The 72,089-nt window shown below is 35.2% G+C and overlaps 1 protein-coding gene and 1 long non-coding RNA gene across 4 annotated transcripts; both read right to left on the bottom strand.

The window, feature by feature from the left end:
• Positions 1–12,610: 12,610 nt before the first annotated feature.
• On the bottom strand, positions 12,611–53,542 carry LOC128206237 (rho-associated protein kinase 2-like). Of its 3 annotated transcripts, XM_052908569.1 has the most exons (23): positions 53,419–53,523; positions 53,152–53,276; positions 34,983–35,091; positions 34,670–34,786; positions 34,339–34,470; positions 34,022–34,118; positions 33,309–33,627; positions 32,211–32,276; positions 31,749–31,823; positions 30,028–30,102; positions 29,766–29,840; positions 28,645–28,719; positions 26,714–26,779; positions 26,325–26,390; positions 26,144–26,192; positions 23,347–23,415; positions 22,669–22,795; positions 19,168–19,318; positions 18,398–18,470; positions 15,327–15,380; positions 14,930–15,062; positions 14,375–14,461; positions 12,611–13,308 (listed from the first exon to the last, which is right to left on the bottom strand). In XM_052908569.1, the coding sequence occupies exons 3-23, from the start codon at positions 35,001–35,003 to the stop codon at positions 13,148–13,150; spliced, it is 2,088 nt and encodes a 695-aa protein (XP_052764529.1). In that variant the 5' UTR covers positions 35,004–35,091; positions 53,152–53,276; positions 53,419–53,523; the 3' UTR covers positions 12,611–13,147. The 3 variants fall into 3 exon arrangements, with proteins under 3 accessions (XP_052764529.1, XP_052764530.1, XP_052764531.1); XM_052908570.1 differs by lacking the exon at positions 53,152–53,276 and having other exon boundaries at positions 53,419–53,542; XM_052908571.1 differs by lacking the exons at positions 31,749–31,823; positions 32,211–32,276.
• Positions 53,543–57,243: 3,701 nt separating this feature from the next.
• On the bottom strand, positions 57,244–58,488 carry LOC128205546 (uncharacterized). Its single transcript, XR_008256268.1, has 3 exons — positions 58,435–58,488; positions 57,662–57,790; positions 57,244–57,355 (listed from the first exon to the last, which is right to left on the bottom strand). It is a non-coding gene; the product is annotated as an uncharacterized LOC128205546 (long non-coding RNA).
• Between the last annotated feature and the right edge of the window lie 13,601 nt (positions 58,489–72,089).

The raw sequence follows: 72,089 nt of genomic DNA, 5'->3' as shown, positions 1-72,089 counted from the left end.
GATATGCTTGTCACAAGATTTTCAGGACATTCGTACTTAAAAACCTATGAAAATTTATATGTCCCAAAAGTGCATTTTTTTAAATTTTCAATTGATAATCTCTGCTCAGTGTAAATTATGAATAAAATTCAAACAAATGTAAATATTCCGTAAAATTATGTTAGTGTTATTGTTCTGTTCTTCCCTCTATTTTTTTTGCAGGAAAAATGGCCTTTGTAAGCTTCATGTAAATAACGATATGATCTTAAGCGATCCTTCCTGAAGAATAAAAATCAATGTATATTGTATGTCGCTTAAACGTATTTCATATGAATTCTCTTTCCCATGTAAATTTAATAAGGATTTTGTTTAAACCTTGATAATTATAAAACATACATATTTCCGACTCAGTTATTTATTCAACGTATTGATTCAGATATATCATTGGTGTATAATTGAGGTAAAAGTCATGTTAAGAAACACGAATAAACCTTACATAAACACAACTGTGCATTTACTGCTAGGATGTGTTTGCAAAGTGTTTGTTATGATTGTGTTAATTTGTCTTTAAAACATGCAGTAAATGCCTTTTAATAATATAACAGTGATACACCTCTTCGTCAGTCAAAATTAAACAAAATATTATGTCAAATAGTCAATAGGTTTTCTAAACTTGTGATAAATCTTTTTCCGTTATCGGGATTTCAATAAAAAACATAATCGAATCAATTTCAATTTAAGCCTCATTATCCCGTTTAAAATTCCGCTTCTGTGACCTCATTCCTTTCGGGTTTTTTATACTTCAACGGTTGTCTTGACTTCTATCGTGTAACCATCACCTGGGTTTAAGTGAAAACATCAACCCCCACTTTATAACAATATAATTCCACAGATAGTAAAAAGAGTTGAAACTAAACTAGGTGTCGTGCTACCAATGAACACATCCTCTGGGAGAGACATCGTAAAACGAATGAGTATGTCTGAAATACTGAAGTTCGATTTGTAATTGAAATACTTTTTATAAATTGATGGGAAAACTATTTTTAAATGAATTAAAATGTTCCTAGATTCATTTTGATACATATTTAAACGAATCTTTGAATCTCAAACGTAATGTTCAAAATATCTTATATTTGTTATACATCGTCTACCCCACATTTACATGTGTTATGCCAAAGTTAAAAATACAACAACACTGTTTTAAAACGGTTTGCTGTTTAATACGCCACGGTTTAATTTTTCGGACTCTACTTAATTAATATCTGGAGCCGTATAATAATCAAGTATGTAAACCCCTTTTAAGGGGCGTAGGTTAGAAATGGGAAAGAGGGGCAACCTAACTCCTTTATCAACCACAAAGAGATCGGCACATGGAAGAAGTTGTTCAACCGCATACACGATGGAATCAAGAAAACAACGGCAATATCAATTTGCTATTCAATCTAGGGAAGGTTCGTGTGTCGCTTTGTTTATATGGGCTATAGATACGCGGAAAGATGATGTGTAGACAGTCTTGGGCTCGCGCCGGGTTGTTGTACCTTCTTATCGTTTATTGTGCATTTTCTCACCTGCTGTTACCGCTTTTTTACAGTATCAAATATTCAATTATAATTGTCAAGTGCACCTTTAATTTTTTTTTGGAGAGATTAACTGCACTACATTCATTAAAACAAATCGTTTTTCTAAGTGTTATTTTAATGTATGGTTCCTGGTGGTTGTTTCTCAAGTGAAATAATACGTTACTGATTTGTTTTGCAGTCATTATTTTCTTAGAAAAAGCCTCATATAATTAATTCGAATGGTTTAACAATCAAACAGATACGAGTGAAACTTAATTAAAATGAATATGTACATATTTTCATAGCATTTCAGCTTTTTAAATTAAAAACATAATAAGTTAACATTGTATTATATTTCACTCTTATTTCAGTTCTGAAATGATTTTGAAAAACGCACGTGCACTACGTGTGTCCCTTGTACTTTAAGGAATGCCATAACAGTAGATATTAGCAAAGAGTAGTTTCTATTTGTTATTGAAAGTACAGGAACAGTTGGTTTGTAACAACACGTCTGTTTAAGTTAAGAAGAAAACGTATGAAATCGCAGACGACATTACACCAGAGACATATATATATATAATCCAATCGCCAATTCTTCCTCCAAGTATAGGGTCGTCGATGTCTGCGCCTCGATCAGACAATTTCGTTTTGGCATTGGCATAACAGGATTAAAGCATCATACACAACAATTTCAACTTTTCGTATTAAACTATTACTTAAATGAGTCATTCATGCTGCAATGTGCATATAGTCATAATAACTTGTATTTTTTATACCCATTTCATCATTATTGATGTTCTTCCAGCACACGAAAATGAAAAAGGCTAGCTGCTAACTACGCTTTTGGATACAGGGGACACGTTTTTGACATACATAATCCCGCCGGATGATGTATTCCGACAACCATATCATTGCTCACCGGTATCGGCATATATAGGGATAAAATACCGAAATACAAGGTTACTAGCTTGTCAACGTTTTCCGGGTGGTTCCGTGGTCTTGTGTCACACTAGTCAATCGAGGGACAGCAGTTTCGATTCCCAACTGCAACACTAATATACTAATCATCTTCCGGGATTGACGTTAATCGGGGTCCCGTGTGACAGTGCTTTACTTTGCGGCACGTCAAAGAATTGGATTGGCTCAAACCAGGGCTGTATTGTGTCTGTGCACCACTCTCGAAATATTTTAAATAACTAACACTCTTACCAGAGCACTCGTCGAATGGGCAAGGCCCGAGTGTGAGTGTAAAGAAGCTTACACACCAACGGGTGGTTGAAGCAATTCAGCAACCCCGTCATAATTGCAAACAATGCTGCTTTTTACAAGAGTACAATGATGAAAACGGCAATAGAGTATGTCATTGGACAAGCAACATGTATGTGGTTTAATAATAATGACATAGATTATGTTTTTATTGTTTATTAAGGTTCATAAACCTTCGTCCTAGTGTGAGGGTAAGATCACAACCTAGCCCGACTTTGAATTAAAATTAACTTCAAATATTGTCATGAACACAGCAAACAAAATGCAAGGAATAATAATTTGACAATATATTGAAAGGATTGATAAAATGGCTACATAAATCATGGTTACCGAACTGGCATCTTAACGTTGTCAGTAGGACTAAAGTATTAGGTTAACCGATATTTACCGCTTTAATCCGAACAGGGTCTGCCGCGAGACATTCAGACCTCTCTACCGACTGAGTTAAGTAGTTAAGTTACATTACATATTATTGAACCTTTTGCCGACATATACAGTACAACCTTTGGGGTACTTAACCCAAAGGTTGTACTTTTTCATGAACATCCGGCGCTTAACCTTTAGGCGACAGTCAAAAATTGTATATTCTCGATGGCTAGTATTTTTGAAAAAAAGCATCATTAATAATGCTTTACTACATTTATTTATGCATATTTTATGAAGGAAAATGCCAAGGATATATTTTTATAGGATATATAGCATTTAATGATAATGTCTTCCAAAGGTTGTTCAAATTGGCAAAATATCCCAAAGGTTGAATTTGTATATATATATATATATATATATATATATATATATATATATATATATATATATATATATATATATATATATATATATATATATATATACTAGAGACTATTTGTTGGCCTTGTAAATCAATTGTTTAATCACTGACAACCTTCTTTAGCCTTAGTTAAAAATACATTGTTCCACATGTACGTATTGAAATGCAAGCACATGGACTAAACTTATTGTTTATTTATCAATGCCGTCGAATTCAATGCTATATAAAACATCTAGAATGTTATTTAGTTTAAAAAGCGATTAGTTTGTTGATTGGTTGATTGTCCGAACAGTCAGGCGGTCCGTTGCCAATCATGTCTTGAGGGATCTACTACAGCTGTTTAAGATTAACTGTGGCACAAGTATAAACTATCTGTTTCCTTTTTACTTAATTTTACTTTTATTGAAATGGTATGTATAAATAGCATTATGCAAATACATGGACAAGCCCAGAACTCAAATATTAAAATCAGAACCGTGTTAAGATGCCAAATGGTAGGGCGAAAACGACACTGAACTTGAAAAACATTAGAACATTCTCAGCAGACAAACTATATACACATCAAAAAGGTATTATCAATAAATACCGTTGAGTGGATTGTTAATTTCGACATAAATGACTTCAATGACATTATAAAGTGGTTCTATTGGCTTTTGACCCTCTGTATGGAGCAAAGAAATAGAAGGGAGTACTGTGAAACATGGAGAACAAAGTACCGGTCAAGCGCAGTATTTTTCTTTGTGAAAATAAGTGCTAATATTTGAATAATCCACAAAACATTTACTTTATGAATTATTACAATTTATAGATACCAATCGTCGTCTTCACCGATAACTGTTTTATATGGTTATGCAACAATACAACAACACCAGGTTTCAATCATTGTTATCGGGACGATTGACGATATAAAGATTTTGGGTATATCAATCTCAAAACACACACACATTTTTCTTACCGACCGTAAATGATATCAAGTGACAAGTACGTTTCATCACTGTACATCATTTATAACTCTTTTATATTTGTAGTTTTAATAACAGTAATACCTGGATTCCTCAAAAGACAATCTTTATGTATGTCGTTGCATAAACTAGCTACAGTATATACCAGGTATCATCTCTAAGAAAAAAATGATATTCAAGTAATGGAGTTATTTTTCTTGGTTAAGTCTACAACCACCGTGTTTCCATAAACCTCTAACATTATACCAATCTACACTTCTAGCATTCAAATTTTCTTCAATAGACGTTCAATCAAGCATAAGTTATAAAGCGGATTGCATCTATTTAACAAAAGACAAGAGCTCCATCAAAAAAGGACAGCGGAACGGGTTGACAATATAAACATTTACTCTGATAATTTAAGATTTTGCTTAAATCTCATCAAATTCCAGCCGGTACTTGCAGAGGACAAAAATGGACCTAAATCACAATATATAGACATTTGAAATGCCATTCTTCTGTTAAAAATCACCGTGCCTGAACGGTCTGATCATATACAATTCTCCTCTTGTAAATGAAGGTTCCTATAAGGTTTCATTTAATACAAGATTTTGGTTGTTGAGAAATAGCTCGGACACGAATGGACCTCTATCAAACCATCTTGATATTAAAAGGGTCATTACTCTTTGAAAATTTATCGAACATAAAATCTAAGCATGATATCCGCATCTCCTCTTTCCTGGACACAAACAGTAGTACTGGTAAAATGACGAGCTTCGGCTGTATATGTTTTAAGTAGTAATAGTAGTAGTAGTAGTAGTAGTAGTAGTAGTAGTAGTAGTAGTAGTAGTAGTAGTAGTAGTAGTAGTAGTAGTAGTAGTAGTAGTAGTAGTAGTAGTAGTAGAAGTAGTAACAGTAGTAGTAGTAGTAGTAGTAGTAGTAGTAGTAGTAGTAGTAGTAGTAGTAGTAGTAGTAGTAGTAGCAGCAGCAGCAGCAGCAGCAGCAGTAGTAGTAGTAGTAGTAGTAGTAGTAGTAGTAGTAGTAGTTGTAAGTAGTAGTAGTAGTAGTAGTAGTAGTAGTAGTAGTAGTAGTAGTAGTAGTAGTAGTAGTAGTAGTAGTAGTAGTAGTAGTAGTAGTAGTAGTAGCAATAGTAGTAGTAGTAGTAGTAGTAGTAGTAGTAGTAGTAGTAGTAGTAGTAGTAGTAGTAGTAGTAGTAGTAGTAGTAGTAGTAGTAAAAAATCAGAAACTTATGAATTTAGAACCTATTTATGACATCATACAACGTATGTTTATTTAATTATATTACAACGTTTGACACGGCATACGGACACCAAGTCTCGCGAAATTTATTTCAGATGTTAATTGAAATTGTTCTTTAAGGATTATTTGTTTAGAATACATGTCCAAACACGCAGAATCTAATTTAGGTCTGACTGTGATGCATATTAAGTAGCATTCGTACCAAATACTATACATATTTATTTATTGTGTACTACACAGTGAGTAATAATAAAACCCAATGAAGCTCGGGAAACAAAAGATTGGGCAGGGTGGAGTTCACCGCCTTTTTGACCATCTAGTTTACAAAAGACTAGGCTTACCAAATAATTAAACATATGCTTTTGACTACGGTTATCCAGGATGGCTTGAAATAATGTATTCTTCCAACGTTTTGTAAGCTGTAATGTTATCGAGTCAGTGCATATAACAAAGCCTAGGCTGACATACAAACATAGCACAATAGATACTGCAAAATGTACATATCCTTGTGAAAGATATGATGATATTTTCATTTCTGTGTCATTCTGTAGCTCTTTCGTATGACAAATAAAAAAGTTGCGAACCTGCACCGACAATAACAGGCATATTAGAAAAGGTAATGGCAAAAGGTATATCTCAAGAAATACAGATATTTGCACGAAAACAAACCTTGATTAGATACATATAGTTGATGATGTTGAAAAGACAAGCAAAAGAAACCTTTAGCATGTTACACGAACACTTTTCTAGATGCACATATTACATATAAAAAAGTTGAATCATATGGGGAACATTCTATTGACGATACTCGATTAAGACAACCATCACAGCTAGCGTGTGTCTGTTGTAATGATGTATTTTCCGATCATTTTCATTTTCCATGTTCAACAGTGAAACTATAGTACTGTGTATTGAACAATCCGTACAACGCTACTCTCATTTTCCTAATCCGAATCAGCACAGAAGATCCTTTTACAGACTACGGTGATGATTTTTCAAATTGTGTACAATATAAGCATTTTTTTCCAGTGACAAATTTTTTCAGGAACGTTCTATATATCATGGAGAAAAGATTTGAATGTATTTATTTGCTGATTTGTGATTATATTTAAGAAAATGCATTTAATCACTTATACGAGTTTTCGTCTTTATATCTGAATCAGAAATTCCGGGAAATGTCATGTATTACGCGTTAACACCTCCAACTAGACGTTGTAAAGGACGTCAGAAAACTTTCAAAATATCCTCTTTTTCAAAATGTTGTTTAAAAAAAATGTAAACCTAAACACAAGTTGTAACATTGAACAAAATAAAACAAAAGTAGTGACGTTTGGTAATAAATCCAAAAGTGAGGGTAGCATGAAAATAAATGCATTAAATTCACCAATCAGAAGAGCTAAGCGTTTTATATATTTCAACTACATGAATACAAGGATCAAAGGTTTGTCCTCCACAAAGTATACATGTACGTCGCAAGTGGTTTCAGTAAAAGGTGTTGTTTCTTTCTCTGGTTTAGTTATTTGCAGGAAGGAGCCCTACGGTGTCGCCTGTCCAGATGGCGAGGTTGACCAGGAAACGTTTATTAAAAACCAACAACTGATAGCATCAGGAGGTTAGGATACAGCGTTGAACCGAAATGAGACGAATGATATTTCACACAAAATCAAAATGTTTTTTGCTAGACAAACTCATGCCCCAATCGCTTTGTAAAACAGATTTTACAAACATGCTTGTAGTTTAAATGTTGTCATATGTTGGTTTAAACATAATATGTTTTACAATGACTATTAAGGAAGTTATGACTACTTATACTATGTTACTCTCGTTTGCACGATGTTGCCCGAGAGAGTGGTCTTGTGTTCTGAAGGAAACCGGAGTGCCGGGGAAAACTCACTTGTCCGGCTTGTTGACCACTAACCAAACTCACATGCGCCCAGGCCGGGAATCGCTTTGGTGAGGAGCGAGTTTTAAGTATATGAAACAACTACGGAAAAGTAGCATGGGCCCATTTCAATGAAATAGCAATCTAAGCCGTAATTTAAAGTAAATATGTCAAGTCATTCGAAAAGCCATACATGGCAACACCTTGATTTCTTTAGTTCTATTGATTTGTGTTCATTATAAGTACTTGCGTATGCTCAATTTACATCATTATGTAGCAAGATAAAAACAACAACAACAACAATAAAATGGCATTGGTATATTTTCAATTTACATCTACAGTCCATAAATATCTATATTGAAACAAGTACCAGGGGTCTGTAAAGAACATTGCAAAGAACAAACACGATGTATCTTTTACTTCTTCTTACAGATATAAAAGTCATAAATACAGTAATTTATTTTCGGTCTTACTTTGTTATTATGTATTTCAATAATGTATGTGGACGGGTATAAACCTAAGTTAATGCAAAGTTATTTGTGACTTGTTTGAAATATTATCATGAATATATGCTTATGTTAGCTACAGAAATTAAGGTTTAATTCTGAAAAAACGGTTACACCGGTAAAAAACTTATAAACGTATTATACGTATTGTCTACAAAATCAGTTATAAAAGGTTTATTTAGAAATGATCAAAAGTATGATGTCACTTATAAATTTCTGTAGTTCAGTTGATAATATATTGCAGCAATTTCCTTTCAGCCCGCCTGCCAATCTTTCATCAAACAGCCATCAAGGGACTGCAGATGGTCTGCTGGACTAGATATGGCTGATCTTGTTGTCGAGAAGGCGCGAATCATTGCATACAAGATCCGATGGTCCGGTGGCGAGTGGTCGTATTGATATGTTCCGGGAGTAAATGATATCGACGTGAAATTCAATACACATTCAGTGGCATGTGTTATGGATACTCCTGCCAACGGCATGAGGCATATGTGGTCTTATTTCTACGATCATACACACGAGTTCATCGTTTGTCGACCAAGGTCGGGACTTTGATTGGAAGGACGGAAACGAAAATTTGAGGCATCACAATCACACAGTGAAATGAAAAAACATTTTTTTTACAGTATTTGGGTATTAAAACAAAATGAGAATAAGGCTCGTAAGAGTGTAACCAGTGCACAAAGTACTTGAATTTTTTAACACGTTCTGTAGAATATATACATGAAGACAACCGGCATTTATTTTAATACAGTTTATAATAATTTTAATTTCTAATCTTTTATGACACTCAAAGTTTGTTTGAACAAGTACGCCCCAATGTTTATTCGTGAGGATTACGAAGCTTCAAATAAAATTGAAAACTTGTTTTATTATGAGCATTAAATTACTGAACTCAAACTGTAGTTAGTTTTCAAAATCATAGCTTAATTATTTGGAGTGTTCAGTTTTCGGAACATATTTGATACATTAATGCGGTTGGCACGTCTGTCCGTCAGATCCAAGTTTACCTCATACTTCACTTTATTATATCCCCGTCATATATCCACACGCAATACATATCGCGAAATACGGTAGTCCGTATTCATCTCCAGTGGCCGTATTCCACTCTTGTGACGTTACGTCACATAAGTATCGTTGCGCGATGTTAAAACGACGTAATGAAACAAAATAGTGCGTCGTTTAATTGACATTTATAATGAAAACATGTGGCTTTTAAGTGATCTAACCAGGAATGTATATAATAAAAGGGTTATTAGTATTGCTTTTTGATCCGGAATGTCGTATTCGAAGTCGTCGTTGTTGTTGTTATTTTTAAATCACTTCACTAAAGAAAGTGCTAAACAGATTTAGACGACAAAAAGAAGAAGTCAGATGTCTGAAAAGAATAATTAATATTTTAAACACGTTTGTCATCAAGTCGTAAACACCTGAATGCAAATTCAGACTTTTTGCTGATGAAATGATGATGACCATCGAAAATACATGCATATTTATAAGTATACCATTATCCATAACAGTTAGCTTTACTTCCAACGCTTTTTTATTGTTGCCAAGCAACAACAGGAGTCACGTTGATTTTCAACAATACAAAATTCTTGCTCCCAGTTCTAAGTAAAATCCAAACAATGGCAGCATCGACTTTTTTAAACATATACAAAACATGCTGCATATGTTTTAAAAACGATAATACTTTGAATTGTAATTTGAAAACGAGTTTAATTTGGAACATTGTTACGATTTTAGCCTTAGAGACTCGTATTATTTATTCAAAGTCATGTTTATAAGGCTTCTCCATCTTGGTAGTTAGAGGAACCGTTTAAAAAGTTTCTGCTGGTTCTCTTTCGCCCTGAAATAAGTGTACACTCATTGTCGTTTTACAACTGAAATACTACACAAGAGATTTATCAGTGAATTATAAGGTCTATTCACTGTGTCAATCAGTGAAATATCATTTTAATATTTTTCACTGTTTATTTTTTTGCCCGATTTCATTTCCAAATCAAACGTCGCAGAGAACACCACTGTAATGAAGGCCTCTCATGCACCACTGTAATAAAGGTCCTTAATGCACCACTGTAATAAAGGCCTCTAATGCGCCACTGTAATAAAGGTCCTTAATGCACCACTGTAATGAAGGCCTCTAATGCACCACTGTAATGAAGGCCTCTAATGCGCCACTGTAATGAAGGTCCTTAATGCACCACTGTACTGAAAGTCCTTAATGCACCACTGTAATGAAGGCTCTAATGCGCCAATGTTATGAATGTTTCTAACACGCCACTGTAATGAAGGCCTCTAATGCGCCACTTCAATGAAGGTCCTTAACCCACCACTGTAATGAAGGCTTCTATTGCGCCTTTGTAATGAAGGCCTCTAATGAACCACTGTAATAAAGGCCCCTAACGTATCTTTGTAATGAAGTCCTCTTACGTGCCACTGTAAATAAGGCATCTAAAGCGGAACTGTAATGAAGGCCTCTAAGGCGCCACTGTAATGAAGGCCTGTAATGCGGCACTCTCATGAAGGTCCTCAACACGGCACTGTAAGGAAGGCCTCTAACGCGGCTCTGTAATGAAGGCCCCTAATGTGGCTCTGTAATGAAGGCCCTAATCGCGGCACTACAATGAAGGCTCATAACGTGCCACTCTTATAAAGGCCCCAATAGTGCCATTGTAATGAAGGCCTCTCACGTAACACTGTAACTAAGGCATCTAATGCGACACTGCAATGAAGGTACCTAACGCGGCACTGTAATAAATGCACCTAAAGCGGCATTGCATTGAAGGCCCCTACGCACCGTTGTAAGGAATGACTCTAACGAGCCACTGTAATAAAGGCACCAAAAGTGGCACTGAAATGAAGGGTAATAACGCTCCTCTAAAAGTAATGTCTCTAACGCGCCAATGTAATGAAGGCCTCTAACGCACCACTGTAATAAAAGCCTTTATGGTGCCACTGTAAATAAGGCCCCTGACGCGGCACTGCATTGGAGGCCCCTATCACGCCAGTGTAATAAGACCCCTAATGCGTTTATCTAATGAAGGTCCTTAACGCGTGTGTAATGAAGGGCCCTAACGCGGCACTGTAATGAAGACCCCTAACGCGACACTGTAATGAAGGCTCCTAATGCACCACCGTAATGAAGGCCCCTAACGCGCCACCGTAATGAAGGCCCCTAACGCGCCACCGTAATGAAGACCCCTAACGCGACACTGTAATGAAGGCTCCTAATGCACCACCGTATTGAAGGCCCCTAACGCGCCACCGAAATGAAGGCCCCTAACGCGCCACCGAAATGAAGGCCCCTAACGCGCCACCGAAATGAAGGCCCCTAACGCGCCACCGTAATGAAGGCCCCTAACGCGCCACCGAAATGAAGGCCCCTAACGCGCCACCGAAATGAAGGCCCCTAACGCGCCACCGTAATGAAGGCCCCTAACGCGCCACCGAAATGAAGGCCCCTAACGCGCCACCGTAATGAAGGCCCCTAACGTGCCACCGAAATGAAGGCCCCTAACGCGCCACCGTAATGAAGGCCCCTAACGCGCCACCGTATTGAAGGCCCCTAACGCGCCACCGTAATGAAGGCCCCTAACGCGCCACTGTAATGAAGGCTCCTAATGCACCACCGTAATGAAGGCCCCTAACGCGCCACCGTAATGAAGGCCCCTAACGCGCCACCGAAATGAAGGCCCCTAACGCGCCACCGAAATGAAGGCCCCTAACGCGCCACCGAAATGAAGGCCCCTAACGCGCCACCGAAATTAAGGCCCCTAACGCGCAACTAAAATTAAGGCCTCTAGTGCACTTCTGTAATGAAGGCCCCTAACGCGCCACCGAAATGAAGGCCCCTTACGCGCCACCGTAATGAAGGCCCCTAACGCGCCACCGAAATGAAGGCCCCTAACGCGCCACCGAAATTAAGGCCCCTAACGCGCAACTAAAATTAAGGCCTCTAGTGCACTTCTGTAATGAAGGCCCCTAACGCGCCACTGAAATGAAGGCCCCTTACGCGCCACTGTAATGAAGGCCTCTAACGCGCCACTGTAATAAAGACCTTTAACACGCCACTACATTGAAGGCTCCTAACGTCCTTTTTTAGATTCAGCTTCATTGGGTGTATTTATGTATGTAGGACTAATCGAAAGATATTTCTAAAGAAAATGCCAGGAAGGTTCGAGTATTGAAGCACAAAAAGTGCTGCGTCATTGGGGAAAAATATAGTCAGTGTCGATACTGCAAAGCATTGGTGATGTCAGAAAATGTTTAATTAATGAACATATGCTGGCCATATAAATTCAGTCCATGTGTTTCACATTTGCAACATTCCTAATATAAAGTTTCTGATATGACCTCCTTAACACTTTGGATGTTTGGCAAAGAAAATATCGCAAGGTAAAATAAAGACAGCAATTTCTCGTTTACGACTTGTGTATTGAGTAGTAATAGCATATATATATATGCCATTAGAACATACTTATATTATCATGCTCAGGATTTAAGTTACGTTTTCGATGATAACTCTGACCGAAACGTGTAATGCATGTACTGTGTAACATGTTAAACTATACAGATCATTAAATATCTAAACAACTCAGTAGCTGTCCGAAGTATTACTTAACACGATAAGCAGTGGAATCGGTGGTTATTGTTTTTATTTAATTGACTGTCACACTTTTTGCTATTTAACATAACTCCTAGCCATATGGAGTTAATCAAAACTACAGCAATAAATCAATGGAAACAAAAAAAAAAACAGTACACAAACACACACACGCAGGCACAGGGACTCGTGCTGAATTCATTAATTGAGTACATGTTAAGCAAGCCTACGCTGACATTAGCGCATATCAATGCATACATTTTGAAAACGTTAAACAAGCGGAATCTACCAGACCAGTTTTACACAAAAGGGATGCTCATTAGTTGTGATCAGAATCTTTCATCTACAATGTTTTGTGCGTTCAAATGACCTTTCCTCCAAAATATTCTGTCTTATGTCCAGAACTTGACTCCAAGAATTGTCTGACCTTTTCCTTGATGTGGGTAATCCAATCCTCTTTCATGTCATGAGACTCTGCCTGTAGAAAAAGTCTCCTGAGATTGGACCCATCAGCAGGTTTAGCTGTAAATATGTGAAGGTACTAAAGAAAATATTTTTTCTTTAAATTGATCACCGTTAAAAACAAGAAAACACACATGATTGTATCAGACTTACCATCGGGTTGTATATGTATAAAATGTGTGTGTGTATGTATAAAATAACGTATAAGCACAAGCAAGAAAATGTTTTAAGTGCTACCTGTATAGACTAATGTTTATGACATTTTTTTACAAAATAAACTTACAAATCAATTAAATTGTTTTTAGGAGCGTACTATATTACCTTTAGAAGATATGTCGTATGTATTCAATTGATGATTTATTGTTACTTTTAAATATTACACTAAATCATTAACGGATTCATTTTAAACGTCATTTCCGACATGAAATTCTCAAGAAATGACTAAATGCAGTTTCGTCGGCTTAGACACAGTAATGTGTTTAAACTTGAAAATAATCAAAGGAAACTTATACTATAATCAAAGAAATATTTCGATCGAACGCATTTCTAAGGACATGTTCCACGTCTTGGTCGGTGTGTAAACGTGCATACGCATGTAAATTTCAAACTCGACGTGATAAAGGTTGTCAGCAAAGCGTCATGTCACAATTTCCCATCAATATATATATATATAATCTGTAATTGTGTAGGTAGCGCTGTGTGTCTTTTGTAATAATGTTCTTCGTCGAAGCTTCCTCGGATATAAACAAACTTATTATATGCATATACAAGTTTTTTTTAAAAGTCATAAACAAGAGCTAAACTGCTAGGGCAAACAGACGTTTATGGCGTAAGCTGTAATTTATATTTGTTGTCACTATGCGTCTGTACGTAAACCACATTAAATATTGAAAAAACTGTTTTGTATTAAACCCTCAAACAAGTGTTCGTATAGCAACACAGATGACATCGATACTATTGTTTTAACAAAACATTTACATATTTTCAACTAGGCGGCTCATGACGGACTTTACAATACATGTAGCTCACTATGTAAACACATCATTGACGTGAGCCAAATTAAATTACGACATACGATTGTCCTGTAAATGTAGAACTACAAACAATAACAAAACAGTAGTTGTACCTGTTGCTCCAATTGGAATCCTATGACCAGGCCTAACGTTATCGTCGAAGTTATCAAAGTGTAATGTAAGTCTTTTGGTGTTACATCCTACAACAAATACATATAATATTAGAGAGATGTATTATTCGAAACAGATGCGCCAATATTTTTTAGTTTTAGTCACATGGTAATAATTCTATGTAACTATATTTTGCCATTCATTCACATCCTACTGCATTTATGACTTCTAATATCTTGAACATATTCCATCACATTTGCATAGTGTGTTTGAATCAGCGCGTTTGTTTTCAGCAAACAGTCTTTCACTGTCATAAAATTGATTGATTTAATTTCAATTTAACTTAAAATTTAAATAATTTGAAAGACATCCATTCTCATGATTAGAAACCAGAACAGTTTGTCACATACGCCTTTCCTCGTAGATGTGTGACTTACGCCTATACATTGCACTAGATCATTATCATACCTAGATGGTTGAGCACCAGTCGCTTACTTCCAAGGCCTGTTTTATTTATTAAAATGTTGATAATAAAATTAAAATTTGGTGATACTGACTAGTGCATTTTATTATTTGCGGAGGTTGCAACATGCTCCACATGAATTGATTGCATGTGGCACACTTTTTTGGTGATCTAGTTTGCACGTCTTGAAGCAAGTGACCTTTATCTGCGTGGTATTTCGATCCTTTCTGAAAGTTGTTAAAAGGAAAACACATTCGTATGTCAATATACCTGAAAACTGAAAAGCTTGTCCCACTATGAGTCTACCGTAGCCAATGAAAACAGCATGAGGTCAATCATAAGCCAAGTTATAACTGAATATTTGTATTCGCAGCTAAACAGTATTTAAAAGATACTGTTTAAGCGTCAGTGCGTGTCTGCGTCAATCAGATTTCCAAATTTCGACAATTTAATTATTCATAACTATGTATGCTTAACGTGCATTTATTCACCTTTTCCGTATTCAACTGATCATAAAGCCTTTCACCTGCTACGTCATACAGCAACTGGAATTAAATTTGATTTAGCATATTAAATGCATGATTCTCTATGGACACATTTATTTAATTCACTAGTTTTGAATTCAAATTCCAATTGCACTTATCCGTCGGTACACTTCTATAAGTTAACTAACACTTAAAGCAAAGTTCCCAAGCTTTCAATATTGAGGTTATCTCAAAATGAACGTATGATATATCACATGTTCAAAAGTGAGAACAAAAAATCTCTTGGAACAAAAAATCTTTATTAGTTTAATCATATTTTTTATTGCTCTTTTGTAAAGAATTATTTTGCATACAATTTACATGTACATTTACAATCAAATAAAACAAAAAGAACAAATGGGTTGGGCTACAAGTTATTACAACATTAGTTTCAGCCCTTCCCAGGCGTCACTATAGCGTCAATATCGATTAAGTCTATGATTAAACGTAAATATACAATAGAGATAACGTTAATTACTTTAGAAAAAAGAAGAAAAGAATTGGTTGCCACCAAAGGAAAATACAATGTAATAACATCCCAGACCGTTTATATCGTGATTGAGGGTGATATCAAAAGAAACGTTTCGTTAATTTTATGTACTTTAGAACTTCAATAAAAAGCACACTATTTTCATCGACTGTGTTATCTTCTATCCCAAAAAATCATTTAGATGTACTTAAAGGATGAATATTCGAGTATTTCGAAAAAATAACACGCGTTCTTCGCCGTGTCTACTACATTTAAAGAAATAATGTTCTGCATCTTCTGTGCCTTGTCCACAGTCACAAATAGGAGTATCACGAAGAAAGTTTATGTGGAGATGTGCATTAAGGTTGCTACAAGCATTTCGGATTCTTGTATGGTGTATATTTGAAATTCTGTCCCCGACAAGATAATATTTCGGAACAACTGTGCCTTTGTAAGTATCTTTTAAACGTGCCTTAAATTCGTTAGGCGTGTTACTGTTACGAAGGTGAACATCAAGCCGGTTCCACAAATCTATGGAAGATGGGATTGGTGATTTCGAGTAAATACTTAAAAGTCTAGGTATGGTGACATAATTATGTCTGTTTCGAAGCGGATAATTGGTTGTTTGTTCAATTGACTGTGGTATTGGTTCGCGAAGATACTGTGGCAAGCTACCGAACTTTTGACGATACATGAAAATTAACTTTTGCATTTCCCTGCGCTCACTTAGTGGAATCCAACCAATTTCAGTTAAAAGTCTATGATTAGAAACTGATCGGGTTAACCCAGTTACTACTCTAGCCGCTTCGTATTGCATTTTTTCTAAACATTCCTTCTCATAGACGGCACAATTATCCCAAACTAAAGATGAATATTCAAGCAAAGGTCGCATAAACGAGATGTATATTTGATTAAGCGTTTTTCTACCAAGTTTATATTTTAACAACCTCATTGACCCAAGCACTTTAGAGACTGATTTAATAATTTGGCTTATATGTTCGTGCCATGTTCCATTGGCTGTAAACCAAAGCCCTAAGTGTTTATGGTTTTGAACAAAGTTCAACAAGTTGCCCTCGAACACGATATTTGGTAGAGTCTGATTGCACAGCGTAAAAAATAACTTCTGTCTTTAGGGGATTGAACTGTACAAGCCATTGTTTGCCCAATTTTAAATCTTTTTAAGATCGCTATTTAATGTAGATTCAATATGGATGGTATCTGACGAAGAAACGGCTAGAGAGCTATCGTCTGCAAAGAGTCGCGTTGTACTTACAAGGGAGTCGGCAATATCGTTAACATAAATAAGAAAAAGCAGCGGACCAAGTACAGACCCTTGAGGTACACCAGCATTGACATTGACATTGCGAACTTCAGTAAACGTTTGTCCAACAATAACTCTTTGTGACCTACTCGACAAATAATGATAAATCCAATCTTTCACATTGTGTTCAATGCCATACTCTTGTATTTTAAAAATAAGACCTGTATGCCAGACTCTGTCAAAAGCTTTGGAAATGTCACAGAATACCATGCATGTAGATTTCTTTTCATCAAATGCCTTACATATTTGATTGTATATGTCAATCAACTGAAAAACCGTTGAATGATAAGGTAAAAACCCAGATTGTAATTTATAAATAAGATTATTGGCATGTAAATGATTGTAAACATATTTGAAGACAATACGTTCCATTGTCTTGCCTACACGCGAAAAAAGAAAAAATCTTTATGTGAACATAATATTCATACTCTAAACACGGAATGTATTTCTATTTGTTTTTCTCAAACTTTCGTAATGCTAGCGTAAGTGCCGAGCTCCTCATGCAATGTATAAACAATACTGCAACTTTCAGTGTTTGGAAAAATAATTTTAACATGTAGACATGGAAAACACAGCGTATTTACATGTTGTAATATGTTCCAATTATGTTTGACCTATTGATTTTAACAATAATACAACCATTACTTGACAATATGAACATATATTAGCAACTACATATTAATTCATGCGTGATGTGTCGGACTGATGACATTGTATAACTGTAATGTACCTTTAAAGATGTAGCATTGTTGCTCCATGCGAATTATTATTTTGCCGGTGATGGCTGTAATTGGTACGCGATATTGGTGTATCAGTCTGTATAATTTTGGTGTCTTCATTCTTAAGTGACTTAAATTGATGTAAGTCTTCGATAAGGCATGTTTTGAACTTATAAATATACGTTGGGACAATTATGAGTTATTATTTACATACTAGTTCTGCAGTGACCCCAAATATTATTGTTAAATATTTTTTACTAATGTTTGGTCCGTCAATTTTTGAGTACGTTGTGTGTTTTTCTACCATTAAGCAGGGTATTGATTCCTTAGTTTCCTCCGTATTGTTATATATGCTCACCGCGAAACGCTGTGGAACAGACATTACCTATACAATGGAGCCAACTTTACCAGGTATTAGTTATCAAAAGATAGCATCAATAAGTGAGACTCAAATAAATAAAACTACATATAATCTCTAATATTACGTGGTAATGTTGACGTAATAATTGTGCAAGTTAACCGTGTTTACCACAAATATTCTAGGCAGATCCTTCAGTTCATGATCGTCGGTCTCTCTATAATGTCTAGCGTCCTGAATCCAACTGAAAAACGAGGAAAGCATTTGTACCGCTACCTCGTAGGGGTCAGGTTAATTTCCTGTGTCCTGCGGGTTGATTAGATGGTAATAGTTGCATATGAATTAGATTAATCTGTGCTACGTTTTCTTGTGCATGTTATTATGTAGAGTTCAATATGTTAGTTGTATTCTAATCTCCATCTACCTTGCTTCCCTGTTCACCAGGTATCACGTGAATATCCTGATTTTTCAAAACTTAAAGCAATGGGTAGAAGTTTGAACGACACGGCCACCACAGTTATGATAATCTTCTTAGTATCAGACGAGCTTACTTTAAACTTTTATACTCTACAATAAGCCGGTAAATTTAAGTTCAGTTTTAATATTAAAATACGAGACGAATTCATTTTGTAATGCAACTGTAGCTCATTTATTATTATTAATTGGATAATTATTTCAAATGTCTAAATGCAAGAGCTCCAAATATCTAGTATATAGAGGACTAAATAAAATTACAGTACTTTGATTATCTTTGCTGGTCCATTTTGTATTCACACAAAGGATACTGAAACTCGTTTGTGACTGATATAAAAGGATAGAAAATATATTTTCTATTAAGATTAGATTTATAAGAGTGTACAGGAACTGATTAATATTTTTTTCTACAGTGCATGCTATAGCTTCAGTTGTATTTCTTACTGAAAACCCTTTATATCACTAACCCAATGTCAAGCTTGAGCACAGGTTCGGCTGTCTGCTTTTCCCCGAGACTTTTGAAGAAAATCACGTGACGTCGGCTTACAACGACAAACAGTTTATTCCAGCCGAATCGGGAGACATTTAAGTAACCACCCATCTTATTCATAGACCACTCTGTAAAAATGTAATCATTAAGAGTTTTGGGTTGTGGAATGGTATCTCACTTAAGTGTTGGTTCAAATGTTATTTTGATTTCTGTACGGATAAAACACTGATTCATATCAGCTAATAGCTTATGAACCAAGCGAAAATGTAAGGCAATGGGTATCATCCTTTTTGTTTCACAGGTTCAAACAACAATATATTGCATACTTTATACAATCAAGGATGATGTGTTTGTCAACCTGTTTATATCTATAACCTCTTATATTTGAAGTGTATATGCATATTGTGGTCGAGCGTTGAGAGAGATCTATCTGACTAAGAATATTTTTAGTGTTACACAATATCACAATATTCGGCAGAAAAAAGTTTGTCCTTTTCGAAATACATGGCTAAAGAACATATTTTTGGCAAGCTTAGCTTGCACCAAGCACTTGCAAATCGAGCAGCGCAGCTCGAACGTTCAAATCAAACCAACGTATCCGCTAAGTTCCCCACAAGTTTTGGTTGTGACAATCACGTAACACTAATACTTTGTTTGTTTAAAGAACTATTACACTGGCACCGGATTTTCAAACTAAATTTATATTTTTAAACACTCATAAAACAACAATCTTATAATTCGAAAATTACCATAACTATGCCAAAACATGTACTTTGTACTATCGATATATTCTCACATGGAATTGAAGGTTTCGCTACCCGATTCGCCTAATCCTTTGATTACTCAATTCAAATGAACTGTTGAAAACTAACAGCAATCGGAATTTACGGTCATGATTTATTTCTTCCAAACACCTAACGCCGCATAGAAGCTCGCATATCATGCAATTTGTTTACTGTATTCCATTTTTTTCGATTTTCCTGTGTTTTCTAACATCATTGAATTCCGATTTTGTTTTGGTTATACGCCAATATATGTTAAAGGTGATCTGATTGGTCGATTGGCGGCGTATTTCAATTCTCAAATCGTAAACATTATATATAAATATAAAGGGTAAATACTTATCCTGTAGGTGAAAAGCATTGTTTAAGTTTAGGCGTATGCAGTTGATGTATTTTTTGTTCTAATGCACTATTCAAACTGGTTGAGAGTGGTTTGGGGGACTACTGTGTTTGTCTCAAATCCAAGAGATTATTCGCAATATCCCAACCTGGTGACCAATGGATCATTCGAATGACCCCCCAAACGTACACAATAATGGTTTCTACCCAAGAAATAGATTTGGCTGTTTTATAAAATTTCATTTTTCGTCAGAATCGAGCGAACATTAAAAACAGGTGAATCACGTATAAATAGGGTGTGTAGTTGCTATAGCTTTCTTGTTTTTTGACTGGTCCGCAAAACTACACATTGAATTGCGCAGAAATTTATAATTGTATAATAGTTCATGATGAACATATTTGAATGTACCCACTAAAACTGTAACAATTAAGCTGATCAATGGAAGGCAAATGTACTCGTTGGATACCACTTCCAGCAGTTGTAATGTATTTAATGTAGTGTTCACCCTCTATATATCATACATTCATTGATTTTAGTTAAATTCAGTCACTATAACAAGAAATACAAGAGCTGTACATGTTTCTCTGTATGTTGGAATACCAGTGAAATGAAACAGGGGTCTACACACTTAGATTAAAATAGATCAAGGTACAACTGTTGGATATATTTCTTGAATGTGGTTTACCGTCCGGTGGTAACTATAAACTATAACATTTGTAGAGGCATTTAACAACAGATTCCGGCTAATGAAAAACAAAGCCAAACAGTTAATCGAAGGTAAATTAATGATATATGTTATGTGTTTCCGTTCCGAAAAGAAAAATCCAACCCGAGGACACCTGCGTTGCGTAACAATGATGATAATGTTTACTGACGTCATGGCGCGCAGTAATTTGTAATTACTGCATACGTCAATAAGTTCCTTCAATATCACATCTTTTAAGGGTTTTGTTAAAGGAACTCATCTATTGGAACCTCAAAATTATGGTTACATAAATAGTATAAACAAGAATTAGGAAGTATAACGTCACAGTGCGTGACCCATCTGGCATGGGGGATGCCAGATTGAGTTTTCCAGCACGGCTGAATTAACCGGAAATGCTTATCCGATGTGTTACAAAATGCGATCCAAATGCCTCGTTCTCTCTATTGCCTTGTGAAGACATTACATAGTCTGATGTTGAATACGTATCGCTATATGTTGGAATGTCTAAAACATGTATCAGTTGCTACTGACTATCTCATTCGGGATATTGAAACGTGTATGTATTTTGTATGTGAGAAACCTGTTTTCTTTTGTTTTCTTTTGGCCTGCAGTAGTTTTACTATCGTAACGGGAAACCATGAACGTCCTTGTTCAAACTGTTTGGAACCTTTCGTCATAACTCAACCGTTTTAACTTAAACTCATTTTCAAGAAATATCAAGTCTAAGAAATACTTTGAACCCCTTTTATCGTTTCGTTCTGAGTATATCTGAAGAGTATACATAGGGTTATTAATATTTTCACCCGCTGAAGCCGATTTTAGTCAACGGTATGTAGATATGTCGACGACGATACGTTTTTATCACAACGTTATGTAAAGTGGGTGCCAACAACGAAAACACTTTAAAGCAACGTTATGAACAAAAACACTTTATCACAACGTTATGTTAAGTGGGTGCTAACAACGAAAACACTTTATAGCAACGTAATGACCAAAAACACTTTATCACAACGTTATGTAAAGTGGGTGCCAACAACGAAAACACTTTATAGCAACGTTATGAACAAAAACACTTTATCGCAACGTTGTGTAAAGTGGATGGCTACAACGAAAACACTTTATAGCAACGTTATGTAAAGTGGGTGCCAACAACGAATACACTTTATCGCAACCTTACGAACAAAAACACTTTATCACAACGTTATGTAAAGTGGGTGCCAACAACGAAAACACTTTAAAACAACGTTATGAACAAAAACACTTTATCACAACGTTATGTAAAGTGGGTGCCAACAACGAAAACACTTTATAGCAACGTTATCAACAAAAACACTTTATCACAACGTTATGTAAAGTGGGTGCCAACAACGAAAACACTTTATAGCAACGTTATCAACAAAAACACTTTATCACAACGTTATGTAAAGTGGGTGCCAACAACGAAAACACTTTATAGCGACTTTATGAACAAAAACACTTTATCGCAACGTTGTGTAAAGTGGATGGTAACAACGATCACACTTTATAGCAACGTTATGTAAAATGGGTGCCTAAACATTTAAAACAAAAAAAAATCATAGGAATTTGCCTTTTGTATGTAAGGGTATAAATCAATTTTATCAATTTACTTACTAGACATTGGCATATTACCTATTGGTTCCTTAATTTCACGTTCCTCCGCTTTTTGAATACATGCGTTAAACCCTGCCTCGAAATAAGACTCGTTTAAAAGTATTTCCTGGAACTGTTGTCTTTCCTTATCGCTGAAGACACGACCCTGAAAACAATTTAATGAAATTTGTACGAGGTACGTGTTGAGTTTATAACTAAAACTGCTGAATCAATTGTGTGACAAAAAGCCCATGTTATGTACGTATGCGTATTATACACAGGTAAAATGAAGCCCTTTATAATATTGGGAGCATATATGAATGGAATCTTACGTAATAGTTTATAAGGCTCGATGTTAAAAAATACACAGTCAAACTTTTTAGCTGTTATTAATAATTTCAAAAATTCAATAAACATTAGCTCTAGTGTATGATAAGACGAATTCGTCTTTTTTCAATATACGTTTCACAGTCTAGATCTTGTTTAAAAGATTCAAAAGATCACCCAAAGACACACATCATTTATATCAAGCAATAGTTAATTAAATTGTTCTAGCGCTTGAAGTACGGAAAAGAGAACACGATCAATTTCTTTCCGTGTTTGTTTTAGAAGCCTTTTGCATTCATACCAGGTATAAATTTGTTAATAACTATGTACTATACTTAATTACAGATCCTTGTACTTTGTAATGAAATTTCGAATTATTTTGACCAATACCTTAGCCGGTTTCTTCATCGCTTGCATCTTTTTCATTTCCTCTTCTTTTAACTGTTTCACAACATCTGTCTTTGGCAATATCAGATATTGGTGAATTCATGATCTTATTTAGGTAATAAAACAACACATACAAATACATAAGTAATATTTTTTCTCAAGTTAAAACATTAAAGTTCGAACAGAAAGCATTAACTAGGCAGTATTGATTACAAAAGACATTATCTATTTAAAACGGTCTGAAGTCCATCTTCAAGTATAACGAAGGACCCAATTACATTTAGCGGATGAATAGGAAGTGAAGGAATGATGCGCAAAATGATTGAGCTCTTCAAAGGGTTTTCGTTCCGAGCGGTCAGAGCGAAAAACGTCCAAGTGACATTTAAAATAGAATATGACTTTTGTCGCCTTGGCCTCTCGATATAATATGTATTATAGCACACGACGCTACTATTCGTACTGTAATATTCCCTGAATCATTTTGTCTGGAGCCCGGATTAATAAAGATATATGGTCTGAGGTATATACAATTTGACAATGTACAGCTTCTACCGATACCGCTATTACTTCTTTAGGACGTGTTTGTGTATTGAACATATAGGTTATGGTTTTAGTATTAAATGTCTAAGATAAGCTGTTAAGTCATAAACTGTAAGAAGTTATATAGTTTACCACGTTTTCTAAAGATAAATGAGGTTCTTCCAAGACAGTTGTAAAAATGGAATATTCCATTCTTGTCACGTGATGTTAGTTTATATAAAAGCAACGAGATGCAAGGTATAGTCAGTCTATGTCTTGAAGCCGATGAAAGAGCATCACATATGTATGCAGAGAAACTTCTTGTTTTACTCTTTAAAGCGGATTCTGAACTATTGGAGACAGAAGAACTAACGTGGAGCGTTGCGCTGCTGCTTCTAGTGTTCAGGTTCGGACACCCATGGGTGTCTGATTGGCTTCTAAGTAGGCCTTGATCATTGCGATAAAGAATGAACATGGTCAATGGTTTTCCCGCATTCAAGCTATAAAATTATAACTATGGGTTTCACTGATATATTGTAAGATTGGTTTACGCACGTTTTGTATACTGATTCTGTTGAAAAATAGTATTAAGTGGTTGACCTTTTCTGTTGGTACGTTTTGTGGCTTTGGATATTTAAACAATAATTATTGAACCATAATATTTATTTCCAATCATTTGGCTTTGTCAGTAATCATTGTTAATCAAGTGTTAATATGTAATTATTTACTAAATGTTTGAGACAAGGCATTTCGAGAATAGGATTAAAGTTTAATTTAAGGTAGCGTGGCCGAATTACCTAGGGGAGGAATGTAGCAGTATTACTTTGAGCGTTGGATCAGAGTCGATATCTGATATTTGTTCCAGGATTCACTTTAATGCAGATGTGAATTTGTCAAGTATGAGATGTATGTTGATAGGTCGGATGTTTTCTTTTATAATTTATAATATAAGTTTTAATTTTAAAACTTACTTTTTTGATAAATGCATTTTGAGTGTATTTTTAGTTATTCCGTTCCAATGTCAACACCTTTTTGTGTCCAGTACACACAACACATTTAACGACGTACATAATGACGAATCCCTCTAACCGTATGCTATGTTTCATACACGTGTTAACTGTCATCGTGCGCTTTCGCAAGAACCAGGATTTATCTGGACCGATGTAAATATATTTACATTATTTTCGTTGCTAAAGCATTTACATATCTTTTATTCAAAGAAAAAACAATAAACGAAGCGCAAGCGACTTTATTTAACGACTATTTGGCCTTAGGTATTCAGTGTCCCCAAAATAATTTAAGCTAGCTTACAGACAGCAAAATACATTTTATTCCCTATGAATTTAAGTATGCGATTGCAAAACTAGACTGATCACAAAGGCATATACAGAACTCTTCTACTACATATGAAGATATTCCGTTACATGAGCGTTGCATTGGCAATAACTTTTAATTGTTTGCGCAAACACACCTGTCAAACTACTAGTTATCATGCATTACAGTTCCGCTTTAGATAATAGCTCGTTTCACGAAAGGATAACCTACGGCTATTAAATAACATGTTATGCATGGCAATATAAAGGGTGAAAACCAGTAGCGCTATAATCAAGTTCAACAAAAATGTGTTTAACAACTCCTCAAAGTGCAATTTCCTCCAACCATTTGAGTCATTCTATGAAAAATTTACACGTACTTTGACTCATCCAAAGTGCTTGAATCGTATGTTATGCATATTCTAAGGGAATAAACTTTCAATTGGCAACATCAACGAAACTATGTCTTGCACTACTCTCTATCATGTTTTTCCATTCGACCGATTATAAGGTCATTCAATAAAAAGTTATAAAAGAAGTACATGTCTCATTATCTACATTCCAATACTGCCTATTGCAAATACATATATCCTTCGGACTCCTGAAGTGGACTAGCCTCGGTCCTATAAACATTCGCATTCTGATTGGCCAGTCTGTATACATATTCATATGTTTGCATGTGTGATCAGAATGCCACAATTTTGCATTGCACATAACACCATTTGGAGAACAAAATTAGATACTTTGTTAAAACTTGTTACATTCATACGACTAAAAGTAGTCTTTATATTTAATTTAGAACCATTAAATGATATATATTTATATTTTGAATGTTCTAATATTTCTTTAAACTGTAAGATGTGTGAGAATTTGTTGGCCTCCCAATGTTGATAAAAGTATTGTTAAAATTATTGACGTACGGGTGGACGGACTGCGTTCGGAAACAACACTATATATTGAATGCATACCTGTGATCCATTATCATTTAACAACTCAGGTGGATCGCCCTGTTCGTATCTACCAAAAACAAACACAATTTAAAGGACATATTTAAACTATGTCTTTAAACAAAATTGAATTGATAACATATGATATAGTTCATACAAAGATCTTTGTCGGAATTAAAACCAACTTCGAGAATTATCATACCTTGCATTGTTTGTCTCCAACCCCTTAACCCGCTTTTCTTGTAACGCAATTAGATTCGCCAGTACACTGTTAAAACATAAAGCATATTTGTTATTTACCTAAAACATGCAGTCTGAGCTTTAAAATGTCTTTCAAATGTAAACATATATTAACTTCGTCCCTACAATTATAAAAAACACACATTTTATTGCATCCTTTTATATGAATCATCAAAATTATTATAATTATAAAATCAAAATTGTTATTACTCTTTCAATTCGTGTAACTAAGGGTATATATATCAAATTATGTCTGTTTTTTTTCAATATTGATACTGTTATAACATGTTTTAAATATACAACAATCCCAATAGTTTAGACAAAAGTTTCAGATAATAAGATTCTTTGTACTTAAGTCTGGTCTCGGTTAATCTTTGAACCAGTTTGAGTTGTTTTTCCGTCATCTCTTTCACTGTTCTGAAAGGAAATAACATCGGCAAATCGTGGCCTTTCTTTGAAATATTATGTAATGATACTTGTCCAAATTATTAATCAAAGCAAGCTGTCCAAATCGTATTTCCTGTGTACACTCACAATTTTGTTATCACCAATTTAAATCTTAGTGTTTTAAAACGTTTGAATATTGTATTGTCGTTAACCATTGTACAACATCGTCACAATTTGGTGAACAGTAAACCTGTCAAATGAATTAAGATAAGTAAACTCGTCTAATGTAGTTCACGCCATTACATTGTGTTACAATGGACGAGACATAGCTCTATATGAGTGAGAGCAAGGATTGTGTGTGTTGCAGTTTAATGGCCCATAATCTAAAATGTTTGAGTCGAACTGGCATCGGTGAAATGTGCGATTCCCAAATTTCACATTATTCACATTTTCATCGTTTTTGTCTCAGGTTTTTTATAATATGATTAAAGGTAATAATGAGTTTATAGACGGCGAATAAATATTTGTCTTGGAATAAGAATCTTATTCAATTATCACAAAATGTTTTTGTATCATATGTTTGCATTTTACTTTAATATGTATGTTAACAATGTTTCATATGATGGTACTATATCTCAAAAACCAGTTTAATTAACTCAGTTTCAGAAAACGTTTGGCAAGTATTGTTGCATTCCTACAACAGTAAACAACGTTTGTGTTGGTAATCAATTAAAGGCAACACCCCTAGAAACATGTATCTGTTGTTTGAAATATTATTGTACCGACGTGCTCAAATCAGGTATACCACGCCAATTCTTATGTCAATAAATTGGTCAACTTTCCGTCATTTGACATATATATCAAGAATGCGTCCTCTCATTTCCCTTCACCAACACTCCTATGCAGTTTCATAAATGCAAGTGCTATTTCTTGGAGCTACATATACCATGATACTTTTACGACTAGTAGTGAATGGGGCTTATAAAGAATCGACTCGTTATCAGCTGATATATCTATCTGAGGATTAAGTGTATTAAACTGCACTTTTAAAACAAGAGAATGAAAGCTTTGATAGAAACGGAACGACCAATCGAATAATTGTTTCAGTCCATTACCATACGTCGTACAAGAATGTTTACTCTAACGCAGATTTTTTAATTCTAAAGCGTTTCAACTAGTTTAAAATATTTTTTTCCTCTATGGCAAGACTCAATGGAAACTATATACGGCATAATTTAATCGTATTAATAACCTAGTTTATGTTCGAGGATAACATTTATTATAATAACTTTAAATAAATCACCGTGTCTTAAAGAGCAAAAGTAACATGCAACAAATTGACAACCAATTTCGAAAAAGAGCTCGAACATTTTTTTGTTTACATTCTTGTTATTTAAGCCTTGCGGACGTCATTAAATGATGTTGACGGAAAACTGATTTTGCTCTGCTTAAAAAATTATTTAACAAAAATATCATTTCAAAGGATCATTACGCATTTGAAAGTAGGCATCCATTAATGATATCAGATTTTGGCAATAAGCAACTTTAATTGGGGTTTGTCCTGATTTTTTACCGAAGACGCAATTTATTATTCAAACGGGCATATCAGTTTATGGCCAAAGTATATAAATTACAAACTGAAAACGTACGTTGGCATTGACAGCAAGTTTTATATTTAACCGGAACAAATTGGCCAAGAGTAACAAAATATAACTGTTTATGATATAAGTGACAGAAGTGCGACACGGGACTGTCAGATATATTATTAAAAGGTAAGAGCGCGTCTGTTTTTGTAACGACGGCAATATACCTCAGCATAATGTTAAATCAATAGTATATATAACTTTCTTAAACACTAATAAAGGTTATACAAAACAACGTGTCTTTATACTTACTCCAACTTTGCAATTTCTTCCTTTGATATTTTTTCTGCCTCAAGTTGTTTGAGCCTTTGATTTTGAATCTGCTGTCTTAAAGAAAATGCATAATAATATCATTTCAAATATCTTGTTTAAGTAGCTTTATTCATTTGAAAGTAGGCATTCATTATTGATATCAGTGCTATGCTATAAGCCACTTCGATTGCGGTCTGTAGTTTGAGGTCCTGTATCTTAAACGGGACTCAATTCGTTATTCAAATGGTCATATCAGTTTCTGGTCAAAGTATATTAATTAGCAACTGAAAATATCGGTTGGCATTGGCCGCAAATTGTAAAGTCAACCGGAACAAATTGGCCAAGAGGTTTATATATTGGAACAAAGGTTAAACGTCAATGACATATTTGACAGACGACCGACGCGGGACTGTCAAATATATCATAAAAAGGTAAGAGCGATAATGTTTTTGTAACACTGACAATATATCTCAGCATAAGGTTCAAACAATGTTATATATAACTTTCTTAAACACTCATCAAGGCACTAAAAAACTTCGTACTTGCTCCAACTGTGATTTCTTTGCGTGAGATTATTTCTGCCGTAAATTGATTGAACCTTTGCTTTTGAAACAGATGTCATATAATCACAAACACATAAAAATTATCATTAAAAAGGTATTGTTCGATGCGATTTACGCATTTGAAAGTAGGCTCGAAACAAATGATTAAAAAACCCAACAAATAAATTTTCTTCTCAATCAACTCACGGAAAAAGCCATTTCTAAACAAATAAAGGAGAGGTACTACCTATTACATTATTGTCTTGAACAAAACTACTCGAAAAATTATAAACAAGACAGATGAATTACCATTTTTTTCAAAATTGAAAATAAGGAATTTGTTAGTTTAATTTCGCATGTTTAACCAGAAAGGGTAGTGTTCTAGGAAAAAAGTTCAATACACGTTTTTAAAACACTTTATTTTACAATATAACGTTAATTAGCTTATCGACTCGGCAACCTGTTGTAGATATCGAAATGCTGAATTACATATGGAAGAAATGTTGTTGCTTTTTAAATTGAAATATCGCAATAGATTTAACTTGCTAAGAAAGTGTAAAAGAAACAAAAGCCAATTACTCCAGCTTCACGATTTCCTCATTTGCGTATTTCTCGGCAAATCTTCGTCTGGATATTTGTTCTTGGAGATGAACCCTGGAAAACATATGTGATTTCATATTACTAAATTTCCGACATGCCGAAAACCTTTTTTCAGTGGTTTGACATGCATGTTTTGTCTTGTTGTTTTTTATCAGGTGGCCAAATGGAGCAAACACTAGAACTGACAAAGACTCAATCAACTTCAAATAAACTTATCATAAACAGCTAAAAATTAATATACTTAAGTTTGTCCGAATTAATTTTTGCGAACTCTCCGACTGTTGTCTGGATTCGTTTATGTTCTTCTAGTTCATCTCTGAAGAAAGATAAGAGAGCTTCAATATATATTAATTGTATGAATGTAAGAATATCGCTTTTTCACTCTCTCCAGAAATGCGATGTTTACGCAAAGCGAGTGAAACAAGTCTTACTGTTCGGCAACAAAATAGCAATAGCAAATTAACAAATATTTAAAGTGCAAAGGTCATGTGACACATTTATTTTTAAGGCTGGCTTTTAACACACGCAAATGCTTAGCTTTGAATATTTTTGAAATAAATTGACAGAGGTATAGCTCATTCAATTATTCATTTACTAAAAGAAAATTGAGCTTCAAATGTATGAATTTATATACATTGCTATTTTTATTATTTCTCTCCAAAAATACGATGCTTACCCACAGCGAGTGAAACAAGTCTCACTGTTCGACAACAAAATAGCAATAACAAATTAGGAAATGAAGTCAAGCGGAAAGGTCAGTCGAAACAACTTTTTTAAAGCAAGGCTTATTCGACACACAAATGTTCAGCTATGGATATTTTTAAAACAAATTGACAGAGGTATAGCCCATTTATATATTCATTTACTTTCCTATTTTTATGTTAAAATGACTCACATATAAAAAAAAACCTCAAAAATGATATGAAATCAATGGTATTGAACAACATATTTTGCTTATTTGCAATAAATGTAATACACATATAAAACAAAAGAGCTAATATTATTGTTGCAAGATTTAATCCAATATGTAGTATATTTTAAAGTATGAGCAGTTTATAGGGTAAAAATCACTAACCATTGTTTTAAAAAAAAATTGATTGATAGCTGCAGTTCCAAGAAGTATATTATCATAAAAAGGAAAATTGACGGCGGACAAAAATTGAAAATAAAGAAAGAAAACGATTTGTTTTGTAGATATTGCATTGAATTTTGCGTGTCATGCCAATACAAATTTTCGCAAGGGTAACAATTTATAACCAAACATTCCTAAAAAGTTTAATATAAATACGACACTGTTTAGACATTACGACGATCAATTATAATTCATGACAAACATAAAATTTTAACAACCAAACAGAACCTTTTGAATGTCTGAGGGAGACAAGCTCAAAGTATTTGACTGAAAATAACCAGACACTAACACAGACATTGATATGTTCTTTAAAACAAAACCCTGATTACAAAGGTTGAAAACTTTGACAAGAAATAGTACAACATATTTCATAGTATGTATCTATAACAATACAGAAAATATGTTACTGCTACTATTACTGTTCCTGTAATTAAGACATGGCGATGATTTCCTCTTAAAGTCCATGACCATATCATTTTTGAGAATATGTAAATGATTACAAAATATGTTAATTGATTGAATTGGTCATATCAGTTTCAGGGCAAATTATATGTATTACCAAATGTAAACATAGGCAAGCATTGGCCACAAGTTGTATATTGAACCGGAACAAATTGGCCAAAAGGATTATTTATTGCAACAAGAAATGTCTACGATATATATAACAGAAGACCAAAACGCGACTGTCAGATATTACATAAAAAGGTATTACAGAGCGATGATGGCTTTTAACAAAGGCAACATACATCACACAATGTTAAATTAATAGTAAATATAACATTTTTAAATACTAAAAACGGCAATAGAAAACAACGTGTCTTCGTACTTACTCCAACTTTGTAATTTCTTCGTGTGAGAACTTTTCTGCCGCAAGTTGATTTTGCCTTTGCTTTTCGATCTGCTGTCTTATAAAACGATTGCATAACATGTGTTTGCAAAATATAAGAATTATGCTATACTTTCGGTAAAATGAGTAAAACGGTCAATGCTCAGAAGCTTGTTAACGTCAACTACGTGTTTTAATCTTAAATCAATGTTTGACTTAGTTAAAACTTAAACTTAAATGTTTGTGACAAAAGCTGTTAGCTAAGAATCTATTTAAATTCCGTACCCAGAGTGGAAACCAGGACTTGAGTCCATTTTGAGATATCATGACAATTACTATTATCCTAGCACATTTTAATGCTTTATACCTGCTGAAAGATATCACATGGACAAATTTTGAAAGGCATATATAACAGGCTAAATATCGCTAAAACCCTTCAAGATGCATGGATATAAACAATTCTTACTGTAAGTTATGTATTTCGGACTGTAAATGCAGCTTACACCTCTCTTCAATGTCCAGCGATACAGCACTACAATCGAAATTATTCTCAACTCTTAAATTTTAAGATAAACTCATTTAACAACAAATAATATTATCAAGACGGTAATTAAATATAATCTCAGTTTTTATAACGAGTCTTTCTGTCTTGGGAGTTTTTGCAAAATATTTGTTTTCAGGATTCCTATTTAGTTACATTTGTTTTCATGAATTTTTTTTAGATAATATTGGTTAATATTCATGATCATTTTATTTTCATAGCAAACTAAAATTTATCGATAATTACTTTTTACGAAATTGTTGAGGTCGAATAGGAGTTAAATACAAACCCTTATTTCCACAAGAATTTTAATTGTGATAGTACTTTTGAATAAAATTGTACTTTATTCGTGATAAAATGATTGAACATGATTTAATCATGTTCATTCTACCATATGTAATACAATGTAGATTACAGAAAAACGCCCAGTAGTGAACATTGTTCATGGACCCCTTCTCTTCAGATAAACCTATACTTTTATCATATCAAAAGGCGACGTATATAAATGATGGTTAGATGAACAACAATGAACTATATTTAGATTTTGCATTAGTTATATTTGGATAACGCTCCTAAATAATTCGATTTTCTCAGCTACTCTGCTAGTGATGTTGATACGTCTTCTCTGAAATCATTTTTGTAAGTGAATATTTGACAGCATACATAGCAGTATTTCTAAAACATTGCCATAACTTCATAAGCTTCCTTATTCTTAAAAATATGATACGACATACACAAATATGTGATTGATAAAAGGCAGTTAAACAGTTTTTCCCCAAAACATGACTGTCGATGATGAGATTTAATGAAACAGCGACTGCTTTTTAAGGGGGTGCAGTTGCCCTTTCGGTGGATATCACTTCCTAAAAGGGTTTGAAAACCATATAAAAAGATTAAACATTTATCTATCTCTGCAGTTTGAGCAATGTTTGCTTAAATTAAACACTACAATTGCATATGGTGTTTATATAACTACTTAAATAAATGTGCAAGACACATATGCCACTTCGACATAGACTTTACCTTATGTTTTTCAATTCCGTTTCATTTCGTATTTTGGATGATTCCAAACCGGCGTTAGCTTCATCATGTTCTGATATTTTCCTTTCAATATAAAATACTTGTTTGTCGTGATTTTGAACTGATTCTTTTTCGTGTTTTCTTTGCTGTAACTCAATGGAGAGTTCAGTAATTTTCATACTTTGTAATTCATTTACTTCGGTAAGTTCATTTATCCTTCTTTGGAGATCTTCAACATGTTGCAATACATTTGCCTCTTTAATTTTCATTTGTTCTTTTTGTTGAACAATCTTTTCATCTAAATATTGTTTTCCAGTTTGGACTAAAAAAAAGAAAACAATGTAGGCCTTATTAATAACTTTTATTAATTGTTGTCGAATATGCTACATGCACAGCTCAATGAGTCAGAGCAATGACACTTCACAGGATAATATATTTTACATGATTTTCGAGATATGGCCACTGTGGCACAGGAGCGCCGCAGAGCGAATGCCAAATATCGTCTGTTTCCGTTTTCAGGCCAAATGGGGCCTCTGAACAATTTGTATTAAAACTATGGATTGTGCGATACATATCCTTTTTTACTGGCCACTAAGTACCAGGTCTTATTTAAATACATTTCACTGTTTTTAAGTTACTGTCAACCTTTAAGGTTTTGGAGCATCGTCGACATTTAAAGCAAGATCACCGCACATAATAAGTTGAGAAATACATACCTGTTGACAGTATTTGTTGTAAATCCGATACAAACGTATTCGATCGACTCATTATTTCCTCCGAATATTTGCATGTAAATTGCAGACTTTCTTCATACTAAAATTAAAAACAAAAACAACACATTATTAGGTATTAATACGATACACATGGCGTTTTGAGAAAAAGACTTGCTCCACTAAATGTGGACTGTGTTTGAGAGAAAGTTTATATAATTAAATAAGATCGATATTGCAAAACTCTAGATGTCTTAGCAAATACGGAGTACTCAAGGAAATACAAGCGTTTTAAAGGGAATTGATATTTAGCCTAAACTTACGACATTGGAACTTTGGAGTAAAGAAGGTTCTTGCTTTAGTTCATGGTTGTAATTTTGTTTGATTGATATCCTTGAAAGCTTTGTTGCGACAGGCGGTGGGCGTCTTGAACCTGTAACTTCTGTTATAGAACTCTGAAATGCATAATGCGGAAATAAATCAATATTTGAATCGAGAATAAATATTTTATGCAAATTCTAATAAAGTTTCAATGACTTCTCATACCAATTAACAAAACGTTCAAGCAGATATTGCAACATACTAAATGTATTAGCTATAATTGTGTTAACTCGTATCAGAAACAATTCTATAGTCAGTTAAAAGTAAACTTACAACATCTGAACCTTGGAGTAGAGTTGGTTTTTGCTTTAGTTCATGGTCATCATATCGTTTCATTGTTATTCTTGAAGGCTTTGGTGCGACAGCCGGAGCACGTCTCGGATTTTGGGCCTAGAAACAGGATTTGTTTTGCAAAATCTGAGGTTCAAAGAGTTTCCATGCCGAACTCACAAACGTTCATGTAAATGACAATCCAATGCCTGGGCAGATACTTTAAGAACGCGTTTATAAAGCGTATTAAAATTTAAGTGAACAAAGAAAATTAGGCAGCTTGTATTTATATGTCACTCATCTGCGTTTTTCTTACGCTTGCTGGTGCACTTGCCATCTTGTTGTTAAAGACAGCCAACTCCCTAAAGCGTGATGGTTGGAGATGAGGATCTATTCCATATGTAAGTCAGCCCACACCCTTGAACCTGATGGTTGGAGAAGAGGATCAATAATAACATATGTGACCAAACGCTTAAGCCTGATGGTTGGAGTTGAATAATTATTCCATATCTAGGACAACATTCAAACTAGAATCTGATGGTTGGAGATGAGGATGAATTAGACATGAACGAAAGCCAACACACTAGAGCCTAATGATTGGAAATTATGATATATTACACATGTTGGACAGCCTACACGTTAGAGCCGACATACAAGAGGCTGGTGGTCGGAGATGAGGATCTATTACATATTTTTGAAAGTATTTTTCAACTTAATTCTTTTTCCAATAGTATTATTTATTTATTAGAAACACGACAACATATTTGTTCCAGTGCTATATAGCGATGAATATCACCCAGTGAAAACCAAAGATGAATACTTTGCTTGTTGTTATGTGATCTGTAAAAAATATTGTTTTGCTTACTCTTTGAAATATAAACGTTTTACTTGCATCTTACGCTGGTATGAAAATGATACTTCACAGTTTTAACCTTTTTTAGATCTTTTTTTCATTTAGCTGAACTTCTGTTTTAAAGAATGAAAAGAATTAGAGAAATATTCAGGATACATTTAGGGGCAAGTGTTAGGTTTTTTGAGCACTCGTAAAGCATTATAAAACATAGTTTTAACACAGCGTGTTTACTAAATGTCCACGGGCCGTTCTTAAAAGGTTATTCAAACATTTTTCAATTTACATTATTTTGAGTGTTGTCTACAGTATTTTGTATTGGTGTCTCCTATTTGGTGTTTTGTTTGTCCTAGTGCCTTTAAACATTCTGATGTATGTCAATGCAACAATTATAAATCATTTGCAAACCAAAAAGTCTTTTACAAGGGTGATTTACAATCTATTTCTTCCGAAATTTGTGATTCATTGCTGCCTCTTCTGGTTTCAGATTGCTTAGCCATTTGCCGAAGTCGTATACCGCAGGCCTGACCACTGTGCATACAAGCTTACATGCTGACAAAAGGTGAAAACGCAGTTTTCTAAGGGATAAGTCGCTGTGTAAAACAATACCGTAAAATTTGTATCGCTGATGTTATACATGCAAAATGCTTTAAGATTTATAATTTATTTCCAAATTGTTATTGCCATACAGTTGCATTACTTGAATAAAAAGTTAAAAACACTCGAATGGCTTTCTTACCTACATACTAAAAGTTTGCCATATTGTACATTCAAATGTCTGTTTTTATTGCTACATTAAAGTAAAACACTTGTTTTTGGGTGTGTGTTTTTCTATCAAGACTCATGAAATTGATCAATAAAAGCCCTAAATTATCAACAATGTGCTTTGTAATGTCGTGTTATTATTCAGTCCTGTAACATTGATCAAGCTACAAGACCTCATGTCCTGTAACAATTTAATTTTTCGCAATAGCTCACATTTGGTTAAGTCTTGGACTAGTGTTCAATACATTGGGCAGCTGCCATATTATTTTGTTTCATGAAAGTGTAAAATAGTACAATTCTTTGTATGGAATAAGAATTGGTTGTGTGTAACATTTTCAGTTTTTTTTTAGTTTATTCACTTTGATCATTATATTTTCAATTACATGTCTTGTGACCATGACCATGTTGGCATAGGATTATAGTTTTTCCCGCCATTTCAACCGTGTGATCTGTCACATGATTGCAGTTATTATTCAGAGTTTGATGAGGGAGGTTGGACTTCTTTTAGAAGTCAACTTTGATTTTTGTGCAGGATTTTGACATATGTTTTGGTGCGTATTATTTCTGATACTGTATCTGCAATTACCCTTTCTGTATTTGCAATGAGTTAATATGTGCTTTGTATTGGTGAATTATGCGTTTGCTACAATTTTACTTTTCTGCGCGTGTTTCTCGAATTCAAGATGGCCGCAAAATTTAATCTAACTGATAATTAACTAATCAGTTTACTTCACCTTTTCTACATCTTTTACACTTTTAAAATGATCCTTTATTTCAGCTAACCTCAGTCATGGACTTGTCCTAACCCATCACGGGAAAGAGACGGTTGAGAACGTATATGTCCTTTCATTCCACAATTGGTAAGCCATCGTCGTGTTTGTGTTAGATAGCCTATTGTATGTACAGTCGGCTATGTTTTGTATGTCATTATACTGTTTTTTACTTATTTTTATGAACTTTGTTTTCATCGTTGCCACTGGATTTAGGTCATGTTTTATTGTTATAAACTGTTATAAATCACGTTTATATATGCTGTTGATATATAAGTATAAATTATACCGGATATTTGTATATATATAAGTTGTAAAAGATTAAGTATTATCTCATTCATATGATTGTATTTATCTATTTTCCGAATGCGATATATTTAGTGATTATTCTCATGATTACCGTGATTATTGAACTCTCTACAATAAACCGTGAAACAACCGGACTCTAGTGTGCTAATATAGCTAATTACATATTTATTTATTGGACCAGCCGGGCATGTAACCTGTATATTACATTGGCGACCAACGAGGGACTGGTTGGACGCGACATGGTTCAGAACATTAGCATAATATTGATGATTTATTTTCTCTACTGGTGAGTTGAATAAAAATACATTTAGGTAGTTTGATGTTTTGATTTAAACTTGCTCGAAATGATTTAATAATGAATTACACTGCGACAATTTATTTTACTTATACTTGAGATTTGTCTTAATTGAATTTAAAATATTCAATTTATTTGTGGAATGGTGACTTGATTGAAATATTAGCAGTTTATTTGAATTAAATAACTTCGGGTTGGGTAAATCACTTGTATGTTGGATATTGATTTTGATTGAGATTATTTGTGGATTGTTTACATTACACTTTGAGATGATTTGTGTTTGACAGATTTGTTTGTTTACAAAATATTAGAAGTTGATTTTGACCTAGATTGAATTTGACAGTTGCCGTTGTCTTTGACTCTTGATTAAGTAATCAATTTGGATTTATTTAAAATACTTGGAGATAATTTATTTTGTTTTGTGCATTTATAGACTTTAATAGTTTATTAACTGGCTTTAATTTTCATTTTTTTTTTGACTTGAACCTTTTTTGATTTGGAATTATCATAGATGAATTAAAGATTGAGAGTGAAGCGAGTTGAAGAACTGGATTGTGATTTGATAAGTGCAAAACGGTTTGAAGTTATTGTAATAATTAATTAAGTTGTGAATATAGGTTACCGTAATACTGGATTAACTTGTGTTAATTTTATTTTGACGTGAAATGTAGTCAGTGTTAAACTAAATTTAAGGTACTGAGACATTTAAGTTAGCACAATACTGATGCACGTGTAAAGTGATATTGAGTTAGTGCAATATTGAAGTTGCATATTGATTTGGAGTTTATATTGACACTTGAGTGAGTGCTATAATAAATTAAATTGGTGATTTGAGTTAATGCATAAGTGGCCTAACTTGGATTATTCTATGTTTCAGTGCCATTGACACTAGCATATTTATTTTTTTAATAATTTTATTTTGTGTTTGATTGTTGATACATTGGAAATGGCAGATGGAGAAAGGATGGACATGGCTGTGGGAGGAGAAGAACTCAATCCTTTGAAAATATCTGTTCTTGATAATATAAACAGAATGACTACTTTTAAAACTACCACCATTACGTCCTACAGCCTTTTCAGTGCTTTGATTTAATAAATGATTATATCATTCGCTATATTATGTCTGAAGGCCAAAATCGCGCAATGCGACTTATATATAACCTCCTACATTAATGAGATTTTCCGATCGGTTAACAGCGGTTACATGCTCAACGTTCAAAATTAAACGTAAACAAGCACATGGCTGGGACACATTTTATACGCATGGATGTCATATCTAAAATGACGTTACGTTCGCATACATTTTGCTCGTTTTTCTGTTAAGACTACAATTAACGTTTTATTGCCATTTTAGGCATATAACAAAAATAAAATAATATATTTGTTTCTGAGTTAACTCAAATTATTGTTTAAGTATCAAAATAAAGGAAAGAAAGAATTCTTAAAGCTGGAGCCAAAGACACTTTTATTACCACAACCACAACAGTATGAAGTTGGACAGCAGGGGGTCACTGCAAATACATATCACTACCGAAAGATTTCCACTTTCGGGGGTGAAAGCGGAAAAGGGGAACCAACCTGGCTTCAAGTTTGAAATTAATGCTTTATAAGCTGACAAGGTATTCAGCCGAGAACAGATCCTGCATGGAATCAGGAAATCGGTCAAGGGAGAGGTTGCAGAGATCCATTGGAGATTATGAACAGGCCTTACTGTAGAACAGGTAATAGACAAGCTTGAAGCTACATATGGAAACATTGAAACTAAGGAAACGATCATGAGGAAATTGTATAATTGTGCACAGCAACCACAAGAGTCCATAGTTTCGCGTCAAGACTACAAGATTACTTTGACAAAGCTCTTCTTCTTGGCGGCATTTCTCGTCGTGATGACAACACATTAAAAGGAGTTCTATACCAGGGATTAAGAAAAGACTGGAAGCATATGGCTACATATAAGAGCGAAACAATTGCTGATTATGACCGTTTGAAAATTGAATTGCGAAAAATAGAGGCTGAAAGTCAGGATGAAAGTGAGGACAAGAAGAAGTCGTGCAAGCCAGCAGTACCATCAACAGAGAAGACTGAAATTAATGAAATAAAAGATATGTTTAAATGTTTAAAAGACCGATCTGACAGGATGGAGAAAGAAAAGAACGAAGGCCAAGTATATCAATACGCGCCATATGTAAGTAGGGGAAATAGACGAGACATTCTGGGGGTTATCGAGGAAAGAGAAGAGGATATGGATTCAGAGGACAAAGCGACCACTATAGGGGTTTCCGTGGAAGTGGAAGAGGAAATGGACCATGTAAACCACTAGCGTCACAGAATTTTACGCCAACCTGTTTTCAATGCGGGCAGAGGGGACATTTCCAAGCAAACTGCCGAAACTAGTTTGTGCTTCGGTTGCGGGCACGAACCAAGGCACGTCCGTTGATATAGATCCAAAATTAGTTGGTGATGTAAATGAGTGCAATATTACTCTTAACAATATTGGCACAACAGCCCTTTTAGATACAGGGTCATGCGTAAGTCTTATGTCCGATTCATTTCACATGGAACACTTGTCTCACATTTTAATCGAACCACTCTCTGATGTACTTAATATTGAATGTGCTGATTGATTGGAGATGCCATACTTAGATTGTATTGAAGAAATTAATGTTAATGTTGGATTAGATAGCGCAAAGCCGCAGCCTTGTTTATTTTTGATTGTACCGGATACAAAATACTCCAACAGGACACCTGTCATATTAGGAACAAATATTTTAAATACATTGCTTTAAGATTGTAAGGACCTACATGAAATCAGTTTTTACAGAAAGCCAAGTTGCATAATCCTTGGTTTCTCAGTTTCAGAACACTTGTAGTTAGAGAAAGAACTTTGAAACGGAACAAGATTAGGATTGCCATAGTTAAGAGCGCATTGCATAGCAAAATATCTCTATCTCTTGGTCCAAATGAAACCATTCACATCAAAGCAGTGGCTGACAGAGAGATTGATTTTCCAAAAAGCAATGCCATCATTCAAGAATCAAAAGATTCAAATATACCTTCATTTGTTGCTGTGACAACAGCCGTCGTTGACTTTGATAATAGAAACAACAACGAATTTGTCATATCATTATCTAATTTAACAACAAACACGGTAACATTGCACCTCGAGCAATACTGACCGAGCTACAACCAGTTGTTATAGCTGAAGAAGTATTAGACAGACAGGAAGAAGAAGACATAGACAAGAAAAGGGAGAAAGTAGTTAACGAATTGAACTTAGATGGGAATAATATTTTAGAAGGGGAACAACCAATTAAATTAAAAGATCTTTTGATGAAACATAAGGACATTTTTTCGACGGGTGATACTGATGTGGGCAATGTAACAAAATAAAGCATCGGATTAAATTAGTAGAAGACATACCATTTAGGATGAGACATAGACGCATACCTCCCAACATGGTTGAGGAAGTCTGACAGCACTTGGAACAGCTATTGTCATGCAGAATCAAACGACCATCCAAGTCACCTTGGGAATCACCAGTCGTACATGTACCAAAGAAGAACGGTAAGCCCTGCATGTGTGTAGATTATAGGCTACTGAACGCCAAGTCTGTGAAAGATTCATATGCTCTCCCAGGCATTGAAGATGTTTTTGATTGTTTGAATGGTCCTAAATATATAAGTACTATAGACATGAAATCAGGACACCATCAATTGGAAATCGAAGAGGAACATAAAGAGAGGACTGGATTTACAGTAGGGGCTCTCGGGTTTTATGAATTTAATAAATTAGCTTTTGGCCTCACGAATGCCCCTGCGTCGTACGAAAGAGCCATGGAAAATGTCTGCAAGGTTTAAACATGAAAATATGTGTTATATATTTGGATGATCTGGTAATTTACAGTAAAACATTTGAAGAACATCTTGAGAACATTGACAACATTTTTGATAGGTTGAAAGCATTTGGGTTGAAGTTAGCACCAGAGAAATGTATGTTTTTCGTCAGATAAGTCCATTTCTTGGACATGTTGTCAGCAGTGATGGAGTAGAGACTGATCCCTCGAAGACAGAACGCATCAAGAACTGGCCTACAACTACTACACCTGAAGAGCTAAGGAATTCTCTAGCATTCGCATGATATTACAGGAGATTTATACGGGATTTTAGTAAAATAACAAGACCTTTGTCTGACTTGATACCACCGACCACATCAAAGAGAGGTCCCAGGAAGAATCTAAAGGAGTGGAAGTGGACAGAGGTAAAAACAGAAGGTCGTCGAGGAAAGATCATTTGATTTCGCCACCTATTTTGGCATATCCCAACTTCGAGCTTCCATTCGAACTTCACACTGATGCTTGCATGAAGGGCCTTGGGGCGGTGTTATACCAGACACAAGAAAACAAGATACATGTCATAGCGTATGCCAGTAGGTCACATAGTAATTCGGAGAAGAACTATTCTGCAATTAAACTTAAGTATCATGCATTAAAATGGGCAGTAACCGAAATATTCTCGGATTATCTCATTGACAGTCATTTCTCTGTACTCACAGACAACAACCCTAACTTAACTTACCTCTTAACATCAGCGAAACAAGACGCCACATTCCAGCGTTGGGCTTCTGCATTGGGCAACTATTCTTTTGACCTCATATACGAAGTGGTTTGAAGAACGCTGATGCTGATGGACTTAGTCGATACCCACATGCTAGAGTTTTTCTAGATGAAGAAGAAAAGGAGAAGATAGATAACAGTACAGTTAAAGCTATTTGTAGTTGTATTACACCACCACCATTCATTGAAACTTTAACATCTGCAACATTGAACATTGTTAAAGATACTGAAGACAGGACAACCACTAGCACAGATTGAGATGCGAGAAATAAGAAGAGCTCAGCGACAAGACAGATTAATTGAAAGATGGAGGATAGAAACTATAGATCAGGCACTACCTAATCTGGACATAAGTCATAAAGATGGGACAATGAGGAGACAGTTTAAAACCTTTGTAATGAAAAGAGGCATTTTATTTAGGATACTTCATGAACACGAGGACAATATTGAACAGCTTGTGCTGCCCGAGTGTTTAAGGGAAGAAGTTTTGAAAGGATTGCATAGTGGTGCTGGACATCCTGGAAGGGATAGAACAATAAGACTAGTTAGGGATAGATTTTACTGGCCTGGTATGTCTACGGATGTTGAGAACTGGATCGGGAAGTGTGATAGGTGTTTAAGGAGGAAGAGCTCAACACATTCTATAGTACCTCTTGTAAATGTACACACATCTTACCAGTTGGAATTAGTATGCGTTCATTTTTTGACACTTGAGCCAGCGAAGGGAGGTATTTCAAATGTTCTCGTAATAACTGATAATTTCACCAAATTCGCTTTGGCTGTGCCGACAAAAAATAATAAGCAAAGACAACTGCTGAAACTTTTTTCGATCATTTCATACTTCACTAATGTATTCCACTAAGGCTTTATTCTGATCAAGGAACCAATATTGAAAGTGAAATTGTGAAAGAACTATGCAACCTTATAAATATGAAGAAAAATCATACGTATATTTATCATCCGCAAGGAAACTCTGGACCGGAGAGATTTAATAGAACTCTACTTGATATGTTGGATACATTGGAAAGTTCTCAAAACCTGATTGGAAGCGGTACATCATTCATCTTGTTTACTGTTACAAATGTACACCACATGAGTCGACAAAAATAGCGCATTTTGAACTCATGTTTGAACTCATAAACCAAAGTTGCCTATAGATGCAGTCTTTGAGAAAGCAACCAATTATGCAGTAAACAAGAATACCAGAGAATACATTGAGGATTTGCAAATTAGAATGACAAGGACTAGACAGATAGTTGAAGATCATGTTAATAAGGCAAAGCAACGCCAGAAGAAATATTACGACATGAAAGCCAAAGTGGCTAGAGTGGAGATTGGAGATAAAGTATTAGTGAGAATACTGGCTTATGAGGGAAAGCATCATATCTCAGACAGATTTGAGGATAAGGCGTATACAGTGGTAGAACAGGTAAAGGATACTATAACTGTCTAAAAGGTGAAAGGAGAGAGTAAAGACCTTGCACATGAATCACTTATTCCTGTTGAAATATCAGGATAATGAAGTAGGGTTTACTGGCAATTCTAGACTAGAAGAAACAGTACATGTAATTAATGAAGATAACAAGGATGCATCCGAGGGGGAAGAAACTGTTAGAATGGAATTAGAAAGTGACGTCACTAGTAAAGATGGGGAGGAGTCAGATGATGATACAGTTAAAGTTGTAATCATTACAACATATGGGGACGCCCATAAACCTGATATATCAGTAGATGATGGTAAAATTATTGTAGAACCTACAGTAGTAGAATACATGGAGATAAGGGATGAGACTTTGAGAAGGCTAGAGGACTTGGTAGAAGTACCTTTGAATATAGAAGTTGTGGAAGAACAGGTGCAAGGTCCAGAGATATATCAGTTGGTTGAAGACCAACAATTAGTACATCAAGAAGCAGTTGATGAACCTCAGGAAGCAGAAAGACCAATACAAGATGTAGATAACAACCCAGTTGAAGAAGACCATGCGGAAGGAGTTGATGGTAGGAGTGAAGGTGGAACTCCTGATAGATAAGAAACTAATAAGGACGGACCGCCAAAACCAGCTCCAAGACGTTCTGGTAGAGAACGAAAGCCAACTCACCGTTTTGAAGACTACCAGATGGCTAGTATCGTACCAAAGACCAAAGGAATCAAGGTTCCAAGCATTGAAACAAGTTATGGATACTGGTGTTCTAGACACATTGGATAGTGAGATGGCACGAAGACTAGTGATTAGTATTTTTCAAAAAATGATGTTTGATTTTATGGATTTTAAAATGTTTTAATAAATGACATTATAGACATACAAGACAATATTGTGATATTCTTATTTTTTTTTTTGGAGGGGAGTGATTTTTTTAAGGTTTATTTTCTTTCCTACATTTTTTTCATTTAGGATTTTGTGAGGACACAATATTCAATAATAGGGGGAGGTAATGAGCAAATATTTACATTTAATTAGTCAGTATTAAGTACCCATTGGATGAATTGGATCAAGTATGAGTATATAAGTACTTGTATTAGTAGTTATTGGTAGCGTGTATTGTAAGTAGTAGTAGATATTTATTATTGTTAATACATAAACATGTAGAAGTTGTTGTTTGTCGGCACGTCTTACAGACATTACGGACACATGACAAGACATAGTTTGTTGGATTGTGTTGTTTGATTAATGTCGAGGACGTCATTTTTCACGTTGGGGGAATATGAAACAGGGTACAATTCTTTGTATGGATTAAGAATTGGTTGTGTGTAACCTTTTCATGATCTTTTAGTTTATTCACCTTGACCATTATATTTTAAATTACCTGTCTTGTGACCATATCCATGTTGGCATAGGATTATAGTTTTTCCCGCCATCTTCAATCATGTGATCTGTCACATGATTGCAGTTTTTATTCAGAGTTTGATGAGGGAGGTTGTACTTTAATTTTTGTGCAGGATTTGGACATATGTTTTGGTGCGTATTATTTCTGATAATGTATCTCTCTTTTTATATTTGCAATGAGTTAATATGTGCTTTGTATCGGTGAATTGTGCGTTTGTAACAAATTCATTTTCTGCACGAGTTTCTCAAATTCAAGATGGCGGCACATTCTAATCTAACTGATAATTAACTAATCAATTTACTTCACTTTTTCTACATCATTTACACTTTTAAAATGATCCTTATTACAGCTAACCTCAGTCATGGACTTGTCCTAACCCATCACGGGAGAGAGACGGTTGAGAACGTTTATGTGCTTTCATTCCACAAATGGAAAGCCATCGTTGTGTTTGTGTTAGATAGCCTATTGTATGTAGAGTCGGCTATGCTTTGCATGTCATTATACTGTTTTTACACTTGTTTTTATGAACTTTGTTTTCATCGTTGCCACTGGATTTAGGTCATGTTTCATTGTTATAAACTGTTATAAATCACGTTTATATATGCTGTTGATATATAAGTATAAAATATACCGGATATTTGTATTTATATATGTTGTATAAGATTAAGTATTATCTCATTCTTATGATTGTATTTATCTATTTTCAGAATGCGATATTATTCTCATGATTACCGTGATTATTGAACTCTCTACAATAAACTGTAAAACAACCGGACTCTAGTGTGGACTTCTTTAGCTAATATAGCTGGTTACATATTTATTTATTGACCAGCCGGGCTTGCAACCTGTATATTACAAAAGGTTAAAGGCAATTGTCAGCTCAAGAGGCTTTTTGGGTCAGATTTATATTGAGAAAGCAATCAAAGTGCCTAATTGCTACTCAACATAAATTTTGTTACAAAAATGGACAAGAAAATGCCAGTGTTTTCGCTTTTTGCAATCTTCAAAGACCATTGATCAAAGATGAAATATTAAAGGACTAGATCTTTTCACCAGCTACATGTAAACATTTGTGTCACTTCGCAATGGTAGTATCATAACTTCTGTATCATACTGAATAGATATGTTTATACATGCATACACAAACATTATGTTGTTTGAAAGTTTGAATTTATTTAATTGCTGATGTAAAGGACTTTATTTTGTAAGTATAGGCTGACAGCAGTGTATAAAGTACGGCTCCTAATCAATTGCTATATTTTTTATCAAGAAGCCTGCTCCCCTGTTTAACTATCTAAACGTTAGCGCGCTTCAGCTTTATGTTTTAGTCAGTGTTGAGTTGAACGGCGGGTAGATTTGGTTAATCACCAATTTGGTTAGATCTGCACGCCATGATACTGACAATGCATTAATAACCTTGGGACCAAACTGCTTTGTGTAAAAATTGTCTTTTGGGGCAATAAATGGACTGTATTCGCTTTTTCTGGCGAATTAATATTATCAAATGCATTTATCTTGAACGGTCGATAAAAAAGTGACATTTTATGGATTTTACAATAAATGTTTTTTCCATTGTTTTGTAAACCGATTCGTCTGTATTCATATGAGTACACACACGGTGAAACAATTGACTGCGAGAACTTAAAATGAGTGCAAAGATGTGTAGAACATCACCATTTGGTGCTTAAAATGCCAATTAAGTCCTTGTTCAAAAGAAAAACCTGGAGTTAAACTGACAAAGGGAAACTGACACAGACTATCTGATTGAGCAAATTGTGGTTTTATTTATGTATGGAGGAATACTCAAAATAGTGTTGATACAAAGATAAAGACATAAACGGGTTTGACTGTTATCCTTAGATCAAAGCACTGAGTGTGGTGGAAGACTGGAGGAATGGTATACTGGGTGTCGAAAGTTATTACGAGGTTAATTTAATGAACTTATAGTATCTTTCGAAGTTCAATTGATGTTGTTAACATTCTCATCTGTCTAAGTTATTTTTGTGCTGAAAATTCCTTCACATTTTGCAAGTTTGGTGAAGCAGGGTGCACATATTCACTTGGTTTTTGCGTGAAGCGGAATATACCTCAAAAACCTATCTACATATGACATCGTTGTGTACCACACATTGAATCTTATTTTCTGATGTATCACATCGCCTACGGCAAATGTATTTTTCTCAGTTTTTGCGCAGTATTCCAATTCGAAATTGACTAGGGTTGTCTACCACATGAATCCCACCAAACTTAAAATAAAATTCAAATTCAAATACATCATCGCTTGACAAATTGTTACTGTTACTTATTGTTTGCGAAATGCGCAGATCAGTTGTCTTTACAACATCTTTCGTAATGATATAATACAATTCTAACAAATAAGTAATGAACCGTTTTGATGTAATTTCAATTGATGTTAACCTCATCTCGCCATCACCACTTCAATTATTTGCATCATCAAAAACAAGCCTCGACACTTACTTTACCATTTCCCTAGTCTCTCAGCACCTTCAATGCTTTGATTTTGTATCTCTGTTGCACCACAACGAATACGCTTTTAGCTGGTTAACAAATTGCAAACGTTTAGGGCCTCATTCGAAACTCCTCGACCCTTTTATCAAAAATAACCTCGGATGTATATGGATGATTTGCAATTTCAGAAATCGGTACACTAAAACCAAACTACAAGTACATCGCTTTTCAGTTTCAGTTTTCAGTTAAAGTTTATGAATTAACTCTTGGGAAACTTTCTTATGTTTGCCAAAATACACTTAACTGGCCATCAATTTACACAGAGATATACAAATACAAGCTAAAACACTACACTTAATTAATATTATAGTTCATATATTAAGAACTACTTACACTGATGTATAGGCATACATCCGAGTTTGTTTTTGATAGAAAATGGCCGACGAGTTCCAAATGAAAGAGCCCGTCACATACTAACGATGCACCCCACGGGGATAAGTATACAGCCTACATTTTCAGCCAAAAACATTGCAGAAAAGAATCACGATTAAGAACTAGGTTTAATAATTAAGATTTTCAATTTTCGCGGGTTTTCGAAGGACCGCCTTCTGCCACTTATCCGATTCACATTCTCTTCGTCAGATTTTGCATGGCCAATGTGTCAGCCACTTAATTATTCTAATACAATAAGATGACTTGAAATTATGTTTAAATGATTAAGAAGGGCTTATTCGCTTCGTTCACTTCGCCCACTTTTTATCATTGACATTATTACTTCATGTCATGGCGTTTTTATTCACAATATCACTAAGCAAAGTTTAACGCCACACATATTTTGTCAATGGTTATGAAGTTCTTGTTTATAAATATGAATAATATGATAACCATTATTTTGTTAATGGTGTGAATCCTTTATCAACTAAAGAACAATTGAAGTTCTCAATGACATTATTTGACAATAAATATCATTTTAATTAAGTCATGATACTCGTTGCCAGAACTTGACTTTATGATGGTAAAGCTATAGCAGACAGCTTAACTAAACAAGAAAATGTTTTATTGTTCGGTCCGTAATGATATTTCGAAGTCCAAATACTGACAAAAAACCCATTGCGGTCACATACGCAGAAAACAAATAAGTTCACAAAGGAACATTTGTTTGAACAGACCAAAAATTAGGTATGCCTCATTGAAACTTACTCTCTGACCTTAATAGTATTCTTAACATTTTATAGTTAATATTCATTTAGGTAAGCACATGCCATTGCAATAACTGTTATATTCGAATCGAAATTAAATCAAGCAATTAAGTATTGTATGGACTCTTGAATTGTTAGATGCGTAGATAATGCTTACAGGTCATTTATTGAATATCTAAATCAATTAAAATAAATGTCTTAATACAGTGTTAAATGATGTTAAAAGGATTCAGGTAGATCAACTGTTTCAAACCCTATTGTTAACGCAGGATATTTTTTAACGATAATTTTGCTTATTAAAAATGATGGAGTTGCTATGTATTCAAACATTTTCCGTTGTCAAATTAAATTCAAAATTGTAAAAGGGCAATTATATTTAAAATTCTTTATTGATTTTTAGAAAAGTATTACGTTCTCTCTTCGTTTGCTTCGGGCTAAATAAAAACACATTGAATTCTTTCGATCGCTCGTTTCATTTTTGTTTGTCAAAATTTGGTACGAACTATTAATTTGGTAAGGCCGAAATGACAAAATCAAGTTTGCTTCAAACAATATTGCACAGTAATGAAGCTTACTTTCCGATCAAATATTAAACTTTTTTCAATGCATACGTAGCATTACTTCTTATGGAAAGAGTGGATGTAAAAAAATGTACATTTACCTCATTGGTTTACGGTTGTTAAACCCCACCGAGAACATGTACACTCTGTTTACCAGCATGCACGCGCCTTTTAGAGTAATGAATGAATAGCTTTTCTTGTTCCCATTTTATTGTTAACTAGTTCCAAAGGAAAAAGATACCCATCACTCCAGCAAAGATAAGAAGTAGTCCCGTTCATGTGAAACGTAGAAGGTCTTGATGTCAGCACTATGCGCTGACTTTAAACACGTATTAAAACCCACTTCACTTTTAACTTAGATAAAACGTGATACATACCAGTATAAAATATGTAACTGCTGTATTCAGAAATAATCAGAAAATAAATCATTTAATGCCAATAAGATAAATGCTGACAATCATTGAGTAAGATAAAACATACCTTCACATATGGTTTTCATCCAACAAATGATTTAACTAGTTCACTCTTGATAAGTGATATCAGCACATGCACTTACGGAGGACACAATGCAAACATAATGTTTATTGTTTAGATAACAAAAACCTGTAAAATTACACTTGTGCTAACGTGCGTTTATTTAGCTATCGGTTGATAAAAGAACATACTATAAACGTCATCATTCAGCTTATTTGATTTAAGCCCTTGCAAAAACATCTTAATACAAAATAAATGGTAAACAATAAGTGTCTTTACTAGATGCGGGGCTAAAACATTTACGTTCTGTATATATTGAATATCCATTAAATATTTAAATTGACTCTCAAAACATCAAAATTATCGAATTAAGTGCCAGGAACATATATATTTTATATGATATATATGCATGAAGAAAAATGTAGATATATATGTTTGAATGTATTCAAGAATGACAACGCTAAGAGTTAATCGCTAAACAGCTATACGGTACCGTTGTAATGTATTCAGTATTTCGTTAAAATGCGTCATAAACCATTTGAATTTTTAACCGAGGAAGAAACGTAATACAACTTTACGATACATAACTGCTATATTTAAAAATAAATAACATCCGGCTGTAATTGCAAACAATACATTTTACTTCCTGATATAACAATGCAAATTGATGATAGAAGTAATGATAACAATAAAGATGATAAATCCGAAGGGACTGAATCACATTAATTCAGCCAACAATAACATTCCGAAATGTTATCTTTATCTACTTTAAACTGATTAATTTAACAAATATACGAAACTGATGTAATAGTCCGTATCTAACCTGCATTTTAACAAGACAGTATTGAATATTGTAACGACCTATTCCATGTAATTTGATGAAGCAATACAATGTCACATTTGAGTGACCAAGTAGTTTGCTGCCCTTCCGGTACTGATAGCGAAACCTCTTAATGGCAAATCATTTTTAATTAAGTCTGACCAATGCGTGTCAAAAACTAGAGTAAGTCGGGAAGACAGCTAAAGTCGATGTTTAAAAAGTTTTAAAAATGTTGAAAACCAGTACACAAGTGGAATTAATCAATTCCGGTTGTAATCAGGTGACACAGGGTGAAAATATATGCATTATAAATGGTCGAAACAAACCCTATCACAAATGTGTGTCAAACGACATTATCCTGGCGGTGTAACTCTAAATTGCAAACAGCTATCGTTCAAAATCTGCCACGCGTCTTAACCTGTATGTATACATTTTCCCAAGGAAATGCTCTAGCAGAACGTTATTTCATATTTAATCTTTGACGGGATAGTGTTTTGGGCATAAACAGATCAAGGGGCGACCAAATCTAGCAGTTAGTTTAGATCAATATAATACATGTCCGAATTACTTAAAAAGGAGGCAGTACAAATGCATGTTACTATTCAACGTAGAGCACAGAACGAATGGTTCATACATGTTTCAGTATATGCATGTCCCACTGGCATAACTAAGCCAATATATTCACAGTTGGATTGTTTTTCGTCCTCATGGGCTCTTATCCTCTTCCACCTGCTTAAGAAGAATTTAATTCGCCATGAGCAACTCATCATTGTCAATATAGTATGACCTACAATGTAAATAGTATGTAAATAAGGTTGAAGATATCTTTGTCTCGTCCCGCGGCGCACTAAGAAATGCTCCCTCTAGCAGAGAGGATGAAGGAAAAAGGCTATAATATCAGAGCCCGCTAAATAAATATCGTATTCATTTTAAACACTAACATTTACCATTTAACACAGAGGAAGCTCCAAGGAGGCATCATATCGCGTAATACTGGTTTGATAAATAAAACAAGTATTTTTATATTTGCAATAGATTTTAATTGAAGAAATAAGGATGATACATATATGATTATATTTTAGTTGCCCAAACACAAAGTTTCCGGTATTGTATTAAAGAACTGTAACCTATGATACACATAATAATCTAGTGATTCGAATGCATGTGGACACCTTTTACTTAAAACAATTTTGATGACGCTTTACTGATTATTGTCATAATTATGATTCTTGGTTTTTGATTAAACTATCTTAAGTTGTTATGTTTTCGGATACTGTGTAAATGAAAAAAGAACACACATAAAAACATCGTACCAAGAAACAGATCTGAAATCAAGCTTCGGAAACATGATCAAATAACAGAAAAATGATTTGCCAATTAGCCGACCTTGTACTTTATATTCCAATTTCTTCCAAATGACAATATTTCACATTTTCCTTTACCATCGTGTTTTGGGTTTGTATATAAAAACAAAACAAGTCTTCAACAGATTTTTGGGTCGTTTCAAGGAATTATATTTATCGATTTTACTAAAAATCATTTCCTTCTGTACATTTTATGGGAAATCATTATTCAAATTATTCAAATAAAAGAAATACTGTAAGCTAAGTTTGCAAATGCATGTTTCCTGATAGATCATGCGCTTTGTAAGGCAGAACATTCAGGGGCAATTAACGTGTCGCAGAAGCATTTGCTTATGGAAAAATAAAGAAATCAAATTAGAGTATGCATACATATGTTTGTTGTATTTTTTTAAACTTGAACATGTATTTTGCTTTACCTAAAGCGACATGTACTTGTTAAATTATCATTTACACGCCATTAGGTAATTCGTACTTTTCCCTGACATAACGCATTTCACTGAGTCATATTATATTGCCACCCTCGCATGGGTCTAAAAATAGGCACTAGGAATTTTCAATAGATCGAGTAAAATTTTGAAGAACTTTTTTGACCTTACCCCTTTGCCAAAAGTGCTGACTGTGAACTGATCAACAAACTCGTTAATTGGTGTTTCATTCATTTCAGATTTTAATGAATCTACTATGCATTGACTATTTCAAACAATAATTAATTATTGCAAGTATTGAATATAAAAAGATCGAAAATGATATCAATTTAGTTAATTGTTAATTTTCATGCTATAAAATTGCTACAGTTTTTCACAATTCGTTTCCTACTAAATTACTATTCATGAGTATCACAACCTATTCATTGGCACCACAACGTTCAGAAAATCAAGCATAGTACAGCAAGAAAAACAAATTAAGTTCTAAATTTTTTAACGCGGCAACCTTTTGTCAATAATAAAGCCACACACATGTAAAGAAAATGCTTAAACCTAAGGGACGAGAACAATTCTCACGAACATCCAGATTTTTACGTTGTCAACACTAACGTCTAGCAAGTTATGCAAGTTCTAGAACTTTTACATTTAGAACAACTCATGGCCATTCTTATGTGGAACTAGATTCTCCATTTTTTCAAATTAACTCGTATAAACCTCTAAAAATGAAAAATAAGAAACCATACTCACTGTTTACATCCATATTCCATTCATTGGCACTATAACGGAAGACGCGTTGGAGCATTTTCAACACATAACAAAATGTTTTGGCTTCAATGATTATCCTCCGTGTATCTTCGTGATATTTGTATTACCTTTAAATAATGAATCGATTTATATTTAGTGTTAAAATGTTTATGATGATTTTTTCTGTTGGAATGGACATCGTGTTTTCTGAAATACCAAGATATGAAAGAAATATAGTGTCGAATACTTCATTGTAAGCTAAATACATACCAAATTATGTTGCAGCAATATATATAATCCCTGTAGCGCAATCCAATTTTAAGCTGTAATACAACTTATTTCACTATAACTATATCTAAGTGGATTAAAGGTTAGATGATATAAAATATAAAACGCATGAAGTTATTAAGGAAACTAAAACCTTTTTTATTTCCTGCTGTTGTTAACACTATTGACATTTTTCATTCTGTAATATATTAAGTAGTTATACACAAGTGCTTATTGTCTAGATCCGGAAACACTGAATATATGTTTCCGTTGGCCTGGTTGGTTTTGCTTTACGATCGAACATAAATGCTTTCAAATAGTGGATAATATCGAAGACATCTTTATATGTGAAGAATGGGGAAATAAAAAATGCGAACGTCAGAACTTATATCTTATTTCTAGAACACAACCATGGCTTAAGATAATCCGGTGACAAAATAGCATCAAATGCCTCGAAAAGTTAAATGGAAAGTAGCGTTACGAAAGACCGAAGGGGAATCCTTTTGTTCCTTCTTTTCCGATCGGGAAATTTCCTTTCTGTTATATAGTGATTATAGAGGGAAGATAATTTTAAATATTTTAAAAAATGAGTCATGTGGAAGAATGTAATACGTTTTAATGTAGCGAAGTTTCTTCCCTCTCAGTATTATATGTTAGTTTTGAAATTCTTACTCTTGGTAAATATGTTTTTATGTCGTTAACGTAAATACTTAAACCGGACTCATTTTTGCAGACGACGTCAAATAAACATCAATGTTGTTCCTCATCTGCTTAGTTCCCATTAAATTAATGTGAAGTCAACCACTCATTTTTTTAAGATCCTTTCGTTATTGAAGGCGCATATACAAAGACGGAAAATATAATTTTCTACGTTCGAGTGTAACGAATAAGAAGAAAAATATATTCCCTTGATTTAAATGTGATAACCGCCAGTGGGCGTTATATGCACGAGTGATTCGTGCAGATTAAGATTTGAAAGGCATTGCTAACTAAAGCGTACCCGTTATATGTAATGGAAAATTCTGCTGACTACGAGGTTGAGGAACAATTGACTTTGAAAAACTTATTTAATGAAATGAAACAGGAACGCCTGGATGTGTTATCGTAGAGAGGAGGTTAAAGGAGTGAATGACAGTGTAGCGTTTGAAGTAAAAAAGCTCAAAATTGCACAAGAAATAAAATGAAAGTATAAAGGGAACAAAATTCAATTTGAATTTAATGAGAATATTGACGACATTGCTAAACAGTTGAACTTGTCAGTGCAGCTCGGAAAATTGGCCAATTTCAGTTTATTGTGTGGAGAAATTGTCGGACTTTAAAAGAAATGGAACAAGAGTATAAGATTGCGGACTCTTCTTCGGACTCTCCGGCGGGTGGGAGACCGTTCGACAGTATTAATTAAATCCAGGTGCAAATGACTCCGATGACGAGAGGAAAATATATTTAAGGCGGAGAACAGGGTGCTCAAGCGGAAGCGGCCAATATCACGAGGGCAGGTTCCTGCTAGCAGTATTGTGTTTTATGCTTTTATGGGTATGACTTTTATCAATCAGCCATGACGTTGGGGACAATCACCTCGGCCATCGTTTCACCAGTCGGTTGGGTGTGTTCGTGGCCCCAACAGCTACATCTGCAAGGGATACGCTCCGGGGGATAGTTTCAGGGCAGCCGCCTAAGGTCCATGCTTTGGATGTGGAGAAATAAGCCAAGTGCAACGGAATTGCCCGGATTTTGCCACAGCCTCCACTGGAAGTCAACCGCAGAGAGGGAAATAATTTTGGAGAGACATCATCTGCTGGAAGTTCCAGCGAGTTCATGAGAGATGAGTACGAATTTGACCTTGACAGGTTTACACATGACTATTTTGAATACGATCAAGGTCAGAAAAAAAATGTTAGAAGTCGGCTAAAAGAAAAAAACAAACATTAGTACAAGCTACTTTGTATTCAAATTATATTTAAACTCAAATCCAATAAAACCCTTTCAGAAATACATCAGCATTGTCAGAATCCGTATTTGTTGCAGAAGCCGAACAAGATTTGTTAGATTTGATTGAAACGTTCTCTGAAATGTCCCATGTTCTTAATCCTTTAACTGTGTCCGTACACAAATCGGGCGAGAAAATGTTAATTCTGGATTTAAGGGCTGTCAATTAACACGTTTGGCAACAATCTGTCAAGTGTGATGATAATAAATTTATTTAGTGTTATGAAACAAATGGATTTTAAATGGTTAAATTTGACCTAACAAGTGCATATCATTTCATAGAAATGTATGAAACTCATACTCACTACTCAACTGAAATGCTAGGATCCCAAATTTAAGCCGATTTATTGTAATCAGGTTTTGATCCGAATGCAAAGAAATCAGTGTTGGCGGCCTTTCAAAAATTCAATATTTGGATGTCATGCTTGACTTCTTGCATGGTGTTATTTTTATACCGGACCGTAGATTGCTTAAGGTATCCGGACTATTTCTGATATTTTTCAAAGTATGAAAATGCACCGACGTTATCCAGTCCGTAAATTGGCAAGTGTATGTGGCGTGAGACCACAGTTATTTTTACTATATGTTTCATATAGACACTAACCTGGCTTTTGACTTGATACACACCCCAATTGAAAAACAAGGACATGGCATCTCTAGAACAATTCAAGACACAAAATATAATCACAAGAAAACACCATGTTGACCATTGACCCGACTGTCAAAATTGAGTTCAAATACATAACCCTTCCGCCAGGGAGTCAATCGGCTACAAACAACTAATTTTCAGACTTCCACAAGCTATGATGTTTCCAATATTTACATTGAAAACTATCAATTTCTGCAATAGAGTGTCAAATTCAGTCAAGTTCTCTGCAAAAAGAACATTTTTTGCTTCTTTTTCATTCATTTTTAATAAAATATTGATACTTGAACACTCTTTTTTTCTGTATTCACATCCGGATCTCCGGGTCAACGGGGGGCAGATAACTGTGGTCTTGAGCCTATTTAAGCAACATTTTTTCAGAAACAGACTTCAAAACTCCTATAGTTCAGCTTCAGGCTATATGCAACACATACTGAAAGTTTGGCAATGATATATCAAACACTAAATGAATGAGACAAGTATTAGCACCTGTGGTATTTTCATAAAAAGCAGAAACAGCCATTTCCCTCAAATGTTAAGCCGCAAACCTTTGAAGAGCCATTATTTCCTTATGCATTGGAATAATTTGACCAAGTAAAGTTTTCCTTGTAGCTTTTAATGGTGTCTATAGAACAGCACCACAAAACTGGCCTGCCTACTCTTTTAAGATTTTTTTCTAAGCAAAATAAGGTTTTTCCACTTCATCGGCTTAGTGTTTTATATAAAAAATGACATAGAGCCCAACTGAAATGCCTCAACTTGTCAAAATTTTGCTTTTCTGGTCCACTTATATACAAAGGTAACAGAACTGTTCAGTTTAACACAAGAAATTTAGTGATAATGTGTTAATAGACAGTCTAAACAACACTATATGCCAAATTGTTGGCTTCCGGGACAAATGGCGCAACAAAGGAAATGGCAAAAAACACACCAAAACTTAAAGATTCATGACAACTGCTAGTGTTTTCATGTATGAGGTGGCTACATGATGTAGAAAATGCAGAGATAGCATTATTATGCCCATTTTTAAAAAAAAATTACTTTAAGAATCTGTTTTGAAGGCTAGATTTGGCATTAAATTCAGAGTACAGCACTTCACTATTGTCTATAAGATGCTTATTTACACCTGATTTGCTATAAATCTCACTCATTGGAATCATTTACACACAAACAAGCACTACAGAGTTGACTAACATCTTCATTCTTCTGAAATATTGGATTCAGAGCTGCATCTCCTGGATTCAGATTGCAGGACTACCGCCTGGGGAAAAGGCCGCAGCTAACTGGAGCTTATTGGCACATCATGATCTGCAAGCAAGACACAAAAGCAATGTTTTACACAAATAAAACTATCTGCCACTACTGTTAAAGTTTGAAAAAGGCCTGTAAACACTCATTTGAGGCATACACAACCTTTAGTATAGTCATAAATGTGATAAATGTGCAGAAAAGTTCATGAATTCAAAGATTTTCAGGACAAATTTAATAGAATATATAGCCTTTTGGACATTTTGCAATCAGTTTTTAACAACTCAAAGGTAAATCTCATCTTAATGAGTACCCAGATGCATTTTGCAAGCATTTAAACCAGACATGCTTAGAATTTCTTCTTACTTGGAGATGGTATTCCTTTCTTGAAAATCCTTGCCGAGAGCCGGTATGGAAAACCACACGAGACCACAGTTTTACCAGCACTGGTTCTTGTCCTTGAAAATTCCTCTGTGGCTACAGCAACCAGGCTGGCTATTAAAATAAGCAATAAATTAGGGTTTTTAAAACATTTATACTGTATTAAGGTTGTGTTTTTTAATGCATTAAGGGAAAAGGCTCTATTCTTTATGAAAGCTGCTCACTTTTTATTTATTTTGCCTTGAGAAATGTCAAGTTTTTCAATGAATAAACTGAATAAATGAATGAATTAATGAATATATATGAATGATTGATAGAATGAATTAATGAATTAATGAAAGGTGGCATTATTTCTTTAAAATTGGGATCTCATTGTGTTGCTGTGATTGTTAAAGTATATGTTTTCTTGTCCATAAGCTGAAAATCATATGCACACTAAATAAAACATCATTCTGCATCCTATGTGCAGTAAGTTTTGTTTAATTGCTTATAGAATTTGCAATTATTGTAATGTTTGCTTAAAAGAGCAAACAAAATGTGTGAATAGATGCACAATACAGACCAAAGACTGATACAAGTCAGCAGTTTCATTAGAAAATAATATTGTTATCAAAGCCACATCAGAAATGATTGACAACATGAAAGAAATTCATTTAGGAATGGAACAAACAGTCTCAATGGGCTTTTATGACCAAACTGTCTCACTTTGTACTTCAGTTTGGATACCATTTTCTAATATATTATCTTGAAGTACTTACAAATTACAGCATGTTGGCAAACATCAAGTACAGCTTGGCCTCTGGTGGGCAGCTTGGTGGGGGGGGGGGGGTTCTTCAACAGACAGTTCCTCCTGGGTCTGCTTCCTACATGTATGTTAAAAAAATCCCTCCATTTATACTTTGGAATTGAAAGTGAGGCTTTCATTCATTAGTTACCATCATTTGGAACTATTTCCAAACATTAAATTGAAAGTGAAAGTAGTTTTTTTTTTTAAATGTCAAAAATATATAAGAAAATTATATATTAATATTTATATTATGTAATATAATATTTTCACATTTCATACTCAAACACCAATATTCTATGGCTAAGCACTGTCAACTGGCCAAATTTCAACCAGATAGCTGCATAAATTAAGAATTTATAACAATTTAAAATAGGCCACCCCTCCAAAAGCTTCCTCTATATCAGGCGTGAGACCACAGTTAGTTTTACTATATGTTTCATATAGACACTAACCTGGCTTTTGACTTGATACACACCCCAATTGAAAAACAAGGACATGGCATCTCTAGAACAATTCAAGACACAAAATATAATCACAAGAAAACACCATGTTGACCATTGACCCGACTGTCAAAATTGAGTTCAAATACATAACCCTTCCGCCAGGGAGTCAATCGGCTACAAACAACTAATTTTCAGACTTCCACAAGCTATGATTTTTCCAATATTTACATTGAAAACTATCAATTTCTGCAATAGAGTGTCACATTCAGTCAAGTTCTCTGCAAAAAGAACATTTTTTGCTTCTTTTTCATTCAATTTTAATAAAATATTGATACTTGAACACAAGCACTCTTTTTTTCTGTATTCACATCCGGATCTTGGTCAACGGGGGGCAGATAACTGTGGTCTTGAGCCATGTGCCAGATAATATCAATGTCCTTGTTAGTGGGGCACACTTCACAAATTATGACGCGCTTTTTAGTTTAGACATTCTCAATGTACCGTATAGGGGTGGTAACATTCATGTATCATGAGAAAATATACAGCAACTGCAATAACACTAATTGGGCGAAAAAGGTAAAAGAGAAAAAACACAACATATTTTCTGATGCGAGTAACAGAGGCCAATGTGGGTACGAGGTATACACAATAAACGGGGTGTAAAAGGGGCAGTAGAGTGCCGACGAAGCAGTAAAATATTCCACCTGGCGGGAACTTAAAGTTAGCTGTGTATCGTGTATTGCAATCTTTTGTCATTTGATAGAAAATTAATGAGTGAAATGGTATTCAGTAATAGTATAAAGGGAGCAATGATAAGGGAGCTTCAAGATATAGATATAAGTATTTTTAAGATTTGTTCGGAAAAAATCAATCACGATTGAGATGGAATGGGTACCAAGGTCTGAGAATGAAATTTCAGATTTTATTTTAAAGAATAGTTTATTGGGATCATTGAGATATTTCATTCAGAAATATGAATACTATTATTCAGTGGATTGGTTAATTACATGTAAATTGGTCTCGTCAGAGCAAATTGCCAAACTATAAGTATTTACTCCAGGCTCTGAAACCCGTCATCGACAGAGATTGATGCGTTTTCTGAGTCATGGCATGGATAATTTGGTATGTTTGTTCCGTCGGGGATAGATCGAGTAAAACGCAAACTTAAGATTGATCAAGCTCAGAGATGTTTTTACCATTACTTTGTCCTAATGAAAGTTTTATTCCAAATGTAGTAGACAAGATTGATTTGCCAGCGATGCAGAGTTACTACGTAAAATGTAAAAACGGCAGAGGTGTATTTGGCAATGAAGATTTACAAGTTTAGATGCTTGCGTTGATAATAAATCATACGAGAGAATAATTTCAAGATTATATAATAGGATTCTTTGTTGTTGCCTCCCTTGAATTGAGGAGACTTGTTGAATTTCCAGTGAATACTTGGGAGTAGACAGCATACGGCATTTCGTGGTACACTCGTTAAGAAGATGGCACTGATGGGGTTTTCGGCAGCGTTACAGATATACATATATATGAAATAAATGATCAAGCGGCATCGCCTATTCAAAGGCGGCTTCGCCGGAGTAAAATAGTATACAGTGGCTTCACCAGTACTGGTAAATTTTAAAGGCCTTTATCAGAGTGGCGCGTCGGAGGCCTTTATCAGAGTGGCGCGTCGGAGGCCTTTATCAGAGTGGCGCGTTAGAGGCCTTTATCAGAGTGGCGCGTTAGAGGCCTTTATCAGAGTCGTGCGTTAGAGGCCTTTATCAGAGTGGGGCGTTAGAGGCCTTTATCAGAGTGGTGCGTTTGAGGCATTCATCAGAATTGTGCGTTAGAGGCCTAATCAGAGTGGCGCGTTGGAGGCCTTTATCAGAGTGGCCCGTTAGAGGCCTTTATCAGAGTCGTGCGTTAGAGGCCTTTATTATAGTAGCGCGTTAGAGGCCTTTATTATAATAGCGCGTTAGAGGCCTTTATCAGAGTCGTGCGTTAGAGGCCTTTATCAGAGTGGCGACATAGAGGCCTTAATCAGAGTGGCGCGTTAGAGGCCTTTATCAGAGTGGCCCGTTAGAGGCCTTTATCAGAGTCGTGCGTTAGAGGCCTTTATCAGAGTGCCGTGTTAGAGGCCTTTATCAGAGTCGTGCGTTAAAGGCCTTTATCAGAGTGGCGCGTAATAGGCCTTCATCAGAGTAGCGCGTTAGTGGTCTTTATCAGAGTGGCGCGTGAGTGGCCTTCATCAGAGTGGCGCGTTAGTGGCCTTCATCAGAGTGGCGCGTTAGAGGCTTTTATTAGAGTGGCGCGTTAGAAACCTTCATCAAAGTGGCACATAAGAGGCCTTTTATCAGAGTGGTGCGTTAGAGGTCTTCATCAGAGTGGTGCGTTAGAGGCCTTCATCAGAGTGGCGCGTTAGTGGTCTTCATCAGAGTAGTGCGTTAGAAGCCTTCATCAAAGTGACGCAAAAGAGGCCTTTATCAGAGTGGTGCGTTAGAGGCCTTTATCAGAGTGGCGTGTTAGAGGCCTTCGTCAGAGTGGCACGTAAGAGGCCTTCATTATAGTGGCGCATTAGATGCATTCATCAAAGTGGCGCGTTAGAGGCCTTTATCAGAGTGGCGCGTTAGAGGCCGTAATGATAGGTTTGCGTTTGAGGCCAGCATTAGAAGCCTTCATTAAAGGGGTATGTTTGAAGTCTTGATTACAGCGGCATGTTGAAGACCTCCATTGCAGTGGTGCGTTAGAGGCCTTTATTACAGTGGTGCGTTAGTGGCCTTCATCAGAGTGTCGCGTTCGAACCTTCATTAAAATGTCGAGTAAGAGGCCTCCAGTATAGTGGCGCGAGGGAGGCCTGCATCAGAGTGGCACGTTAGTGACCTTCATCTGATTGGCGCGTTAGAGGCCTGCATCGGAGTGGTGCGTTAGAGGCCTTGATTACAGTGGTGCGTTAGTGGCCTTCATCAGAGTGGCGCGTTCGTACCTTCATTAAAATGGCGAGTAAGAGGCCTCCAGTATAGTGGCGCGAGAGGGGCCTGCATCATAGTGGCACGTTAGTGACCTTCATCTGATTGGCAAGTTAGAGGCCTGCATCAGAGTGGCGCGTTAGAGGCCTCCATTAAAGTGGTGTGTTAGAAGCCCTAATTAAAGCGGCATGTTACAGGTCTTCATTACAGTGGCGCATACGAGGCCTTCATTATAGTGGCGCGTTAGAGGCCTACATCAGAGTGGCACGTAAGAGGCCTTCATTACAGTGGCTCGTTAGAGGCCTTCATCAGAGTGGCGCGTTAGAGGCCTTCATCAGAGTGGCGCATTCGAGGCCTTCATTACAATGGCGAGAAAGAGGCCTCTATTATAGTGGCGCGAAAGAGGCCTTCATCAGAGTGGCGAGTAAGAGGCCTTCGTCAGAGTGGCGCGTATGAGGCCTTCATTACAGTGGCGAATTAGAGGCCTCCAGTATAGTGGCGCGTAATAGGCCTTCATCAGAGTGGCGCGTCAGAGGCCTTCATCAGAGTGGCGCGTTAGAGGTCTTCATAACAATGGCGAAAAAGAGCCCTTCATCAAAGTGACGCTTTCGAGGCCTTCATTACAATGGCGAGTAAGAGGTCTTCACCAAAGTGGCACTTTCCAGGCCTTAATTACAATGGCGAGTAAGAGGCCTTTATTAGTGTGGCATGTTTACCGCCTTCATCAGGTTGGCGCGTTATAGGTCATCATCAGAGTGGCGCGTTAGAGGCATACATTACAGTGGTTGTAGAGGCAATAATTACTGTGTCGCGTTAGATGCCTTCATCAGAGTGGCGCTTTAAAGGCATTTATTACAGTGGCACGTTAGAGGCCTTCATTACTGTGTCGGGTTAGAGGCCTTATTTACAGTGGCGCGTAAGGGGCCTTCTCTAGAATGGCGCGTTAGACGCATTCATCAGATTGGCGCGTTAGAGGCATTCATTAAATTGGTGCGTTTGAGTCCTTCATTAAGGTAGTACGTTAGAGGCCTTTATTACAGTGGCGCGTAAGAGGCCTCCATTGCAGTCGCGCGTAAGAGGCCTTCATCAAAGTGGCCAGTTAGAGGCCTCCATTAAAGTGGCACATTAGAGGCCTTCATTCCAGTGGCGCGTTAGAGTCCTTCATCATAAAGGCTTGTTAGAGGCCTTCATTTCAGTGGCGCGTAAGAGGCCATCATTGCAGTGGCGCAAGGGGAGGCCTTTATTACAGTAAAAACCACCTTGAGAATGAGTATGTGAATTACATGTTGTCGATTGCAGATGTTAATTTAAAACACGACTGAAATAATGCTTTAATCGGCTTAATATTGACCGGGCTTTTTTAGATCAAACACACCCATATAAAGTGGCTGTATTCCAATGATATAATTTAAACTGAAACAACAAACGGAAATCAGGGCTTACTTTGAATCACGAGTTTCTATGCAGATATCTCCAACAGAGCTTTTTATCTGAATTGCGTCGATCCCATGTTTTCCCCTAGCCTAAGAACCGGTGACCTTCTCCCATTTCCCTTGCTAGCAAATGCTCTCAGGTTCATGTTGTGCTACTAGAAGTGCCCTTGGTTCAGGTGTCAGTGTCTCAACGGTATACCAAAAGGACTCTACTTTGCAGCATTAATGTCGGATTAACAAGAAATCAAAAGTGTATAACTGTGCAGTGGAATGATTAGATTTAGATTTTATGAACCCCAGTGACATTACCAACATAAATGCCCTTCGTACCAAGACATATTTTCTCAAAAATAACAAAATTAGAATGTTTTGAATGTTTTAGGTTGTTTCTATCTTTGAATTGTATATTAAACATGGTAAAACTTATCAATTTAAGGACGTGTTCTGGCTTGTTTTTAAGCAAGCCAATCGTTATCCAAAGTAAGTAGTAGTATAATAGTCCATCTCTTTGGATATTGCGTTGACAAGGTGTTCATAGAGCAGAACACACAATTTATAAAGCAAAAGGTTATAGACCCATGTGGCCGAATATTGTACAAAAATGACGAGAAAAAACAAACATTCATACATTTCTATTAATCGACATTACATACAAAATATACAAAATAAAATAAATACATGTGAAACTCGTGTCTAATCATGTATAACTAAAGAATGTTTGAGAATGTGTAGTTATAACAAACACTTGATAAAAAGAACATTTTGGAATTATATAAATGAGAGTTCCCATTTTACGCTGTTAAGATACATTTTGTATCCATGCTGTTCTAAAGTCACTATAGGCAATATAGACATCTTAGTGTTAATCCTTGTATCAACCCATCTATACGAAACGAAACTATAGTTAGTCATATTAAATGGCCATATACTAGTTTACTTTTAGTTATCGTTTGTAACTGAAAACATGTAACTTAATATACCATATAATTTGCACATAAATTGAATAACATTAATAAGGAACTGGTTAAACCTACGTCAATATCATGCATCCAAACACTTGTTAATACAATTTTCAATAAATTATTTTTGGTAATACAAATTTAAAGAAAACTAACTTTTTATATGTGTATATCATGAACTATACTACTATATTAAAGATGATAACATGTAAATAAAAATAAATGAATCGCAATGTAATGAAATAAAGAGCTGTTTAAAACTGACGTCGTTTGCAATTTAAACATGCATTATGCATGTTCACAAGACACCTAATATTTTGGATTATATGTTTAAAAACAGAAACATTTGCATTGTAGAGGGGGGTGTACAATATAGCAAATGTGTAGTATCCTCGCACCAATTCAAGTTTAGTTCACTCAGCCGTTCAACACTATTATAAAGTCAAAAGCAACAACGTCCAGTAATACACGTTTTATTGTTGGTACATAATGCGACGTTGTCTAATATGATCATTTGTATACCAAACTCTAAAGTAACAATGTGCATTCCAAAAGAACGTTATACTTATATTATAATAAGTTGTACATAGTTCATCTTCGCTTTGAACACTTGCTTCAGTTGGGTATGAAGATGCCTTACAATGTGTTTCAGTCATTTCCTTTTTCACGGCAGGTGGTACGTAGCTGATTCACGGAAGCAATCCCTTCAAAGTGATGTTGTGACAAACATGGACTGCGTGTAGGTGTTAGGACAACTGGTTCCGAGACTTTAATTTCGTGTGAATAACAGAGGTTTGGTATTTCGTCACCGGATTAGCATACCTTTTGGGTTTTGTTTGAATAGAAATGCTCCGTCTTGGGATGATCTTGTCTATCATAAATAATCGTTGAGTGCGTAGTATCCTCAGACTTCGATGCTAATCTATATTTTTGTTTCGCTGGTTGGCTGTTTGTTTGTTTTTGTCGTTTTATGCCTATTTCTTCCGAGCAAACAACATCGTCAGGCACGAATGCATTTTCTTTACATTGAATCCCAGATCTGATTTGATAGACCCTCTATTCCTGTATTAATAAATATTGTACCACTCATCTTATTTTCACCGTTAAAGTTAATGTGTGCTTCTCCAACTGCTTGGTTATTTATACCTACATCTATATTATGCCCAGTTAAATCATTTCTTGCGGATGGATTTGAAAAGTTACAGTCCTTATCAATGTCTGTACTTGCCTTTATCATTGCTTGTCCATCAACAAATGCAAGTCTAGGTCGAATCTTTAGATCTCCTTTAAAATCGCAACCAGTTAATAGCAAACTGTGTATCCTTTAAAACATAAGTCGATATCTGCAATACACCTAACGTCTGTATCAATGTCTGCATTTGCCTTTTATCATTTCTGTATTGATATAACCTCTACCACTCAACTTATTTTCACCGTTCAAGTTAATGTGTGCTTTTCCGACTGCTTGGTTATGTATACCTAAATCTATATCATGTCCAGTTCTATCATTTCTTGCATACTTTGCTGACAAATGTGTTCTTTTACCGACAGAACATTCAACGTCTGAATTTAAAAGGTTACAGTCTTTATCAATGTCTGCACTTGCCTTTATCTTTATTGGCCCCACATCACGTGCAAGTCTTTTATTATTATTATTATTATATACCATATTTCTATAGCACTCTTTTCATACATAAAGTATGTTCAAAAGTGCTTTACAATGTAATATAAAACAATAGACAAACTAAAATGCTTATAACAATATTAACGCTAGTCAATTAAAACAAAGTGTTTATGCATAGTACATATGTACAAAATTAATATAATATAAAATGTTTGAAATAACTATAAAATAATAGAATAATAATTTCAGAGTTAGTGAAAACCAATAAAATTTAAAGATAAAGTAACAACAAGCTGTTAAATCCCGGATAGATCCATGCACTCGGAAATAAAATAATAAAACACTTATCGTCCATAATACTGTTTAAAATAGTGGGTTTTCAGAGCCTTCTTAAAACTTTGCAAGGTGTTACAGTCTCTGATGTCAGATGGTAGGGCATTCCATAACTTAGCTGATGCTGACTGGAAACTTCTGTCACCATAACGCGCCGTCCGACATTTAGGCACAACTAACGTCAGTGACTTATTTTTCGACCTCAGATTTCTGGATGCTCTGTATATTTCTAACATGTCCACAATGTACGCAGGCGATTGGTCATGGAGCGCTTTAAATGTGTGTGTTAGAATTTTGTACTCTACTCTGCATTGCACAGGGAGCCAATGTAGTTCCTGTAGCACGGGGGTTATATGGTCGTACCTTGCTGTCCTCGTAACAATTCTAGCTGCCGTATTTTGAACAGTTTGTAGTTTGTATAATATCTGCTTTGGAACACCGTACAGGAGAGCATTGCAGTAGTCTATGCGAGATGTAACAAGAGAGTTTACTAGAGATTTGGTTGCGTTCAGTGTTAGATAAGGTCTTATATGGCCAATGTGTCGCAATTGTGCGTAAGAATTTCTACAAACATTATTGACGTGTTGATCCAGCTTCATGTTTGAGTCAAGATAAGCGCCCAGATTCCTAACACTTGGTGATTGTTTGATTACAGAGCCATCGACGGTGACGGAGACATTTGAAACTGTTTTTGAGTTGTGCTCAGATGAGAATATGATTAATTCTGTTTTGTCCGCATTTAGCTTTAACATATTGTTGTTCATCCATTTCACTATGTCATTCAGACAGTGTTCAATGCGATTGACAGATTCTTCAATTGAAATTGTGTTTAATGGTTTGAACGATAAGTATAATTGCGAATCATCCGCATAGAAATGGTTGTCCAAGTCATGGTTTCTACAAATAGCTCCAACAGGCTTTGTGTACATTGTATAGTTTTTGGGGCCAAGAACAGACCCTTGGGGTACGCTGTACTTCATCAGCACTGGGTCCGAGAGTTCACCATTAATGGCTACTGTTTGATAGCGATCACTGAGGTAGGACCTCATCCATGTAAGTGGTGTCCCTGTGATACCGAAGTGATGTTCTAAGCGAGTAAGAAGCGTCTCGTGGTCAATTGTATCGAAAGCAGCCGACAGATCTAACATTACTAGAATAGTTACATTATTTCTGTCCAGTGATTGAAGAATGTCATTTTGAACTTTCAACAGTGCGGTTTCGGTTGAGTGGAATTTCCGATAGGCTGACTGGTTGACTTCATGAAGTTCATTGTTTTTTAGATGATTTTCAATTCGGACATCTACCACTTTCTCCAAGATTTTTGATATAAAAGGCAAATTAGACACTGGCCTGTAATTTTTAAGAACATTTGCGTCTAGACTTGGCTTTTTTAGAAGTGGTCTTATTCGTGAGTGTTTGAATGATCGTGGCACATATCCAGATTGTAGGGATGCATTTATGACTTTGGTCATCACAGGTGTAAGCTCATCAAGACATTCTTTAAGTAACCATGTTGGGATAGGATCCAATTCACATGATTTACTGGCTGACTTACGGATTATCGATTTCACTTCATCCTCCGATGTTGGTGTAAACTTATCATATTTAACTCCTATATAATCAGCTTCTATATCACCAACACCAGATGAAGACTGCTTTTGTGAGGTAATATTGTCTCTGATATTTTCGATCTTCCCAATAAAGAAGTCGCTGAAATTCTGAGCGAGCTGTTTTGGAGACGAATGCAATGGTAAAATTACCTCATTTGTGTTTCCAAGAAGAGTTTTAGTTATTCTATGCAGACTTTTCTGGTCACTCCCATAAGATTCAATTTTGCTTGTGTAAAAGTCAACACGGGCTTGTTTCAGCATCCTATTTACCACAGCGCATTGTGATCTATAAATGTCATGATCAATTGAAAGTTTACTCTCACGCCATTTTCGTTCTAATTTGCGTTTCTGATGTTTTGCATCATGAAGCTGCTCAGAATACCATGGACATGAAGGTCTTAACGTGATAGTTTTGGTTGTCAATGGAGCGTGCTTGTCCAAAATTAACGTCAGTTCATTTGAGTATTCTTCAATGAAGTTATCAATATTTGAAGATATTCCTCGAGCGTTAAAAAGATCTGTTTTCCTAATATCGTCTCTAAATGAATTAATGTCAATCGAACGCAACTTTCGGTAAGACACAGCTTTACGAATTGGGGGTGGCTTGGAAGCTTCCACATGAAATGTAACTGCGAAGTGGTCACGTGAGATCCTTCCGTTGGAATCTGACAGACCAGGATCTATGACTTCAACATTTGAAATGACATTGTTATTATCTCTGGTTATCACTACATCCAGTGTATGTCCAGCAACATGGGTTGGTTCTGCAACATGTTGATGCATGCCAAAAGCATCTAAATTGCTATTAAACTTTTTGGTGTCACTATTTGTAGGTTGGTCGAGATGAAAGTTGAGGTCTCCTACAATTACTGAAGAGTTGCCTTCTGTAGCATGTTTCGATAAGAAAAGGGGCCATTCTTGCTCTAAAAACGTGTTTGCGTTCAGGCCATTTTCTCTTGATGGGGGTGGTCTGTAAATAACAGCAAGCCGTATTGAATGTTTGCCTATAACCACATTGCAATCCATGAACTCAAACTGAGAAAAATCATGGTCTTTGCTTGATGCAATAATGTTGATGTGTATGGAAGCTTTGTGAATGATGGCTACCCCTCCGCCTCGCCTACCTCTACGAGGGACATGCTTCATTTTGTAACCCTCTGGTACTAGTTCACTGGTGCATGACTTATCTACAGAGCTACCGAGCCAAGTTTCGGTTATGGCACAAATGTCAAAGTCTTTTGTAAGGATAAAATCACATATTGATAATGTTTTATTTTTAACTGATCGAGTATTTACGGAGCAAATTCTTATGTTTTTCTTCCCTGCTGTTTGTGTGCAGTTGTCGGGCTGAATACGTATTATGTTTCCCCCATAGTGCTCACATATTTTAATTGACTTAGTCCCAATATTAGACCCAACAATACTTGTAATTTGTTGGGGCAGTAACTTTAAATTGTTGCTATTTACACCGTTGTTAGTGTCCCATGGTCGCCTAATCTGATAACTACCACCTCTAGTCCCTCTGTATTTTGCTAAGCCAATTTGCTTCAATGATTTGTAAGTCATAGGATTAAGCCTCCTTTGTGCACCTGATAATTGTCCAATACTGTACAGCTCTGCTCTTGTATACACCAAGCGTGATGATTTTCGCTCATTAAAACATATAACTGCTGCAGGTCATGAAATACTTTTCAAAATATGTCTCAAAATGTTTGTTTAAAATCCAAATAACTCTAAAATCATTTACAAAATCCAGTTGAATTTTACACCACTGCAATCACAATAAAATAATATCCAATATGTCCAACTTTCAGAATATAAGTCCAGGTATAAATCACTCAAACCTACTAATATTCAGGAGCTCTGAAAAATGCAGCCTACACCTGGCGCATAAAAGATCAACAAAGTCTTGGTCGAATCTTAATATTTCCTTTAGAATCGAAACCAGTTGATATGCCAGCTTCGCCTCCCTTAAAACATAAGCCGATATCTGTACTATACCTAGCATCTGTATCAATGTCTACATTTGCCTTTATCATTGCTGTTTTGATATAACCTCTACCACTCAACTTATTTTTACCGTTCAAGTTAATGTGTGCTTCTCCGTCTGCATTGTTATATATAACTACATCTATATCATGCCCAGTTCTATCATTTCTTGCATACTTTGCTGACAAATGTGTTCTTTTACCGACAGAACATTCAACGTCTGGATTTAAAAGGTTACAGTCTTTATCAATGTCTGCACTTGCCTTTATCATTATTGGCCCCACATCACGTGCAAGTCTTGGTCGAATCTTAATATTTCCTTTAGAATCGAAACCAGTTGATATGCCAGCTTCGCCTCCCTTAAAACATAAGCCAATATCTGTACTATACCTAGCGTCTGTATCAATGTCTACATTTGCCTTTATCATTGCTGTATTGACATAACCCCTTCTACTCAACTTATTTTTACCGTTCAAGTTAATGTGTGCTTTTCCGACTGCTTGATTATATATACCTACATCTATATCATGCCCAGTTCTATCATTTCTTGCATACTTTGCTGACACATGTGTTCTTTTACCGACAGAACATTCAACGTCTGGATTTAAAAGGTTACAGTCTTTATCAATGTCTGCAATATCTAGGCAAGACACCGGGAACGAGCACCACTTACACTCAGAACAGGTATTGTTCCCAGAGCAAAATCAGCGCCGCCATCACCAACAAGGAGCAGCGAAATTTTCACGACAAGGCAACATATCCACCCGAACTTCAACAACAAAGCAAAAACAAAATAATAAATGTTGTTTCGAAAGGTCGTTTACTCTAATATATCCTATTAAGAATTATCCTCAAATCCATACCAGTCATGTGTTTCTATGCAATATAATTTTAATCAGGTTAACAGTGAGAAATTCGCCGAGGAAATACAAATATTCATATACGCAGGCATTATCGAAGAAATACACATAACAAGATCGAATCAAATGCAAATATTTCGAAAATTTTCTTTCGGCCACAAACGAACAAAAACTGTATCATCATTTTAAACATGAACCCTTTAAATTTAAGTTTCATGACCAAAATACGCTTTAAAAACCGTTAGAATATTATATTAATTTAATAAGCAAAGGATGTTATTGCATTTGGTGATCTGGCTGATGCATTTTATGTGACTAAAATAGCGACAGATGATAGGAGGTTTTTGCGATTTTATTTCAAAGGATAGAAATATCAATTCACGGCTATGAATGACTACTTGTCCCCGAGATTTAAGGAAATTATTAAAACCCATTTTTTTCGTTTTTACGTTCGAAAGCACGTATATATACAGTATAAATCGACAATTCATGGTTACAAAGTCCATCATACGCTGGTTGTAAAGGGTAAAATATTTGATACAATATCACTGCCATATTCACTTGGACTTACTATAAACGTAGAAAAATCACTGCTCAACTAAGTCACCAATTACTATTTCTTGGTTTCGTGTTATGTTAAGAGAATATGACTGTATCGCAGACACAGACAAAAAAGACGAAATACAACACTTAGCATCGATCTCCGTTCACAAAAACAAGTAGCTGCAATCAACGGAGTTTAATATGCTGCTTTACATATCAAACAATTAAAAAAGGTTAAGGAATATTTCTTAAAGGAAACCTACGGTAGTTTTGATAAATTTATGACTGTTGTTGCATTTATATTTATCACCATTGATTGATGGGTAGGTGAAATCCAAATGTCGTTTGAGAAGGTTTCACATGGAAAGTCGGATGTTAATCTTTATTCCGATGCGTCTTCATTTTAGTTTAGAGGCGGATATATAACAAGACTGATGATAAAAGAACTAAATGATGGAAAGTAAATCAGAAGCGGACAAGTTATCATGGTGTCGAAACGATGGTATGAATGTTCTCTGAGTGACAACATATTTGAGGACATTCAAACAATACACCCTGACTGTTGACTCGTTTGCATCGTGATTGAATAACAAACTTTCACATGTTTTAGATATCCAGATCACATCACAATAGCCTTTGATGCATTCAGTAAAACTTGGGATTTCCAATTGTATTGCAAGTTTCCGTCTTTCAGTCTCATAAGCAGACTTCTGCAGAAGGTAGAGGAAAAAAGTGAGGGGGTACTTTTAACACTAATATGGATAGCACGGTGCTGGTGGCCTGTTACGATTAATTTGCGGTCCGTGCCATCTACTTACAACTTCAACAGATACTTACACTACCAAACAAGCCACATCTAAAACATCGCCTCAAGAAATTAC

Source organism: Mya arenaria, chromosome 10 (genome assembly GCF_026914265.1).
Source record: "Mya arenaria isolate MELC-2E11 chromosome 10, ASM2691426v1".
Classification (NCBI taxonomy): domain Eukaryota; kingdom Metazoa; phylum Mollusca; class Bivalvia; order Myida; family Myidae; genus Mya; species Mya arenaria.
The sequence above is the reverse complement of the archived record's forward strand: the minus strand, read 5'-3'. Positions and strand labels throughout refer to the sequence as shown.

Bases quoted from the DNA above. Each gene is read 5' to 3' on its own strand.
- LOC128206237 (XM_052908570.1), bottom strand. From the start codon at position 35,003: ATGGCAAGTGCACCAGCAAGC. The intron at 18,471-19,167 runs GTTAGTGATATA...CTCGTTTTTCAG, and splicing joins GTGCTCAAGCTTGACATTGG to TTGGATTCAGGACGCTAGAC. The intron at 15,063-15,326 runs GTGAATAAATGC...AACAACTTTCAG, and splicing joins ATCAGTTGAATACGGAAAAG to AAAGGATCGAAATACCACGC.